The 72,089-nt window shown below is 40.3% G+C and overlaps 1 protein-coding gene across 1 annotated transcript; it reads right to left on the bottom strand.

Moving 5' to 3' along the window:
* Positions 1 to 25,419: 25,419 nt before the first annotated feature.
* On the bottom strand, positions 25,420 to 70,222 carry LOC127529128 (5-hydroxytryptamine receptor 3A-like). The gene is made up of 9 exons (XM_051931689.1): positions 70,143 to 70,222; positions 67,067 to 67,224; positions 64,898 to 64,942; positions 64,712 to 64,821; positions 48,506 to 48,675; positions 45,005 to 45,165; positions 39,060 to 39,267; positions 35,056 to 35,262; positions 25,420 to 26,019 (listed from the first exon to the last, which is right to left on the bottom strand). Exons 1-9 carry the CDS (start codon positions 70,186 to 70,188, stop codon positions 25,763 to 25,765), a joined length of 1,362 nt encoding a protein of 453 aa, XP_051787649.1. The 5' UTR covers positions 70,189 to 70,222; the 3' UTR covers positions 25,420 to 25,762.
* Positions 70,223 to 72,089: the final 1,867 nt, after the last annotated feature.

Below are 72,089 nucleotides of genomic sequence, written 5' to 3'. Positions count from 1 at the left end.
GGGCCATTGTATATTATATTTGTGTGTCAAAGCCAGCATGAAACTGTATCCTCTTTGCCTTGTTTGGAATGGCATGATTCACCTAAGTGGGGGCCTGCACATGAAGAAAGAGTATAAAGCCTTGGAACATTGTCCAGCACAACTTTGAAGCCAACAGACGGATGGGAGATAACGTCATCCGATCGGGAAAATCCTTCCAATGCAGCGACGAAAATGGCAGACTCTATACATCGGGCCCCCACTCCCGAACTGGGTTTTTTGCCATTGGCTTTCTTCATCTGTTATGCAGCGTAAGCCGTCATTAAATAAAGCTATGTTATTTCTCCTATGCGATTTCTTACCACCATATCACTAAGGGAGGGGGTATCGCTTTTTACTATCATCATCTGTATCAGTGTTTCCCAAACTCGGTCCTGGTGAACCCCTGTGGCTGCAGGTTTTTGTTCCAACCAGCTTCTATTTTTAATTGAACTCCTGGGCTAATTAAGTGAACTGATATTTCCCAAGTTCTGTGTTTAGGGAACAATATAGAAATTAGAAAACTAAGTTTGCTTAAAAAAAAAAAAAAAAATTAAAATGTACCAAGCAGTTATATAGGAATAATGTATTTTTTTTCTTTTTAACAGTATTTTCATTCTACTTTTCTAGGTCTTCTAATTGTTTAATGAATCCATTATTTACTCATTAGTGGGTTGGTTGCTAAAGTACTTGTAGCCTTTGATTATTTAGTGTTGTTTGCCTGCGTGTCTGCTCTGCTCGTTTTAAATTGTCATTATTAACATACAACAAAGGTGGAAAAACTACACAGAGAAAGGGCAAAGTATAATGAAATCAACAAAAGAGAGTTAAGCATTTAAATCTATAGCAAAAGCAGAAATATTTCTAAATGTCTTATAAATGTAAAAATCATGCTGCTATGCTTTTCTGAATGTCGAATAAAAGAAAAAAAAATACCAGCTAATTAAATGAGATCAGTGCTATCAGGTGTTCTTACTGATTAGGAATCCGGTTGGAACAAAAACTTGCAGCCACAGGGGTTCACCAGGACCGAGTTTGGGAAACACTGATCTATATAAATAAAATTCTTTTCGTGTTTGAAACGGAAATGACGTATGACCACAGAACATATAATATAGGAACTTTTTATTTGTGTGAGAGTTATTTTACTGATATTGAAAAGAAGAAAAATGACTGTTTAAATAAGGAGCTGGGAATGTGAATGTAAAGAAGAAGCCAGCGGTAAAGCAAGTGAGACTCCGTAATAAGGACAGTTGGGTGCACGGAGAAGGAGTGCCGGCTAACCTAGAAGGATCTTCGGAACACACGGCTTTACTTTGCTTTTATGGTGCGGGCGTCGGCCTTGGACGGACGCTAACGCCGAGACACCCGGGTGAGACGGACTTCTTCTTTCAACAAAGGAATCGTCGCCAGGCCGGTGAGATCGCGTCTTTTACATTTAAATTCAGTACATGTATACTAGTCAGCGGAACGTATCTGACTTGATCACTGGATTCACTGCAGATTTCCCAGGGTGTGAATTTAGACTTTAAAACAAAGTTGATATAAAAGACCGGGGAACGTGTGGGGATTGTGTGTGTGTCTAATTTATATTTATATATAGATGTAATATAGGTTTAAGTACTGTGAATATATTTGTGCTGTTTGTAAATAAGGTAATTTTCAGTTTCTTTTCCTTGCTTGCTTTCTTTCCTGGTTCGCCTTTTTCTGGGGAGTATATTAGTGCTTAAGGGGGTGGTATATTAATTAGGGTTTGTGTAGTTATTAGATTTGACAAGGATTTAAAGTGTTTGATTTATATGTTCTTTTTTGATTGTTTGTTTAAAGAAGTGTTGGGGTGATTGTTTCCTTTGTATCTTAATACATAATTCGCCAGCCTCCTCACTCACTTACGCCCGTCCGAAGCCGAATGCGCAGTCGCCTTCTGCGCAGCTGCCCAAAAAACCTTACGAGACTGAAATCCAACCCCAACATCGCGGCAGGCGGCGGATTTAGCCAACGCATTTCGGGATTATTATTCTGAAATCCCAAATCCTTCCGCCCAGGCGTAGGATATTAGCCCCGATCACAGCCAACCCTCACACTCAAAATAATACGTAAGAACATATTAAGTACTTTCAGAGGCAGGAACGACTCCACAGCCATCACGATCATTACACTACCGTCGTCCGCAGATGTTGATGTTGTGTGCGAAGCGAGGTACACATTCTAAACCGCATACAAATCTCCACAGGTGGCGCGGTACGCATCGTTGTGCGCTGCTGCTGATATCTGAGTAAAATAAAACGCTGCTGGCCGATTCGCACCAAGCACTGAATGTTCACCACACCATCTGGAGTGATTTTAATGCCCCTTGCATCCTCGCCCTTTCAAAACTGCATATTCTCGCAACTGTTGGTGCCAACGGCCGCAAAAATTCAAAGAGAGAGGCGACTTCGATTACAGCTCTAGAGGCCTGAAGGGCGATTTCGACTACAGCTCGAGGCCTAATTATGCATTCTGATTCAATTACGCATTCATTCAATACACCTATATCAGGTTTGTGGTGCTTATGCTTATTACTATTCCACATTGTACTGGAACATTCATCATTCAATATTATACTATAGGCCTGGAAAATTCATCAACTAACAGTACAAGCCTGTACAGTAAGGAGTAAAGCGGACTAAAATCATTACAAAAAAACTTATTCGTTTCTTCTTCTACTTTTCGTTGATTTGTATTTCTCATTTTTTCCCTTTTACTGTCATAGGCCTACATAATTATAAAATATGGTAATTTTTAAGCACATGACACAAAATAAATTAAGCTTAAAGACTACATGCGTTTCCAAATTAAAAGGGCATTCCCTGTTAAACTAGCATTCGCCATGACTAGAAACAAGTCACAAGGACAAACATTTGACATGGTAGGAATATTCCTCGCCGAACCCGTTTTTAGCCATGGTCAATTGTATGTAGCTTTTTCAAGAGTCAGAAGGGCGAGTGATGTGAAGGTGCAAGTTAAAGATGGGCCACATCAAGGGAAATTACTACCAAACAGTGAGTGTCTTCACAAAAATGTAGTCTACAGAGAGATTTTACAACTTTAGTTGCATACTGACAGGCCTCCAGTATACAAACAAAAAACGTTGTCATAGCATGTATTTTTCGCCGTGATAAAGTCATACATATCCCAAACCTCTTAGTTATCATTACTTACATCACTTTATTTATTTCTTATTTGTTTGTCATACACTGCTAACACAAACTCGTGCCCGTTTCATCTTACGTTGTCGAAACGGGCTTTTTGTCTAGTAAATTTATAAGACAACTCCAGATGATATCAAATTGGGGCTAAGGTTCGGCTGGGTTCCGTACTTAATAGAATTAATTGTCCTAAGAGTAGGACATTTTTGTGTGTGCTGGGCTCCTCATTCAACTTAAGAGGAACGCGCTACACCTTGATAGTAAGAGAGATGAAGAAAACAGTTTTGCGTCTTTCCACTTTTTAACTGCGCCGAGCTGTAAACAATGTGAAGACGAGACCGCCTTCAGCGGCGAGGGGTCGTAAGAACAAAGTGGACGCTGGGAGGCGCAGAATGTCGGGCTTTTCCTCCTGGTCAACAGCTTCGCAGTTTCGGGCGGCGTCCTCTCATCTCGCACTGTTTGTCACACTTCAATTGCCCCGTCGGCACCTGAGACAGTGGAAATCTTTGCGAATAAATGTAATCAGCGCTATCGAACCGGGACTCTCTTGGTAAACTGCGGTGCACGGCTACTTACTGTCCCTTAAGATGAATTCGGGTCACTAAACCAACACCCCCCCCCCTAACCCCCCAACATGCAAGGTTGCTTTTGTGATGAATTCTTTTAAGAAAATGGAGGGTTTACATCTAAAAAGATGTACCGACCTCTTCATGTTAAGTATTAGACTTCGGAATTGTTTGGACCTTCTGCCCATTAAGCACGGAAAGGCAGCGTCCACATTTCTCACAATAATTTTTCGCTTAAATCACAGGCACATAGTGCAAGGTTGTCAAGCAGGTAGTTTGCCCGAAACCACTGCAGTAGTACTCAATGTATCTTTACTTCTTAAATGTTAATGTTTGACTGTTTAATAATTTATACGCTTCTTATCTTCTTCAAATTCTTTTATCAAAATGTTTTACTACTTAATAATTTTCTATTTATTGTAAATGCTCTTTATTTGTTCAAAAATAACATTGGTAATTAACAAACCTATTTTATAACTACTACATTTTAGTTTCCCCTTGCACTTAGTGAGCGAAGCCAAGGGGTAATAAGCTAGTTTTGAATAAATTTGCAAAATTTTCTAAATCATGTTTTTGCTTTGCCCTTCTGGGGTATTGAATGGTGTTTATTAGGGAAAAATGAATTTAAATAATTTTGCCTTTAAGACTGCAACATAAGAGAACTTTTAAAAATGAAGGAGTCTGAATGCTTTCTGAATGCAATGTATGCCGATATAAGCATGCAAGTCGGAGCCGTCTATGAAGTTTCCCACAGGATATGCACAATGATGTTTTGCAGAATCTTTTCCTGTAGCTCTCGAAGCATCGTTTCAAAGTTGGTAGTGAGAGATCAACTACTTGCACCCTTATATCGTTCTTATCAAGTTATAGCGTCTTACTCGCTGAATCAAAGCACTCCAGATTTTAAACCGCGGATTTTAAAAATCATCAAATGAAGAAAAGTTAGCAGCCAGTTTCAATCATTTTTTCACTTTAGACTGAATATGTGCTTTATGTGATAAGAACAATAACCTTGTTGTACAATGGCACAATTCAATATCTTGTAAAAGTTGAAAAAACAATGGCAAAAAGATTAGCTGCTTCGGCTCTCAAGTGGTGCAATGATTAAGTGTGGCTTGCTCAACCTGTTGGCTTGACTATGAAACTCGGAAGGAAAGAAGCTGTTAAGCCCCGAATGAATGTTTTAAACCGCTCGTTCCTAGGAGAGTGATCTCCTGCTAGTGCCATGGTTCTGAGTTCATGGACTCCTTGTCAAAAGGGCATTTTTGTATGCTACGAGATGGGAGCGGCGGTAGACTTAACGCCGAAATGGGTCTCACTGAACGCGACCACACAGTAAATATCTACAATCAACAGAGTGTAACAATGAGGTCAGTCTTGTAATGCCCCAACATCACGAAACGCCCTCAATGCCAGTCGTATAACACCCATCGTATTAGACTGATTGACATTACGGCCCCGATGCACTGTGGTTAAGATTAGATTTGTTGGAGGGTTTTCAGAGTCGGGCTGCTTTGTGACTGAAGTTGTGGACATTACCTGATCCATGTCCTAGGTATTGCAAGCTGCAGCCACTGTATATACCCTTCTCCATTCAATCGGCTTCGTGGTTCACATTGGAGGAGTCCTTAAAGAGTAAAGGCTGCCAGTAAGAGACAAATTGCTTGTACATTTAAATTGTTCTTGTGCCTTCCGCTTGATTCAGCAGGAAACGCATTACATTTTAAAAATCAGCAAGTACATCGAAGAAACGTTCAGCGAGAGTTTCGTTGGATTGGACACGAATATTCAGTGATTTTAAAAAAAAAAAGAAAAACTCGGAGAAAGAGACCAATAAACATGTAATAAAGTGATAAGTGAAACTATGTAAAATGCATTTATCTAATTTCAGGCCGGCACGTGGTGGAGTGGTTCAAATCCGTTATGACCGTGAGCTGATTTATCCTGAATCTTGGGTTGGGGAATCATTAAAAACTAAAATCGGGCAGACGCGACCTAATAAATTTAATACCAGATACCCGAGGTCTTTAAATTCTTTACTGCGCGAGACGTTTGCGAATTGCCCAAAAGTGCTTCGAGTAGAATCCTCTCTTGACATTGTAGAAACAGACGTGGCAGTGGAGTTGTATTAAGAGGCTTCTTTCCTTCTCCTGTTTTTGCATTTCACAGAATGTACTTCACATGACTGAAAAATTTAAGTTTTAAATGACCACCTATACTAATTTAGTTGAGGGTAATTCTATATTTAATGCACAAGCCCGGCAGATAACTTACAATTATGGTAGTTAAAAATATAATTACATTTTTACTATGCAGTAATCATAATCATAAAAATTGTCATTTTGACGATCTAAATATCATAATATAAAGACTAAATTTTATTGAAATTGAAGTGTAATATTTATCACTATATATTTACCCATAATCCATGTTCACGTACTTTCGCTAGAGCATGCAAATAAGAAAATATCGCCATCCAATCAATGCTTGGCGTCAGTTTGTACGACTTTTCTTGGCGTGCCAGGATCTGGAGGAACAACCGTAAACAGTATAATCATCTAGTCATTGATGGTGTTGCACTACAGCAGAGGGGATTTGCGGAGATCTAACGCAAGTATTAATGTACTTGCTTGGCCATTTTATAAAATTGTGTTAATTTCTGGAATCTGTTTTTAGCTTACTTTCCTAATGTCTGTTAAAAGCCTCATAGGTTCAATATTATCCCGCGTGTTTTGTTAAAAGGGCAGGCGCATTTTAGCTTGCAGGATTTGAAACAGCCGAAGCTTTTTGAGAAACGTGCAGCTGAGTTTCGTTTCGCATTCCGTTCCATATTATATTTTCGTATTGTTTTTAAGGTGCACTTTGTGCTTTATTGTTTTAAAGCAGGTTTTAATGGATGCCATTTTTTTTTTTTGTCCGATATTCACAAAATACAGTGTACCGCTGAGCCTGTATAGAAACATGTATTACTAGTAACGGCGCACGGCGAATACACTTGAGCATTCATAGTTTTCAGACTGGTTATGTCTTGAGTTTGAGGTACTGCAACGCTCCCCAAGGGCGCGCTGGAGTATGTGAATTTCCCCTTGGGATTAATAAAGTATCTGTCTAATATATGTAATGTAAAGATGCCTGATACACTAACTTGTCAACAAAACAATGATTTCTCATTTAGTTAAAAACCTGATTTTTAGCAGGATGGTACATCTGAGGCAGTACGTATCCACCAATAATTGACATCTCGTTTTATCAGTATTTAGGGCAAAACCCACCTACAGCAGAAAAATGTAATACCCCAAAATGTCAAAAATACTTGGATTGATTGAAATTTGGTTACATTATAGAAAAAAGAAAATGATTTAATCCATGTTTTTTTATTTCTCAATATTTATCAGTTTTAATGCAGTAGTGAGTAGGGTATTCTTAACGCATCCTTTTCTCACCTCTGCAATGATCATGCAGAGAAAAGGGGTGTGCGTTTCAAGTAAATGAATGCCTCGAGTAAAAAAAGTGCCACCAAACAAGCTTTTTGTATTTCAGCCATGGTTTCTCCCCTGGCTGAGGTTCAAGTGCTGTTTTTGTCTATTTTATGATTATGTTAACATTATTGATTATTTAGTGTTTTTATATTTATCTTTATTATTTGTCTTTTTGTTTTGTGTGTTCTTTCTTAAGATGTGGGGCCACCTGCCCATCTCTGTCAGGTGACTGCCCTCAGCCCTATATAAATGAGGACAACCCACAGTCCCTTGTGGTTCATTGTGAACATGCTCATGGTGTGGTGACTTTCTACCGTGCTCTTTGATTATTTTGTGAATTTCTGGATTTTGACTATGTTGTTGGATTTGTGATTGGGATTTGTTTGTCTCTGCCTATTTTGAAAAAAAATCTTTAATTTATAAAGATTCCATGTTGCCCTTAGTGTGGCTGGGAATTTGAAGGTATTTTCCTCACTAGGTGTCATCTTGAACGTTTTTAGGATTCTTCATGCTTGGAGCCTTTTTAGGTCATAACAAAGCTGTAATTTTAATAGGGCTGGCAGCAGGTGAAAAAGACATCTGATCCACAACGAAAAAAGACAGGGTGGCAAGCTGCATGGAAAATCTGAAGTGGACAAAGCTCAAAGAAGACATGTTAATACAAATGACAAATGAAATTTTAAGGGTTTTTTTTTTTTTTTTTTTTTTTTTTTTTTTTGAGAAAAAGTGATATTTGAAACAAGGGATGATGAGGCATTTGAGGTGGAGGAAAATTAAGAAAAGCAAGCAGAATTTGAGTTTGAAGTACAAAAAATGAGACAGGAGGTTCTTCATGAGATGTTTAAAATTTGTAAGATCACATTTCCTTTCCCTGTTAGCAGTGTAGATTTTGAGCATAGCTTTTCAGTTTTATTGATCATAAAGACTTATATAAGAAATGGTGGCAAAATTTGAGTATTAAGTTTATGATCATGTGCAACAGGGTGAGAGTATTCTGTGCGGATCTTTTGTAATGTGGTTTTCAGTTTGGTGCATGCTAGTAAATACGGTTGCATTGAAGCACCACTTTAAAGCACACACATTATGGAAATGAAGCTTTATTATATTAGACCTATGATCAGAAATAGCTGACAATCCAAGAGTAGCAGCAGGTAATATGTATTTCAAATTTGTGAAACAGTGGTATCTGTGCATTATTGGCAAGTTGGCACTGCCCCGTCATTTCCCAGCAGATGGTGCTGTTGGGCAAAATTGAAATAGCAAACTCACCTTAAACTTATTGTGTTGCCAAAATGTTTATTGAAAACTCTACTTAGTCATTGTGCTGGAGAGAATCACAATTTTGTGACTGCTGATATTATATATAATTTTTTTTAAAACTACAGTGAAGTACGTTTGGCTGCAAGTTGCCCAGATAAGCTTTGGCGAACTGTGATTGAACTGTAAACTGTTTACCTACAGATTTGAGCCTTTACTCACACAAGTTTATTACTTGGAGCACTGGCCATGGGACTCTGCATTATCGTTTGATGCCCTATTTGTATTTTGTCTGTTTAAATATATTTTGTCCCACTGTACAGTTTACATTATAATCCTAAGTTAGATTTACCAGTAAGACTATAACTCAAACTGTATCTGGATACAGTAGACAAACAAGACAAGCTATGACAAGATAAGGTGTTTTGCACATAGTTTTGTAACTAAAGCTTTTAGACCAAGCCATCTATCATCAGAGCCAACTATCGTTGGGTAACACCACGAGGTCCAGAATCCCACATTGGGAACATAGCATAAAGGACAGATCACCCGAGTCAAAGTAAGAAGAAATGCTCATCCATCTGAATATCAGCCACACCGTTCATGCAGGCTGTGCAGATGTAATAGGTGTCAATTTTAGTCCCTTAGAGCTTCACCAAATCCTAATATTTATTAGTCTCAGTTGTTTTATATACACATTATGTTTGAATAAATAGTGAGAGGTCTGAAAATTGATAGTACCCCTTATGAAAAGGACTTAGGAGCACTACTGGACTTGTCACTATCACCTGCCAGACAGTGTTGTAGAAGCCATTAAGAGGGCTAACAGAATATTAGGATATATATAGTGCCCACTGCAGGAATGCAAAGGCTGCTTTTGCCAGGAGCTTTCCTTTAAAAATTGTTACTGTAAGTATTAAAAGAAGTTAACTGTACCCTCTCTTCAGTGTTATTTTTTCATTTTACAATTACTGCTGTACCACTAGGGGAGGATTTATTTTATAATATATACATAAACTTTTGGTTTAGGAAAAGCTGCAATCTTTAACAAACATATTTCATGGAAGTGTAGCCCCCTGCTGGAAAAGCGACAAGCCAACATACAGAATTTCCAAAATGAGATTATTCTTCACAGGAAGTGACCTTCCACACCCAGAACAAATTTACAGTTAAAGGCCATTTATTTCTCACTCTTCTCCCTCTGAGTTGAATCCACTCATGATCCACTTTTCTAAATCATTGTGAAAAAAATGTATTTCTTAATGGAAAATGCTACAGCATAATTTGCTAAAGCTAAATGCTGGGTTGTTGACAATTAAATACTAATAAAAAACATGCTTATGCAAGACTTTCAGCATAACATTAGGTATTGCTAGACTTGATTTGTGCTAGATAAAAACAGCACAAATCAGTTGTTCCCAAATTGTGGATCATGACCCCCTGGTGAGTTGCAATAAAGAGCTGGGGGATTGCAATAGGATTTCTAAAATATAACAATCTCCCAATGTGTTAATGCTTCTTTTATAGTAAAGTTTGTGTTCAAGTATGAACCAGTGTCCTGCCTATTGATTCAATTTGACAGTCTTAAACTGGGGCAAGGCAAAGGACTGAACATTGGTGACCAGGATTTTCTGTGTGAAACATAACCATTTGCAAAGTGAGTTGAATTATTGTTCAAGATGGAAACATCGGCACACACAAATTCAATTGCTATGCTGAACCCACCACACTGGGATCAAGCTGGACAAGATGGCTAGTTGTTTGTGGAAGGCAAAGGACTAATTTTAACAGATAATGTATTGGAAATGAAAAAACAATGGAGAAGGCCATTACTTTTGTACCATTTGGGTCCGGATGTGCAGTATTGGAAATGACAAAACAATGGAGAAGGCCATTACTTTTGTACCATTTGGGTCCGGATGTGCAGGGAGTATTTCTAATTTGGAAAATACCGGTGGGATGGCGGATTAAGGCAGCGCATTAGCTGTGTTAAATGCTTACTTCATGCCCCGGGTGAACATGGCTTTTGCAAGGCAAGCTTTCTACCAGCTGACACACAAGCAAGGCGAGACTATTCAACAGTTTGTTATGCAGCTCAGGCAAGCAGCTAAAGACTGGTTTTGAGGGTGATGAACAATCAAAGCAGAGCCCCAGTATTAAGCAAGTGCACTTCAGAATATGGATGGATGAAGGAAGGTGCTAGAATGCTCAATGTCCACACTAATGCAGTCACTTGAGATAGCAGCACAGTATGAGCTCAGAATTTACCATAATAAAAATAGCTAAATTTCCCATAAGTTCTTGAATGTTTTGGAATTAATCAAATGTCTTAAATAAAATGTCTTCTGCCATGTTGCTTATTCATGTGTGAATCGTATTATTGAAGAGATGTATTATTTTGAGCTTGTCCGCCCCTTTTTCACCAACCATTACTTGTACTATATCAGTAATTGTCTGTACGATCAGATTTTCGGCAATTTATATATGGATTCCTGGCTTTTGCAATGCAAAATATAACTTGGTAACTTGCTAATAATGCTTTTTCATTATCGGTGGTTGTAAGAGTCAATCTTAGAAAGTTAAAGTTTTTTTTGAGTTAAACTCCTATTAATGTTTGCTTAATTTGAATAGAATATAATTTCTTCCATAGTCATTGACAATGGTGTAGTCTTTTTCCCCCTAGAAGTTAATAAGAGAGAGAACCTTCTTGCTATAACTGAGAAACAGTGTGATAATAGATTCAGTTGTTGTTTAGAACAGGTCCCAGTAAGCAGGGTCTTGAAAGACCCATTTTCAACTTAGAAATGGGATAGGCATACAGTTTTCTGACCGTTTTGAAATGGTTCAGAAATAAGTGATTATTAACGATTTAAGATGTAAAAAGATTAAGCATAGAACTGAACTTTTATCATTTTTGCTATATTTTTCTTTTTTGTGTGAAGTGTTTTATTTTGAAACTTAACTAAACACTTAAAAACGAAGATATTTTGTCTGTGGAATCCTTTCTGCGCGTCAGGCCTTTGTTGAATCCCATTTTTTTAAGTTAGAGCTGCTGAACTTTGGTAACTTTGGGGAAAATGCAGCTACATTTTCGTCAGAAAACTTGCCATCTGAAGGACTTGAACTAGAATCTACCATCTGAGGACAGAGGACGCTTCTGCTCCAGCATTCGTCAACGAAAGAAAGAACTGAGTCATTCCGAGGTACTGTGCTCATATCTTCTACCTCTGCATTATCATAAATGAAAGCAAGGTCGCCGTACCTGCACTTGAGAAGATTTAAGAGACTGTGATATTATAAAAGACATTGTGGATGATCGATTGTGCCTTTGCCTGAGTCATGGAACCCTCGCTGTAAGGAAGTCGTCTGTTGTCAGTGTTTGACTGTGACGTTTGTTGCTGTCAGGAAACGCTCTGTCAATCATTCAAGCTGCTGTTATGGCAACGTTTAAGCATAGCTCAAGTGAAGTCGGGAGTACGGACTCAAAGCCATAGAATGTAATTGGAGATCTTAAAGGCCATATAAATCGGAGGAAAGATCTGCTTTCTGTGCTTATAACTGAAATCCAAAGCCTTAAAGACACTCCAGAAAATGTTATAGAAATAGCGCAAAAGCTTGGAATCTTTCGTGAGACACACAGTCAGATTGAGGAGTTGAAGAAAAGATTACCATCAGCGTTAAGTAAAGAAGGCGCAATTAAGAAACGGAAAATGACATTCGCAGAAAGCTCTAAGAAATGGAATGAATTTATTGACGCTACAGCAGCATGGCTGAAAGATACAAATAGTCTGTTAACACATACTGTACATCTGACGAACAGTTAATCAATTTGAAGAGATGCAATTGCAAGAACGAAATCGCACAAAGTCAAAAGTACGACAAACTTCGCCTCAGTTAAAACATGCTCTCAAAAAGAAATGCAGCTTATCAGAACAGCAAACCGCTGCTGCATCAACATCTTCTACAGCAGTGTTGGTTGAACAATCGACACTTGATAGAATCCTACAAAGGTTAGATGAACTTGAGTCCGAAAAACGGGTGCGGTCATTAACTGCCACAGGGCAGTCATTGTCATACGGACACGGTCTTATTGATATGTTATTTCGTAATCAAGCCGAATATCAAAAAAATCAAGCCGAATGTCGGGAAGCAATCACTGAAATGGTGAAATCGCTAACCAATGGTGAAGTACCGCACAGGCAGGTCCCTTTATTTGCAGGTGACCCGTTGGCTTATGCAGACTTTATTAGGGCTTTTGATCGCGCTGTTGGGGATGTGCTAGAAAACCCTCAAGATAAATTAGATTACCTGATCCAGTACACTAGAGGTTCACCCCAAGAAATGAATAAAGGCTGTTCACTAATGTTACCAGAAGCAGGCTACTTAGAAGCCAGAATGTTGCTTGAAAGATATTATGGCAATAAGTTATTCGTAGCAGACCCATATCTCAATAAAGCATTGAAATGGCCTCGGATAAAGCAAAACGATGGGGAGGCTCAAAGAGATTACGCTAACTTCCTCTCAATCTGCATGAACACTATGAATGATTCAGGGAATGGTGGAGAATTCAAGGACAGTAATAATGTGCATGCTGTGCTTAAATTTCCATTCTCTCTGAGAAACGAATGGATGAGGTATGCGCTTACAAGAGAAAATAAAACGAGACCTGGCATACCTGAACTAATTTTAATTTTTTGCGTCACGAAGCTGAATGCTTCTAGACCCTTTGCACAGTGCCGTTTCACAAGGTGACACTTGTATAGAGAAAAAAGAAAAGACAGAGAAAGCTAGGCCTCCTCAGAAGTACGGACAGAGATCGGGAGGTATTTTCACTACAAGTATATCTGAAACTGCCGAAAAGGGGACACGAGAAATCTGTCAAAGACTGCTAATGATACATGTGCATGTAAAAAGCCTTGTGTATTCTGCAATGGCCAGCATATCCTTGCTGAATGTAGTGAAATTAAAGAACTGCCACATAAAGAATTGACTCTTTAAAATCTAAAGGTTTGTTTTTGTTGTCTCAAATGGGTTCACCCTTGGTAAGAACTGTAAAGAATAAAATGTCAGATGCATTCTTTTCAGCACCCAGATATCTTGCATATCAAGAGGTTGGAGTGACACCTACTGAAAGGGAAACTAAGACTGGGACTTGTGCTTCTACCGAGGCACACTGTATGTGGTTCCCGTTAAGGTAAAAGAAAAAGTGAAAGGTATGTAGAAACATTTATAGACCTCAGCCAAGCACAGTAACAATTTGCACTGAAAGGCAGCAGAGACAATTAAGCCTTCAAGGGAGAACACCAGTATTCCTCAAAACTGAGTAAACTATGATGATGATTCAAAAATGCTAACCCAATGTTCTGTCTTATCAGATTTACAAGTCTGTGGTCTCGATTATGATGAAGATATTGATTTGCCAAAGGTCTTTACACAGGTCTTCATTCCAGTGAACAGATAAAGTATTCCACTACAAGAAGATATCGATAAGTGGAATATCTTAAAGAGGACGTCTATCTCATATTGACTCTGAAGTTGATCTTTTAATAGGAATCAACTACCCAGAAATCTTTCGAGCAGTTGCGAATCATACCTAGCGAAGGAAGTGCACCTCATGCTATGAAGACTGCACTTGGATGGGTGGTTGGTGGACCATGCAAAGAGAGAGATGACCTCGCAAAACAGTGGTAAGATGCCCAAACATTCAATCAATCGTGTGTCAATAACAGAGATTGAAGATATGTTGCTGCAACAGTATAACAGATTTTCCAGAGCACAGCTGTGAAGAAAAAGGAGATGTCGCAGGAAGACATCAAGTTCATGCACATAGCCTCAGAATCTACGAGACTGGTAGGTGGCCACTATTGTTTAAATTTGCCTTTGAAGGATGAAACACTTAAAATGCCAATTGCTGTATTGCTGAACAGTGTGCTATTGGACTCAAAATTGAGCAAAAATTCAGGTTTCCACGAAGACTATAAAGCCTTCATGAAAGACATTATAGACAAGGGTTACACTGTCAAGGTACCCAAAGAAAGCCTGAATTGCAATGAAGGCAGGGTGTGGTACATCCCACATCATGGTGTATCATCCAAAGAAAAATAAGATTCGAGTTGTGGCTGTGCAGTCAGACCAATCCGGGTATTTCACTTAATGAGCAATTATTAAAAGGCCTGACCTAACTAACAAGCATACTCATTGGCGTCCTTACAAGATTCAGAAAGGAGCCAGTAGCCTTCGTGACAGATATTAAGTCAATGTTCTACCAAGTAAAGTACCAGATAAAGACCCTGATCTTTACGTTTTCTATGGGGCCTGAAGGTAATTTAAGTAAAGACCTTGAAGAATTCAAAATGACAGTACATCTTTTTGGTGCTACTCTCTTCACCCAGTGTGCTTCTTATGCTTTGCGTAGAACAGCCCGAAGATGCCACCGATACATTTCCTGAGGAAGCAGATAAGGACCGTTCTCAATAATGTTTATGTGGATGACTGTTTAAGGTGGACTACAGAAGAACAAGCAATAAAGCTGGCAAAGGACCCCCAAGCTCTGTGCCTCAAAGGGGGATTTCATTTGACTAAGTGGGTGAGTAACAGAGCAGTTTTTATTGTCCATACCTGAAGCAGACCGAGCTCATGAACAAAAGGACTTGGATTTGAGCCACAGTCTCCTTCCCACAGAGCATGCCCTGGGCATCCAGTGGTGCACGGAAATGGACAGTTTCAAATTTTTAAGTTAAAAAACAAGCCCGCTACGAGGCGTGGTATTCCGTCTGTTGTTAGCTCAGTTTACGATTCACTTGGTTTTCTAGCACCCACCTTACCGCCAGCAAAGCTTATTCTAAGAGACTTGTGCAAAGAGAGAAATTTGGGTGGGATGAAGAAGTCAAACGCATTCAGAAATGGAAAAAATGGATGATTTGCAGTTACTTACAGACTATATAGAAGGTGAACAGATGCTTCAAACCTACTGGGTTTGGAACCATAAAGACGGTACAAATGCACCATTTTGCTGATGCCAGTGAAGCTGGATATGGCACTGTCACTTAACTTGTCTTAACCAATGAAGAGGGCAAAAAGCATTGTTCATTCCTGATGGGCAAGTCAAGAGTGCACCATTGATGCAGGTCACGATTCCAAGATTGGAGCTGACAGCAGCCGTTGTGGCAGTTTAAAATGGACAAAAATGCTTAAAGGTGAGCTTCAAATGCCCTTAGAAGAATCTACATTTTGGACTGACAGCACCACATGCTAAAATACATTTCAATGAAAGCACTCGATTTCAAGACCTTTGTTGCCAACAGAATCTCCGTGATCAGAGATCATTCACAACCTTCACAGTGGAGGTATGTCACATCTGCCCTTAACCCGCTGATCAAGCATCCAGAGGGCCTAAGCATAGAAAAATTTCTCAAAAGCACCACATACAGTCACACGGTCCAAGTTTCTTATTGAAGCCCGAACGGGAGTGGCCAAAAAGACCAGATCAACTAAACGATTCACTCTTTGAAGAGCCAGAAGGTTAAAACTTCTGCAGTTAACATGACAAGAATAGAGAAGCAACCGAGCCCATTAACAAACTAATCACCTACTTTTCAGATTGACATTGCTTGAAGAAAGCAGTGGCTTAGTTCTCAAGTTTAAAGACATACTGGCGCACTTAAGAAATGAGAGAAAAACATTCCAACTAGAAGTCAGTCAGACTAAAGTAATCCAGAAGAACAAAAATCGCTCATCACAAAGCATATGAAAAGGTATAAACTGTCTTTAAAACCAAGTCCAACTTCTCTAGAGGACTTAGTTAAAGCTGAAACGGAGCTTATCCGCCTCAGTCAACAGCAAGAATTTCCAGAAGATTTAAAGGCTTTAAAGAAAAGACTTGTTGTTAAAAGGAACAGTCAAATCTATAAACTTGACCCGATCATACAAGATGGAATACTGAGAGTTGGAGAAGACTCTGCAATGCCCGAAGAAGCTAAACACATCCTGCAATTCTTCACAAGCATTCACATGGTTGCTTCTCTTATTGCAGCACATTCATAAACAAATCGGACATTGTGGGCGCAACTATGTGCTTCGCTCAGTTATGCCAGAAATACTGGATACCTCAAGCAAACTCAGCTATTGGAAAAATAATTTCAAGGTGCATAACGTGCAGAAGATACAATGCGAAAGCAGGTGAACAAAAAATGGCAGATTTGCCAGAAGATCGCCTAGCACTCAACCAACCACCGTTCACTAATGTTGGAGTCGATTTTATTTTGGCCCCTTTCTAGTCAAGAGGATGAAGTCTAGTCAAGAGGTACGGAGTAATTTTCACATGTTTAACAACCAGAGCTGCACACATAGAGATTGCACATAGCTGAGACACTGATTCCTGTATCCAAGCCATACTCTGATTTGTTAGTAGAAGAGGACAAGTTAAAATCATGCGTACAGACAATGGAACAAATTTTGTTGGAGCAGAAAGAGCTACGAGATGCTACTAAACTTGGAACACGAAAAAATCGGCAACGCTATGATGCAGAAAGAAATCAAATGGATTTTCAGTCCATCAGCGCCTCAAGGTGGAGTGTGGGAAAGACAAATCGGAAGCATAAGAGATTTTAAATTCAACACTAAACCAACATACTCTGATCAAACTCTTCATACAATGATGTGTGCAGTGGAATCAATAATTAATAACAGACCCCTTTACAAAGACATCAGATGACCCAAATGATTTGGAACCACTCGCACCCAATCGCTGTTAATGAAGACACAACCTGAAATGCCACCTGAACTTGTTTCAGAAAATGAACCATACCCAAGAAGACGCTGGAGACAAATTGTATACATGGCTGATTTGGAAAAGATGGACTAAAGAGTATTTGCCAATACTTCAAAAATGGCTTGCACCAAGAAGAAATTTTGAACCAGGTGACTGTTTTAATTGTAGATAAAGCTACACCTCGCAATTCCTGGGAAATGGGTATAGTCATCAAGACCATGCCAGATGCCAAAGATGTAGTCAGAAGTGTTTGTGTGCAGACCAAAACCAGCACACTCGACAGACCTGTGAATAAACTGGGCCTGCTTCAAGAAACGGCCAATGTTTGAAATATGAAATTTTTAAAATGTTTGCAGTGTTCTTGCTAGTGACTTGAAAATAATAGTTAATATAAAGTTAACCTGGCTCATATTGAAGTAAAGTATAATAATTGTCTCCGCTCCTGCATAGCCAATTAGGGGCCAGAAATGTAAGAGCCAATCTTAAAGTTAAAGTTTTGAGTTAAACTCCTATTAGTGTTTGCTTAATTTGAATAGAATACAATTTCTTCCATAGTCCTTGACAATGGTATACAGTAATCCCTCGCTACTTCGCGGTTCACTTTTCGCGGATTTTATATGTAAGCAAATCTAAATATATAACGCAGATTTTTCGCTGCTTCGCGGGTTTCTGCGGACAATGGGTCTTTTTACTTCTGGTATTTGCTTCCTCAGTTGGTTTGCCCTGTTGATTTCATACAAGAGATGCTATTGGCAGATGGCTGAGAAGCTACCCAATCCGAGCACGCAGTTAAGTTCCTGTGTGCTGCTGATTGGCTCAGCGACGGAGTGTTGCATTAACCAGGAAGTCTCATCTCACTCATTCAACATTAACGTGCTACTTCTTCAGGGGCTGTGTCCAAGCGCCAACAGAAGATGTAAATGATTGCAGAAAAGGTAAAAGTTTTGGATATGTTGAAGGAAGGGAACAGCTACACCGCTGCAGGACACCATTACAGTATCAATGAGTCCACGATTCTTTTTATTTAAAAAGGAGGAAAAGCATATAAGATCTACGGCCACAGTGTCCTTTAAACAGGGTGCAAAACGAGTTGCAAGTGGACGTGATAAGGCAGTAGTCTGGATGGAATCTGCTTTAGGAATCTTTGCAACAAGGTTGACGACGTCATGACCGCCTACAAGCTGCTACGTGTACTTCGCTATGCAGTAAGTGTAAACTTATCTACCGATTTCATATTGCTTAGCAGTTGTCCCTGTTATTAATAGAGTAAATGGTGGGTTGTAAACAATACAGGGAGGGTTTAAAAACGTCCAAATACACATTAAACAATTAAATAAATATGGTGTCCCTACTTCGCGGAAATTCAGTTATTGCGGTCGGCCTTGGAACCTATCTCCCGCGATAAGTGAGGGATTACTGTAGTCTTTTCCCCCTATAAGTTAGTAAGAGAGAACCTTGCTATAACTGAGAAACGGTGTGATAATAGATTCAGTTGTTGTTTAAAACAGGTCCCAGTAAGCAGGGACTTGAAAGGCCCATTTTCAACTTAGAAATGGGATAGGCATACAGTTTTCTGACCGTTTTGAAATGGTTCAGAAATAAGTGATTAACGATTTTAAGATGTAACAAGATTAAGCATAGAACTGAACTTATTATACATTTTTCTCTTTTTTGCTATTTTTTCTTTTTTGTGTGAAGTGTTTTATTTTGAAACTTAACTAAACACTTAAAAACGAAGATATTTTGTCTGTGGAATCATTTCTGCGTGTCAGGCCTTTGTTGAATCCCATTTTTTTTTTTTTTAAGTTAGAGCTCCTGAACTTTAACTTTTGGGAAAATGCAACCACTGGTTACCTAAGTAAAAATGACTTGCTCCTTGTGGAGGTAGTTTAGCTTTCTTTCAAAAAATCTGGATGTTTGGTATTTAAATGTAGAAGTAGTTTTGACAAGTTCATTTTGTTCTTTTGCTAACACTTCTCGATAAACTACATGCTGGGGTTTAAACCACATTTTAGATTTGTCACAGTACATTTTTATTTTTGTCACTGCCAGATGTAGAAGGTTCCAATGATCTTTTTAAAAATCTGTCCATCTTTAGAAAAATGGGTATGGCTTGTACTTATTGTTGAATATTTGATATTGTACTTGTCACTCAACAGCACAGTGCACAGCTTGGAAATTATGCCTCATTGCACGTTGCTGCTTATAAATAAAGCCGAATTGAAATTTGCAGAAGACTCCAGTGCCATAGAGCAATGATGCAGCGATTAAAAGTAATTGGCACGCTCTCTCAAACATGGTGGACGGTCCAGAAAACATGAACGACGACAAACGAATTGCGCTACTGGGTAACTTATGGCACCATTATTCCTATTTGATAACTATTTTACCACTACTTAGCTGCTGTTTGTTTACAAATGGGGTTGACTACTGTAGTGGGAGGGTCGCAAACAAAATTCTCACCCAGAAGTGGGTCGTACTTTAAAGTTTGGGAGCCACAAATCTAACCTAATAAATCCTTTCCAAAACCCAGAAAAATGTAAATTTTTAAGGCCATGAACATTTCATGTCAACTACAGAAAACTTTTTTTAGAGAGACTAAATTCATGCTATATCTGCATTATATAATTTATGACACTTCTGTAAGAGGAATTGGGACTTCCAGTGTGGAAATGTTTTATATTACCAAACCCCTAATAAGGCCTTTATTGTTCTGTTAGTTTACACCAGAAACTAAAAACACCTAAGTTCTTTAGTTTGAAATAATTTTCACTAGCCGACGCCCGCCGTAGCATACGGCGGTGTAAGAATAGGAACGGAAATCAGTGAGAAAGGAATTCAGAAATAAATACTACTTGAAAGACGCAGTGTGCACGTAGAATTTCTGGCCAAGCAGGATTACATGTGAAAGTGATAAATAAATTGGGTTTTCCGAATTTATGTACTATGGCCATGGCATCCTGATAGTTTTGTTGCATATATCTTGGACTTCCTGGAAATGTGGACGGTAATATGATCATTTTGCCTACACGTACATTATTTTCAGCGTTTGCTTGCAGTGCGTCTGATAGTTCCACACGCAAATCTTGATGTAATCTGAGATAGTTGAGACGCGTGCCCTCTGTTTTAACATACGCATCTATGATGTACTCTTGGAATACTTTGCCGCTAGAGTGCAAAATACTAAATGTATTCCTCATTGCTAATCTGTACTGGTAAAATTGGCATTGAGTAAGCCTTATTTGCTTGGTGGTTCTTTTAACGGGAACATGTTGTAAATCTTTGTGCCGGCCAATGTCTCCGGAAGGGAATAAAAGTGGGTAAACCATAGGATTGCAATTCATATTGAGCGTGGAAATCTGTTTACAGGAGTTGCCTATGGGATAGATGCAATCGCTACAACATCGGTGTGACATGTCCGGGCATTGTATCGTCATAAATCCTGCCTGTGGTTTTCCTTGAAAACCATTCGTACAGATGCTGTTGGATTGGACTGAGCGATTTCATGCATGTGTTTGTATGATTTTGCGAAGGGGTTGATAGTTCTGAGCATGGAATCTAGCTGGAGAAGTACATTTTCCTGCAAGCAGAGTTTGCTTTATTTTGTAAGCGTACTTCAGTAGCTTGCGCTGTGTCAAGAACATACAACTATCCATATCCTGGAGAGGTAGAAGTGTTAGCGTATAGTGGAGAGATATGGTGATAAATTTGTCCGTGTATTTTAAAACCGTGTGGTCCGTGGCCAGGAGGTTGAGTTATCTGTGCACCCATGGAAGCAACCGCTAGAGAAGAGTTGTATTCTCGAATGTGTTCACGATAATTTTTAGCTTCTGATGTTTGCTGTGTAAGAAGCTGTTGTAAAGACACAGGTGGCTCCCGCAAAGGTGGTAAAGCTACTTTACTGTTGTGGCAGCACCTTGTGTACTTGTTGGATGTATTACACTCAGCAGGCCAGTATAGTGTATGACATGGAAGAGGACGAATAGGAATCGAGAAATGCTGTGTGTGGGCGGGACCAGTTTTGAAGTGGAAGGCTGGAAGCAGGACGAACCAGAAGGGACATGTATACAGTCATGGCTGAAATTATTGGCACCCCTGGAATTTTTCCCAGAAAATGCACCATTTCTCCCAGAAAATTGTTGCAATTACAATTTTTTTGGTATACACACGTTTTATTACCTTTTATGTGCATTGGAACAACACAAAAAACAAACAAAAAAAAAAAAGCCAAATCTGACATCCTTTCACACATCTCAAAAACCGGGCTGGACAAAATTATTGGCACCCTCAACATATTTGGTTACACGCCCTTTGGGAAAAAATAACTGAAATCAAGCGCTTCCTATAACCATCAACAAGCTTGTTACACCTCTCAACTGGAATTTCTGACCACTCTTCTTTTGCAAACTGCTCAAGGTCTCTGATTTGAAGGGTGCCTATTCCCAACAGCAATTTTAAGATCTCTCCACAAGTGTTCAATCGGATTTAGATCCGGACTCATTGCTGGCGACTTAAGAACTCTCCAGCACTTTTGTCTTCAACCATTTCTGGGTGCTTTTAGAGGTATGTTGGATGTCATTGTCCTGTTAGAACACCCATGACCTCTGACGCAGACCCAGCTTTCTGACTCTGGGCCCTACATTGCGCCCCAATATCTTTTTGATAGTCTTCAGATTTCATGATGCCTTGCACACAGTCAAGGCATCCAGTGCCAGAGGCAGCTAAACATCCCCAAAACATCTTAGAACCTCCACCATGTTTGACTGTAGGTAATGTTCTTTTCTTTTGTGGGCCTCGTTCTGTTTTCTGTAAACCGTAGAATGATGAGCTTTACCCAAAAGCTCTACCTTGGTCTCATCTGTCCACAATACATTTGCCCAGAAGGATTTTGGCTTCCTCAAGTACATTTTGGCAAACTCCAGTCTGGCTTTTATGTTTGTGTCAGCAGTGGGGTCCTCCTTGCTCTCCTGCCATAGCATTTCATTTCGTTCAGATGTCGACGGATAGTTCAAGCTGACACTGTTGCACCCTGAGTCTGCAGAACAGCTTGAATATGTTTTGAAGTTGATTGGGGCTGTTTATCCACCATTCGGACTATCCTTCGTTGCAGTCTTTTATCAATTTTTCTCTTCTGTCCACGTCCACTGAGATTAGCTACAGTGCCATGTGTTGTGAAAATCTTGATTATGTTGCGCACAGTGGACAAAGGAACATGAAGATCTCTGGAGATGGACTTGTAGCCTTGAGATTGTTGATATTTTTCCACAATTTTTTGTTCTCAAGTCCTCCAATTCTCTGCTCTTCTTTCTGTTCTTCATGCTTAGTGTGGCACACTCAGACACACAACAGAAAGGCTGAGTCAACTTTTCTCCATTTTAACTGGCTTCAGGTGTGATTGCTATATTGCCAGCACGTTTCTTGCCACAGGTGAGTTCAAACGAGCATCATATGCTTGAAATAAAACGAGTTACCCACCATTTGAAAAGGTGCCAATTTTGTCCGGCCCATTTTTGGAGTTCTGTGTGACATGATGTCAAATTTGGCTTTTTTCTGTTTTTTCGTGTTCCAATGCACGTAAAGGAAATAAATGTGTATACCAAAACATTTGTAATTGCAACAATTTTCTTGGAGAAATGGTGCATTTTCTGTGAAAATTCCAGGGGTGCCGCTTAATTTCAGCCATGACTGTATGAGATTGGACGGTCATGATGTACCTGCCATGACATACTGATTATGACACTCTTTTGCTTTTGGTGCCTTTGTTTCCAGTCTGTCTGTATTTGTAGTACCTTGTGAGAAATATATTGTTGAATGCCCTAAATGTAAAAGTTTGTTTATGCTGTATGAACTACAAATCAGCCACTTCAGATTATAGTTTTTCGTGTCAACAAATAATTTATTTTTAACAGCAGAGAATACATACTAGCTTTATTTTGTAGCTTACAATACAGACAGGACATCTTTGCAGCCATACCACATGCACTTCGGAACACGTCATCCACCTGAAGCTAAGCATGTTCAGGCCCGGCCAGCACTTGGATTAGAGACCAACTAGGAAAAGCTTGTATTGCTGCTGGCAGATGTGTTAGTGAGGTCAGCGGGGGTGCTTACCCTGTGGTCTGAATGTGGATCCCAATGCCTCAGTGTAGTGACTTGGACACTGTGCTGTTAAAATGGCCTTCAGATGAGACATAAAATTGAGGTCCTGAGGTCATAAAAGATCACTCGGCATCCATGATAAGGCGTAGGGGGTACAGCGATGTCTAGGCTAAATTTCTCAACACGGCCTAGTTATTCTGGCCCCATAATCATTTCGTCTCTATTTGGCTCCTTATCTCTCACTCCATACACCACCAAACCTCTAATGTGAGATGAAAGTACTGGCACAAAATGGCAGCCATTGCAAACACATTAGAAGTGGTTGAAGTGGCTCCCCACTCACTATGTAGAGCACTTTGAGTAGTGAGAAAAGTGCTATATAGATGTAAAGAATTATCATTCATTTTATAATCTACTGTTTTTTGTTTTTTTTTTGTTTTTTTTTGAGATTCTGAAGTGTTCTGACAGCATCCCTCCATCTATTCATCTGCTTTCAGTACCAGCTAATCCATTTTGGGATTGTGGGAATTAGAGCTTCTCCATGGGACAAGGCAAGGACAACCCTTGGAGAGCTAGTCCATCACTGGCACACGAACAGTCCCATCCATACTTAAGTTTTAGTAGTGGCAAACTGGGTTAAAATTCAAATGGAAATGGATAAAATGTACAATCCCCCCACACAGGCAGTAACTGGGCCAAGCTTGGAGTCTAGGACACTGGAGCTGTTAAGTCACCAACACTGATCAGTGCTCAGATTTTAATGTGGCCAGCTCAGCTATCAAATGAAGAATCAACTGTAAAGCTATGACACATTTTACAAAACTGTCAAAACCCACACCCCAGAGTCTCTGCTCATGGCCTTAACCAACATTAATCTGTGGCACAATTCCTCCCCTTCTATAAAGCTGATGCTGTGCTTTAATTTGTTTTTATGGATCCTTCTGTCTAACTTTTTTTTATTGGGTCTTTTGAGGAGGCCACATCAAATAGATGTTTGAATGCCAGATAAACAACCATCTCTTCACTGCTGATTTCATACATTTGCAGCTGAAAAAGTGAGTTCACTGAATTAATGGATTGATGATTGGCAGCACGGTGGCACTGTGGGTAGCGCTGCTGCCTCGCAGTTAGGAGACCCGGGTTCGCTTCCCGGGTCCTCCCTGCGTGGAGTTTGCTTGTTCTCCCTGTGTCTGCGTGGGTTTCTTCCGGGTACTCCAGTTTCCTCCCACAGTCCAAAGACATGCAGGTTAGGTGCATTGGTGATCCTAAATTGTCCCCAGTGTGTGCTTGGTGTGGGTGAGTGTGTGTGTGCGCTCTGCGGTGGGCTGGTGCCCTGCCCGGGGTTTACTTCCTGCCTTGCGCCCTTTGTTGGCTGGGATTGAATGGATGGATTGATGAAGTGATGGATGGGTAATGTCACGTTATCCTTCAGTTTTATATAAAAACTGCTTACAGGAAATTACCACTTAATAACACAGGAATTTATGATTCATAGGAAAAGTATACAGCCCATGAGCAGTGGCATAGCCCGGGGCGGGTGGAGGGGGTGGTCCACCCTGGGCGGCACATTTTTGGGGGTGGCATTATTGGCTAAAAGGTTCAGTTAAATTAGCGTGTAAGCAGCAGGGTTGGGAAAGATATCACTCATGAATGAAAAAAAGTAAAATTCTCTGATTTTTATCCACAAATGCTTCAAAAATATTTTTCAGACTATCCTTCTGTGATGGCATCAGACACAGCAGTTGAAACTAATGAGGCAATAACAAAAATAAACAAACATTACACCTATAATAATTTCTAGGAAGATAAACAACTAATTTACAACTTATAATTTCGTTTTGTTATCAATCCGAATGCATTCTTGTTCTGCGCAGAAAACATCCACACCGATCACTTGTATACTACACTGGTTCTGGTTTTTGCAGCGTAGTTATATTAAACTAATAATCGGAACACTGCTTATCAGTGCGTCTATGCTATATTCTTGTCTAGTTGATGCTTAAAAATATATGTGAAAAATGTATTGCTGTTTCTCTATATATGAATAAATCTATGCAAAATGTATCTTCATTTTTCTCATTTTAATTTTCTATTTAAATAGGTTAACATATTCAGATATGTTGGAAGGCAGCAAATTGAAGCACCACCCTGCCCCGAGTGGCACGAACTCGAGCTACGTCACTGCCCATGAGTTTGATTTTTGAAGCGTTTTCAACTTGAAATTGCTGAAATCTTCAGATTCCTTTCTAAAGTTAGTGTTTTTAATTTGAATGCACAATTTCTAAAGATTGCTTTTCTATTAATAACATTTCTAGGAATAATCAACACTATATACAGTTTATATATGGCCATGTGCGTGATTCCATTAGGCCATGCTGCTCGGACTTAATTGCTTGCCCAGATGGCTGCCACAGCTGTCATACTGATCACAACTGTGAGCATGTAGAGGATGCACAGCAGTCGGTCTATGACAAGTGCTGCCATTAACCACTGAGCCTTGTTACTTTCTTCTTCACTGGACTTCTCCAGATGGTTCTTGATTGCAGGGATTTGCAGGTGCAACATCTTCAGCAATCGCACTTCATGACTCTCCTGTTCAGTTTTCCACTCTTCTTTCACCTCATTCTGCGTCCTGCTGACATCTGAAAACAGAACAACCAACACAGGATCAAGAACAATTGGAAAAAAATGCTCAAACAGTGCATTCTGCACAGCAAAACATGAGAATATATGAATTTAACCATATTTTTAGATGTATTGGCATATAATGCATCAGTCTGTCTGCCTGCATGAAACGCCTTGGCTGCCAGGGACTGATTTTATTGAAATGTGGCAGAATTATTCTCCAAGGAAATTTTTTCCGGACAGTTCAGCTTTCATTGAAATATCTTGAATACACAACACTGTGCACATTTTTGAAGTTTCAAAAGTAACACGAGCTGTACAAAAGATCCATCTGTCCATTTCATTAACCTGCTGAGTCCAAAGTTAGTCGGGAGGAGACTAAAACCTATTCTAGCAGGATCAGTTTAAGTTCCTGTAGACTGCATGCACTCAAGAGATGTACATTTTAAAGTCACTCTAACATACACATTATTGGAATATGGTGGAGAAATCCTGTAAAGTGCATTTAGGGGTCCATGGTCATGTGCACCTGGTAGTGTGGGCGAGTGGCTGCAAGGTGTTGATGAGAGACTTGGTGGAGCCCATGTTCACGTGCAGACATGTGCAGTTCAGTCGATTTCCCCATTAGGTGTGTGTGACTAGGCACCTGCAAGTACTAAAGTATAAAAGTATCCTTAGCAGGACAGAGAAGGACAAGTTTGGAGGTTAAAGGAAGGAAATGAAAAGGAAACAGGATTGTGGCAAAGCTGATGTGGCAGTGTGGAAGCAAGCAGTCGGGAAATGGCCACAAGTGAAGCAAGCAGACGGTGCTCACAAGGCAGGGTAGCTCCTGCTAAGTACCCAAGGAAGCAAGTGGCCAGTTGCTCCGAATGGATTCCTACTGAAGGCTGAGGGATGGCAGCAGGCAAAAGGAGCAGGGTTACCCACTGAAGGCAGAGGGATGACTGTGCTTGTTCGGTGGATGTCTCATTCTGCTGAGGAGACTGAAAAAGAGTAAGCAGAGGAGATGTCAGTTGTAGAATGAAGTCCCAAAACTCATTTTTTTTTTTTAACGGACGGATCCTGACGATATTTTAACCTGTGTGTTGGATTAATTATTATTATTAACCTCCACTATGAACATTGATTTATTTTGGACCATTTATTTACCTAAGAAGAAAACTGCACTGCACTTTTGATTAGTTGAACATTGTTTGTATAATGATAGCACTGAGCACTTTTGATACATCTATTCTTACTGTGACATACGTCCTTGTTGCCCAGTCCTTCTCGATTTCATGACTATCAATGTCCCGGCTGCAAGGGTAGTATGCATGCATCAGGCAATCTGGGTCTGACAAGAAACGACAATATCTGTTACATATAATGTGAGAAGCATCTATTCATGTCTGTCCACATGAAACAACTTGACCCACAATGTACTGATTTTGTTGAGATGTGGCACACTTTATTCATCAAAGAAATATTTGAAGAATGCTTAGTTTTCATTGAGAAGTCTCAATGAAAGTACATGTTGCACTGTACAAAGTTTCAAATTTGCAAAAAATCCTTTTGAAAAGCATTCATGAATTTGCAAACTTGTCTATCTTAAAACAGAGAAACATTCTGTGTGACTACAAATTGCTTTACTGTCTGTTTTACCTTGGGAGCAGTTACATCAGCCTTTATATTTTGTAGGTTTTCCTCCTTTACTCATCCAACAGTTGCTCAGATGCCCAAACAAGTGAGTGAGAAGCTGTTGAAGGCGCGCATACACAAGCAGCTCACCCAGCAGCACCCTTCAATTATGTAAGCATATATAAGACTGAACTGATTTAACTAATATTATCTGCAGTATACATTATTGTAAATAGCCAGTGTTATGAACTTGTAGCTAAATGGTGTTCACACTGATTAATTACACGGGAAAGGTGAAGCTGCCTTAAGTGACCTAAACATCAGATGGGTTTAGAACGGTAACTGTGGTGGATCTGCGAGTAGAAGATTGGAGCTGATGAGCATGCATCTATCATGATCCTGGGCGTTTTTTGTAAATTATTTACAGGTTATTTTCTAGCTCTTGAATTGAGCCACACATTGTTATAAGGATATCTGACACTGAGGAATCTGATGGAATTGGTTTTTTTTTTTTGATTCACGGCTTCATTTTAAAATTCATTTTCGATTTTGGGAAGTTTTCCGCCGTCATTTTGTTTTTTGGTTTCAGCTACGCTAGTTTGTCAGGGTTTGTCCAATAGGGGTGTGGCTTCAGAGGATGGGAGCCTGTCAATCATGATACAATAGGGTTAAAGGGTCACTCTAGGCTCATGTCCTTAATCCACTACTCGGATTGCAAAACCCGTCATTGCTCTTTATTTTCTTGAATTCATAATTGATTTTTATTACTGATTTTGAACTTGTCAATCCATTCTGACCTCGATCTGGTCTTGTGGTGTTCAGCTTTGGTTTTAAGTTATTTGTTCTCCTGGTACTACCCCTTGCTTTTTTTCCCTTTAGGTCTTTACTTCTATTTATCCTCATTTTTCTCTTACCTTCTGGGCAGAATATGACAAAGACCACACTGGCTGCTAATATGACAGTTTTCACTCTGCTGATTACTCGTGTGACAGACAGAGCTGAGTTTACTGTTTATCCATCCCTGAAGTGACTTGAGACTGGAATTAAAATCTTTAAGGTAAGTGTCGCCTTTCATATTCCTGTTATACAATAAATATGTTCCTTTGTAAATGCTTACTTATACTTTTAATGATTTACTGTGTTTTAAGTAATTTTAATAGATTGAGGGGGAGTTTTTTTCAGTTTCTTTATTTCCTTTCGTTGGCTAATATAATAGAATAAATTCACTCAAAACTCCACAGAGTTGGGGAATTGCCCTGTATAATGTCCGTCAGACATGGTGAAGATTTGAATAAGAATTGATCAAAAAAACAAAGCATTTGACAAAGTATAGAAAGGAAGTGGCAAAATGGTGACAGGAAGTGAGTTGGCAGGAAATTACACCAATACAGTGGAACCTTGGGTCACAACCATAATTCGTTCCAAAACTCTGGTCGCGACCCGAACTAATTACCCCCATAAGATTGTATGTAAATACAATTAATCTGTTCCAGACCATACGAACTGTATGTAAATATATTTTTTTTAAAAGATATTTTAGCACAAAAATAATTATACCATAGAATGCACAGTGTAATAGTAAACTGAATGTAAAAACATTGAATAACACTGAGAAAACCTTGAATAACAGAAAACTAACATTGCAAGAGTTCACGCTACACCCTTATGAACTGCTCGTTGTAAACACTTTTTTTTAATGAGTTTTAAGCACAGGGAAAAAAATGAAAATTTGAAAAATCCTTAATTTATACAAAAACTAACCATAAACAACCAAGAAAACTAACCTTGCATGAGGTTAATAATTTCTTTCTTTAATTTGATTTCAATTTTCTTCTAACCTTTCTTCTCCCCAACACTACCACTCTTCACTTGCTTAGAGGCCATAGTTAATTGCAAAATTAATGCAAAAGCATATGAAATAGAGCACACAGTTCACAGCGAATGCACACATGTCTGACCGAGAACAATGTACAGGGAGAGACTGAACGTGTGCGGAAATCATTGGCGCGTATGAACTGGAAGGGAAACTGGCTGGCTGCCAGTGTTTTTGTTCATCACCGGAGTGTGTGGTCATGAACAGATGCAAAAGTTTGGTGAACTTTTTGATTGTAACCCGATTTGTACGTGTTCCGAAATGTTTGTAACCAGAGGTTTTACTGTCCAGAGAGACGGAAGTGTTGTCATCATGGTGGAAATAGAAGTGAGGTTATCAGTATGAAGCTGGAAGTGACGTCATCCATGGGAGCCGGAAAGTGACGTCATCCATGGGAGCTGGAAGTGGTATTGTTGTGGAGTGGCCATTTTGTGAAACCAGAAGTATTGACGGTAAGTGTGTGAAACTGTTGTTTTTCTTCTTTTTCTCTTTTGGAAGAGAGAGAGAAGCATTAGTACCCAAAATCAACCCTTCATCTCATGGTATATCACTCACCTTAGGGCTTGTTGGCTACCTCCTTAAGCGCATGTGTGCGACAATAATATTGATAGTGAGTTTGGAGATTGTGTAATATTTTAATTTTGCTGTGAATTTCTCCTTGGGATTAATAAAGTATCTATCTAATTATTGGGAACTGCAGTGGAACCTCTAGATAAGAGTTTAATTCGTTCCAGCACTGAGCTTGTATAGCGAATTTCTCGTATCTAGAACAAACTTCCCCATTGAAAATAATGGAAATCCAGTTAATCCGTTCCGCACCCCAAAAATATTAACATAAAAATCAATTTTCCTAACAAATAACACTGATAAATAATATGTACTGTAGTCTACCTTTAATAAATAACACTGGTAAATAATATAACTGATTATTAAAAGAATCAAAACAGGTGTCCAAAGTGCAGTAGCGCATTCAATAAATCTTTAAATAAATAATCCTTAAAACAGTTGTGAAGTGGAGGTTTAAAATACACAAGAATAACAATCCTTTAACACGAGGTTAAAACGTCAACAGGAAGCAGTCTTTAAAAAACAGATGACAATCCCCGGTGCTTCTTCTCTGTTAGCATCAGCGTCTCACCTGCTTCTCCCATGCGGGCTCTGCAACAGGCGAGACAGTCTTAATGCAGCTGACCTTCTCTACACCGTCCTGCTTCAGCTGTTTGGCTTGCCTGTTCAGCTCACTGTTCAGCTACACGCAAGCCTGCACTCGCTCACTCTCCCGCACCGACTTTCTACTGCTGCTGCTTCCTGCCGCCTCCTCCTGCAACCTCCGTTCTCTCTCCTCTCTTTTCTTTTTACTACTTCTCCCCCTTAACCGGCTCGCGCTTCTCTATATATGCAGGGAGGATATGGCAGCTGCAGCCCATCAGCCACAGGAACAATCATGGATGTTGGGCAGTTTCCCACCTGTGCACTTAGGTGAGAAACGCAGACACCGCAGATCGCCCTGCGGCTCGCTACGCGAGCCAATGCTCGTATTTAGATCTGAATTTTTCGCTCATACTTTCCTCGTATCTTGAATTTCTCATATACAGAGGTGATTGTATCTCGAGGTTCCACTGTACTCTATTTCGTGTACATTCAAAAATGTTATGTTTAAGAAAATTAGTCACAGACCCTCCACCACTAACACACTCCAATCAATGCCATTTTCACATCACTTGAATCAGTCTGCTGTGTATGAAGGCTACTGAACCATCACAAGCCCATGTGTACTCCATTTTTAACTCCATTGTAAAATGCTGTTAAAAAAATAACATATTTAATGTGCTAGTCGGCCGGACACTGAAGTAACTGCCTGCTTCTGTGTCCACTCCATGTTTGTTCTCTTGTATCCCAAAATAAGAACAATAAAGACCAGAAAGTGGAAAATTAATAGGAAAACAACAAAAAAGTTAAGCATTTAAGGCAATGATAAAAATACAAACATACAAATTTATGAATCTGAATTAATATAAATAGAACTGTAAGCTGTTTGTTCACCAATCACGTGAAAATGGCTGAAACAAATTTCACAAACTTTTGCATGCGAGTACTGTTGATCCAATTAAAGATTTAGGTATATATTCCATATTGGGGGGTTTGTAATGGGGTGGCAACCCCAAAACCAGTACCGATGCAGGACTGCAGTTCCCATCAGGTAGCAGGAGAGTGCTGGGGCTGATGGGAGGACACAGTTATGAGCACACACAAAGTACAGCTTTTTCTTTTCAATTAATTTGGATAAGAGTTTCATTGTCTTGCTGGATTACAGATTTTGTCTAAATGTACTGTACGTCCTTATACTGTCATCATGGGTTATGTTTAACCATGTTAAATTTCCAAACCTTTCTATCTCCATTCTGTTTATTTTCCTGAGCAACGTAAAGGCCTAAAAGGAGGGTACGATGATGCCAAACCCTTAAGGAGCAATGTTCTTTTCCTTCAAATTTTCAATGATTTATGGGGTTGCAAAATTTATGAAATGAAGTTTAATGTCAATTTTTGTGAAACAGTAGACAAAAGAATACTCTGCTGTTTTGCTTGCTACTACCTATTTTATGTGCTATTATAATATAGAAAATGGATGGATGGATATTATGCATAACCAAAGGAGCAAGATTCAGGCCACTGACAGGGACAGCAGTGGCCTGCTATGTGTTACTCGAACATGCAGATAGGAATTTCATTGCACTGTGTACATGTGGCAACAACTCTGAAATAACTGATGACACTGCATTTTTGTATCAAAGCAAACCACAGTAATGTGTACAATGGTGTATTTTGGTGCGTCTTTGTCTTGAAAAATATGAAGCATGTTTCATTTATTTAGAAAGGTACTGCACTAACCACGGTGAAGTGATTGAGGGACGTAACTAAAAAGCGATTTTACTTGTGTGGTATGGATTGCATACATTAGGTAGCTGCAGAAAGCCACACAAGTAAAAATGGATGTGTGCCCAAGGCTTTAGAGAACAATGTCTTTTTTTAAACCTCACCCCCAGCAAAAATTCACTTTAGTGAGTTTCGTGTTCTGCATCTGTTGCATAGCTGTGAAATGAAAAATTGAAAACTGCCTGATTCGTTCATTACTATAATATATGCCTAATTTTATTTACTAGCTGTTCCCCACTGCTCTGCCCGCATAGTAGTGAAACAGAACAAATTTTAAAAATCAATGAACAAACATGTATTGCTAGCTAAGCGGAGACAAGATATGCTTCAACGCGTGGCCAGGGGTAGAGTGATTCGAACAGAAGCTGGCATGTGAGTGAGGAGGGCCCTGCCCGGCTCTCCACTCCTGACGCCACGCTCCACTTAAGTTTCACTCCATGAAACTTACGAAAAAAAAATGAAAGATTGTCTGAAAAGCTTATAGAAACTGAAAAGCTTACTACTTAAATATTGAAAGCTGGGTTATGAGGCTTACCTAAGATCACAAAGTGAGCCTGTGTTGAGATTTAAATCGCTTGCTACAGGACAATCTAGATGCTTCTGTCATATTTCCAATGTGAGTGATTGCGTGAGCATCACTTTCAGGGCAGGTTCCTGCTTTTTGACTACGGGTTTATTTTATTTTCTTTCTAATGTGGGCTTCCCATTCGTGGTTGGTTAATAATGTCTGATTGGGCTCTGTTTCACCACAACGCTGTAATGGAATATGAGTAAGTGGGCGCAGAAAATCAGAGTGGATGAATGAATCAGGAGTGGACCTATTACTTTGCCTTTGAGTTGATGTGTATCCTGAGTGTCTGTTCTGATTACTTACTGTATAGGACAATTTTTGCTTTTGTAAACCTTTTTTATACTTGCATGTTAATAACCATGTTTTATATTTTTGGCATAACATTCTCAAATGAACATCTTTTAATTTGCATATTTAACTAGGTATCGTGAATAGACTTACCCTAGGTTCTTGTCTATAAGCCGGACTCCTGTATAAGCCGGAGACCAAAAATCATACAAATTTTTAAAATAAAATCGTATCATAGATAAGCCGGACTCATGGATAAGCCGAACGTACTATAACCTATAACTAATAGAAGGGAGGGAGGTCAGTGGTCTCACTCGCACCCATTTAATTTCTTTAAGGGGGGAGAGAGTGTGAGATATTGGCGTCTCTCTCTCACTCCCCGCATGGCGCGGTTGGAGCGGCCAGAGCGCGTTCTTTCTGCTCTGGGCGTCGCCAAGTCAACACGCGCGCGTAGCGGTCATTTTAAATTGTGATTTTATATGTAAGCATATTTAAATATATATCGCAGATTTTTTGCTGGTTCGCGGATTTCTGCGGACAATGGGTCTTTTAATTTCTGGTACATGCTTCCTCAGTTGGTTTGCCCAGTTGATTTCATACAAGGGACGCTATTGGCAGATGGCTGAGAAGCTAGATTGCTTACTTTTCTCTCACTCTTGCGCTGACTATCTGTGATCCTGACGTATGGGGATTGAGCAGGGGGGCTGTTTGCACACCTAGACGATACGGACGCTAGTCTAAAAATGCTGAAAGATTATCTTCACGTTGCTATCTTTTGTAAAGCTGATTCCTGAAGCGACATGCTGCAAGGTGCTTCGCATACTTAAAAGCTCAAAGGGCACGTATTGATTTTTGACTGAAAAACAAACTCGGTCTCTGTTTCTCTCTCTCTTCCTGCTCCTGACGGAGGGGGTGTGAGCTGCCGCCTTCAACAGCTTTGTGCCGCGGTGCTTCGCATACTTAAAAGCCAAACAGACATATTGATTTGTTTGCTTCACTCCTTTTGAAGAGGAAGATATGTTTGCATTCTTTTAATTGTGAGACGGAACTGTCATCTCTGTCTTGTCATGGAGCACAGTTTAAACTTTTGAAAAAGAGACAAATGTTTGTTTGCAGTGTTTGAATAACGTTCATGTCTCTCTACAACCTCCTGTGTTTCTGCGCAAATCTGTGACCCAAGCATGACAATATAAAAATAACCATATAAACATATGGTTTCTACTTTGCGGATTTTCTTATTTCGCGGGTGGCTCTGGAACGCAACCCCCGCAATGGAGGAGGGATTACTGTATAAGCCGGACTTATGTATAAGCCGATATTCTATTTTTTCATTTTCACAACTTTTTTCCTTAGATAAGCCGCGGCTTATAGACAAGAACTTAGGGTAAATATAATTCATGTAGGTTGAGTTTATTTACTGTGTATGCACCATTTTCTTATCCATAATTTCTTCAGTCTGTATTCTTAGAGTCAATGTCATTAGCCAAATTAACACAGAGAACCATGTTAACTGCACAAATTGATCATTCATTTAAAGTTATAATAAGCAGAAACTTGAAATAGAAACACCTAAATATCAAATGTATAGTCCCAAGCATTCGGCACCTGGTCTTTTATACCCAATCATTTTTTAGTTTGGTGAATTACAGGATGGCTGGGAAGTGAAACACAGCAGCATGGCTTCACAGAACAGGGTGATGTGGCTATGCGCTTTTCCAATTAATGATTTCTCCATGTAATAGGTACAATAAACAAATGGCACTTCCTTACCAGTTAAGTCATTGCTGCATTGTCCAGTTTTCTTCTGTGACAAACAGTTGGTATTCACAGAGAGGAATTTTGCCAGATATTTAAATAGACATGTCTGGAGCCAGGATGGTATTTTTCGATCTGTGGACTGTTCTACCATATGCAAAACTGCTATTGTGCCTAAAATGCTGAGAATCATTATGAGCAAGCAGAGGGTGAAGAAGACACCTGTGAAAAAACACAAAACGGCAGAAACTCAGAAGACAAGAAAATACATTTGGAAGTCAGAGCTGTGGCTGAGTGCAGTGGTGGTGCTGGGCAAAAGTGGGCAGCTGAGAAAAAGAGAGCTTGGCTCACATCACTAGGAAGCGTTGAGCTTTCAGTGATTCCAGGCAGCCCCTGTGCACGTAAAGGTCATAAAGGAGTTGCTTCTGATGATCTTTGTAATCTAAACATTGTGGGTCCTCTCATTGTGAATGGGAGGAGTATAGTGGCAATGCTGCCCAAAATTGTTGGGGCTGGGTGAGAGAAAGCTCGGCTGATGTCACCAGGAAGTGTTCCACTTGCAGTGCTTAGAAGTAGTCTCTCATTGCACATGTTCTCCTGTTAGCTCCTGGCATAAAGGAGCAACTGACATTTACCAGAGTGAAATTGAGACAGACCATGACGTGCGTCCACAACAAAAACACTGACGTAAAACTAGTGGAGTTCAATTTTTAAAGATATACGTTACTTTGTAAAACTGATCTTCTCGAACAACTTGTTCGTTAAAAGGACAGAATACTGTGATGATGATATTGCAAAATAATCGAGGTCAATTGTGAATAATTTTTAATTTAAAGAAGAATGCCTAAAATTTGCCTCAAATTTCTGGAAAAGTATTGAGAGTAAAACCCAGAAGTTTCTTGTTCCTTTTGCATGTGACCTGTAGGGGGCATAACAGTCACAGGTTCAAATCCGGTGCTTTTATTTACAATAATCTGTACCTTTTACAAGCTCCCTTCCCTTAGTGTTGTAACAGCTCCCACACAACAGTACACTCTGGTAATTCTGTCAGTTGCTCCCGTTACTCCTTCCATTCTCCTCCACTTCTCCCACTCAAGTGTTGCCTGTCTCCTCTCCAGCCTGACTCTTTGGGCCAAGTGGAGAGCTCTCTTTTAACACTGATTGGGGAGTACGTCTAGTGCTAAATTAATTGCACTTTTGGGTCAGGCAGGACCACCCTGGTTCTTGTGCAGTCAGTATGCAGCAGGTTGACCTGGCAGCTTCAGCAGAACCTGATAGGGCAGCCCCATTTGACCACAACTCCCATACTACCCTGTGAGTGTCTATACTGGGGCTCGCCCAGATGGGATATTGCCACCCAGTGTACGGAGGGGATCCCCAGCCCATGGCAGTCTCCCACTGTCCTGTCTTTCCAGTCACCCAAATCCATCCATGGCATCCCTCCATGGCTACTGGGAAGACAGCCCTGGCATGGTGGGGAATATCAGAACTCCCCATTGTAAAAGGAAGGTCAGGGAGGACCCTGCACCCCTTTCCCCACCACTCTGTCCATCACATGCGACAGACTTTTACCCATTTTCATCGTAAGAAGGGAAAGTAAAAAGTGTGACTTGTGCTCCTAGGTTTTCCGATGTAGTTCTCTAAATTTGTTAAAAATGGACAGGTGCAGTTACAGGCTATTTAAAATGGTAATAAGTCCCAGTTCAGAGTTTTAATCTAAGGTTAGTGTCACAATCCAGTGTCATGATGCGGTTAAAAAACTATCCAGTATTCTGATTTGTATGTTGCATCCTTGTGCTAAAATCATTTCAATTAATTTTTCCCCTCATCCAACACTCAATAACCCAAAAACAAAGTGAAAACAGGATTTTAGAGTTTTGCAAATTTATTACAAATAAAAAACTGAACTATCCCATTGACACAAATATTAGGACCCTTTGCTATAACACTTGAAATTTGGCTCAGGTGCATTTTTTTTTTTTTTTCTTTCATCAATTCTGGAGATATTTTGACACCTTGTTTGGAGTCTACCTGTGGTTAGTTCAATTGATGAGAAATCTTTTGTTAGGTCTGTGCCTTATCTGTATAAAGTCCCAAAGCTGGTAATGTGTGTCAGAACAAAAGCCATGCCATGAGGTCCAACGAATTGCCTGTAGAGCTTAGACTCAGGATTGTGTTAAGTCACAGATTTTGGAAAGGCTACAAAACATTCTTGTAGCTTTGAAGGTTCCCACGAGCACAGTGGCCTTCATAATTCTTAAGTGGAAGAAGTCTGGAGCAACAGCGACTCTTCATAGATCAGGCCTCTTGGCCACCTCTCTCACCATAGCCCGTCTTGCATTATTGCTCAGTTTGGCCAAGAACCCGATGGTCATTCTGCCTGAGCTCCAGAGAATCTGTGCAAAGATGGGAGAAACGTCCAGAAGGATGACCACCATTGCAATACTTCACCAATCTGGGCTTTATGACAGAGTGGACAGACAGAAACCTCTTTCCAGTAAAAGGTACATGGAAACCTGATTGGTGTTTGGAAAGAGGCACATAAAGGGCTCTCAGATGTCCTTTGTGGTGAGGCATGGTGTTGACTGCGTCATGCTGTGGGGTTGTTTTTCAACTGTTGAGACAGGGAGACTAGACAGGGTTGAGGGAAAGCAGAACAGAGCAAACTCTGATATACTTAGTAAAAGCCTTCTCCAGGGCTCTATGGACCTTTCACTGGGCTGAAGGTTCACCTTCCAACAGGATGATGACCCTAAGCACAAAGCAAAGATAACAAAGGAGTAGGTTAGGGACAGTTCTGGTAATGTCCGGAGCTCTAAGTTTAACCTAGTTGAACATCTCTGGAGAGCCCTGAAAATAGTTGTCCACCAACTGTCTCCATCCAAAATGCCAGAGCTTGAGAGGTCATTCTGGGGTATTGAGTGTTGCTTGATGTGGGGAAAAATTAACTTAAAACGATTTTAGCACAAGGCTGCAACACAGAAAAATGTGTAAACAGTGAAGACTTTGTGAATCCATTATATCCATTGGGGCTTTTCTACGGTTTCCAAATTGACTTTTCTTACTGTTGTACCTGTTTAAGATGTACATAGAAAAGTTTTAATATATGTTGAAAAAAATATAGTCTGCTTAACTAGAAGTGCTAATATTTTACATTTTTAGTTAGTAAGGGTATGAACAACTATTTATCATTAATCCCTTTATGTTCTAAGCCCATATAGTCCAATGCTGGGCCATAGGAGAGGTGGAAGTCAAAGCCTGTCCCAGCAGAATCAGCCAGTCAGGCTAACCAGAGTACATGAAGGAGACCTGAACAAACTCGGGATGAACGTGCAGACTTCACACAGACAGCAATTGGGCTGCTGTCACCCATATGAGACCTCTGTGTGGTCTGATGTAACACTATGGTAATACCTGTAATGTAGCCCCAGAGGACTAACAGTTGAGAACAAATGACTGAAGTTAGAACTGATTATCTTAAAAGAGACGATCCTGCGTGTAAAGTAAACATTGCCAAACGTGCAGTAAATCTCCCTTTTCCTGGCCCAGGCTGTCGGTATGAAGACATATTGGTGTCTCGGCTTTTCCCAGAATGATGCATGCTGAGTTGATTTGCCTTGAATGAGTGAATCTGGATATGTATGACCATCCATGGTCAACTACTGCCCTCTTTCCACTGCTGCTGTGGTAGCCACCATCTCCCCAACATCCTGATTGATTGATGAGGGGATTAATGGAAATGTATACATTTCAGAATTGTGCAGGACTTCCTCGAAGTCTTCAACTTCAAAAGTAGACTTGCTAACTTCTGATTGGGAAAGGATAAACTGTAAGGTGACCTTATCAACAGAATATTTACTAAAATCAAAGTATTCCCTTGGTATATGGCAACACTTTCCCTTTTCAACATTGAGCTATGCTATAAGTAACCCCCATAATTAAAACGACCAAATCAATGGCTCTGCATTAAAATAGAATTGGAAGTAACGTGGTATTGTATGAAGATCTTAATCATTTACCAAGAATCGGAGTGCTGTTTGTACTTGGGACGAGATCATTGAGGATCAACAGCAATACTGAAAATCCCAGGACGATGGTGACCTTCACTCCCAGTCTTTCACCTGCAGTGATGGGAATGAACATGCTGCCAAAGTCCACAATGAGCAGGAATATGGCAGGAGCAATTAGGTTGATGATATATAATGCTGATGTTCGCTGTAAAGTTATCTGCAGAAGGTAAACACAGATTATTAGTGGCCCCTTTCATTTTTTTTTATAAATTGTGCTAGATAATAAGAAAGGAATAAATACATCAAGATGAAGTGCAAAAAAGTGCATAATATACATATATCTGACCATTTTCATATGTCAGTGAATAAAGAATATGTCTGACTGTCACCTTTTTCCTAGGTGACTTACAACATTTGAGATACTCTTACTTGATAGGCAACAAGCCTTAGGGGAATTCATCACAAGAAGGGAATACATGAACCTAGATTGTGACATATTATTTTATTACTTACTGCTCATTTTGTTTAATGTTCCAGTAATGGATTTGCACTCTTATGCTAAAGCATTTGTTGCAAAATGTGCTGCTGGTATACATTTGCCTGAGAGCTTTTAAGGGCTTCCAGATCCATACAGGAGGGCTAAAGCTAGTGATGCCAAAGTGGCTGCAGGTTATTTGATGAAACCAGTTTATTTTAAAAATATTCTTGTGGTTAAGGAAATGAGGTGGTGTTCTTGTTGGCAATTTTCAAAATCTACAATTGCTGGGCCCCATGCAGAGGTAGTTCCTCTTGGTGGTGCTGGGAAACAGATTAAGCTGACACAGTAAACAGATTTGAAAATATTTTTTGAAACCACTGTTCTCCCAACACATACAGTAACATTTGATTTGTTAGGTCAATTTACCTTCATAGTATTTGAAGCAGCAGAAGTAGCTAAAGTGTAAAAGGCTTCCTTACTTTTTCTCCAATAGCTGAGCTAGTGTGTCACTCATGGCATTTTTAGGGTCATTCAATAATAAAGCCTGGAATCTTGTAGATTCATATTAGAAGTGAAGAGTATGGTGACACAGTAATTAGGTGTGTTGCTTCACAAATCCTGTGGCATGGATTCCAAATCACAGTCCATGCAGAGTTTGTACTTTCCAGATGTCTGCACGAGTTTTTCTAAGGAATCTGGTTTCTTTCCACCCTGATCGATTTGCAGTTTAGGCTGAATGCAAACTATAAACTGGGTGTAAGAGAGTGCCCTGAGAAGGACTAGTGCTACTTCCCCATTCAGACTGGCTCCTGTCTTAAAGTCTGGCGCTGCTGGAGTATGCTCCAGTTTACAGCAATCCAGAAATGGAAAAAATAGTTAACAAAAATGGGGGGATGGATGGATGGTGTCAGATGACATATAATCAACCAGGCTACACAGTAACTAAATGTACTGGACACAGTGTCAGATTAATCCTTTAAAAAGAGGTCTGGAATGGACTGGGCATAATTGTTGGACTTAAGCAATCCAGGCCTCAGTTGATAGAAGAGGATGTACTGTAGACAAAGCTAATGTCCTGAAACATTCTTTTAGATTTTCTGTCCCTCTGCCACCTTCGTCTAATGACCAGTGCATTACCCACACCATCCCTACTACATCAACAACCCTAACACCTAACCTCAACTGGAATGCCCAGTGACAAGTCTACCTCTGACCATCAATGTGGACTGCCCACAACTGAAGACCAAATGAGGAGACCTCTGAGGTAACTACACACAAGAAAAGCTTCAGGACCAGATGGAGTCAGTCCTTGAGCTCTTAAGGCCTATGCTGACCAACTTTGTGGTGTCCTTTGTCACGTGCTCAGTTTGTTCTTAAGGCTCCAGAAAGTGCCACTGCCTTGGAAAACATCCTGCATTGTTCCTGTTCCAAAGAAGGCAGGCGCCTCTTCACCTAATGACTACAGACCAATGGCACTTACATCTCACATTGTGAAAACCTCTGAGAGCCGGGTTCTGGACTATGTGAGTCCTCTTGTGGTAGACCATCTGGAGCCACTGCAGTTTGTCTGTTGGACAAAGATTGGAGTGGAGGATGCAATTATGTACCTTCTCCACAAGATGTATTCTCACCTGGACAAAGCAGGCAGCACTGTGAGGGTTATGGTTTTTGATTTCTCCAGCACCATCCAGTCATCACTGTTAAGTGACATCTCAGGGATCTGCTTGTGGCTGAGCCTGTGGTGCCTCCAGAATAAACTATTTGATGGACAGACCAGTTTGTGAGACTCAAGGACTGTGTGTCTGATGTTGTGTGCAACACTGGATCACCACATGGAACAGCCCCGTTTCCTTTATCTCTTCACTCTCTTCATCTCTTTACTGTACACCTCAGACTACAAACATAACACCAGGTCATGTCACTTGCTGAAATTCTCGGATAATTCTACACTTATGGGGTCTATTGAAAAGGTGGATGAGACAGAGGATAGAAGTCAGGTGCAAAACTTTGTTTTTTGGCACAGAAACAGTGGTCTGCAATTTAACATCAGCAAAACCAAACAACTGGTTATTGACTTTTGCCACACCAAAGAACCTCCATGTCCAGTCACTATTTAGTGAGTGGATGTAGAGGTGGTCCATTCCTACAAGCACTTGGGAGTTCACGTCAATGACAGTTTAGACTGATGTCGTAACACAGAGGAACTACAGAGCAGGCTATGTTCCTTAAAAGTGACATCCATCACATCTTTTACAACCCAATGTGATGTTCTACTCTGTGGTGTGCTGGGCTGGTAACGCCAAGAGAAGCCCACCAAATCGACAAGGTACATAAAAGGGCAAGCTGAGATATAGAACTCACTCTGAACCTGCTGGATGTCATAGCAAACGAATGTATTAACAAAACTAAGATCCATTATGAACAATGCTGCACATCCTCTGTTTGACATACTAACACTGAAGACTTTCCACCAATGAATTATTCAGCAGAAGTGTGTCAAGAAAAGAAAGGTTTAAGCAGAGAAAAGATCATGCCTCACACTCCGCCCAAGACTTTAAAATAGGATTATATGAGTTCAGTAAGATGATTTACATAACTGAGAATGTGAAAGAGAGTGAGATGGCTCACATCTGTGTTGATATCATCACATAAACATGACAGAAAAAAATCTGTTTCAGACCGCTGTGCCTGTATATTAATTTTGTGAATTAAATCTAGGAGGCCAGAAAGCAAGGATTACTCCATCCTCTTCCGCTTATCCGAGGTCGGGTCGCAGGGGCAGCAGCTTGAGCAGAGATACCCAGACTTCCCTCTCTTCGGCTACTTCTAGCTCTTCCAGGAGAATCCCACGGCGTTCCCAGGCCAGCCGGGAGACATAGTCCCTCCAGCGTGTCCTGGGTCTTCCCCTGGGCCTCCTCCCGGTTGGACATGCCCGGAACACCTCACCAGGGAGGCATCCGGGAGGCATCCTGATCAGATGCCCGAGCCACCTCATCTGACTCCTCTCGATGCGGAGGAGCAGTGGCTCTACTCTGAGCCCCTCCTGGATGACTGAGCTTCTCATCCTATCTTTAAGGGAGAGCCCAGACACCCAGCAGAGGAAACTCATTTCAGCTGCTTGTATTCACGATCTCGTTCTTTCAGTCACTACCCATAGCTCATGACCATAGGTGAGGGTAGGAACATAGATCGACTGGTAAATTGAGAGCTTTGCCTTATGGCTCAGCTCCTTTTTCACCACGACAGACCGATGCAGAGCCCGCATCACTGCAGACGCCTCACCGATCCGCCTTTCGATCTCACGCTCCATTCTTCCCTCACTCGTGAACAAGATCCCGAGATACTTGAACTCCTCCACTTGAGGCAGGATCTTTCTCCCAACTCGACTTCCTGCCAGCAATGCGGACCAAGCTCTGACACCGGTTGTACAGGGACCAAACAGCCCTTATCAGGGGGTCCGGTACCCCATACTCCCGGAGCACCTCCCACAGGATTCCCTGAGGGACACTGTCGAACGCCTTTTCCAAGTCCACAAAACACATGTAGACTGGTTGGGCGAACTCCCATGCACCCTCCAGGACTCTGCTAAGGGTGTAGAGCTGGTCCACTGTTCTGCGACCAGGACGAAAACCACACTGTTCCTCCTGAATCCGAGGTTCGACTATCCAACGGACTCTCCTCTCCAGAACCCCCGAATAGACTTTTCCAGGGAGGCTGAGAAGTGTGATTCCTCTGTAGTTGGAACACACCCTCTGGTTCCCCCTTCTTAAAGAGGGGGACCACCACCCCGGTCTGCCAAGCCAGAGGCACTGTCCCTGATGTCCATGTGATGTTGCAGTGACGTGTCAACCAAGACAGCCGTACAACATCCAGAGCCTTGAACTCCGGGCGTATCTCATCCACCCCCGGGGCCCTGCCTCCAGGGAGTTTTTTTGACCACCTCGATGATCTCAGTCCCAGAGATGGGGGAGCCCACCTCCGAGTCCCCAGGCTCTGCTTCCTCATTGGAAGGCATGTTAGTGGGATTGAGGAGGTCTTCGAAGTACTCCCCCCACTGACCCACAATGTCCCGAGTCGAGTTCAGCAGCGCACCATCCCCACCATATACAGTGTTCACACTGCACTGCTTCCCCCTCCTGAGACACCGGACAGTGGACCAGAATCTCCTCGAAGCTGTCCGAAAGTCGTTCTCCATGGCCTCCCCAAACTCCTCCCATGCCCGAGTTTTTGCATCAGCAACCACCGAAGCCGCATTCCGCTTGGCCTGCTGGTACCTATTAGCTGCCTCCAGAGTCCCACAGGACAAAAGGGACCGGTAGGACTCCTTCTTCAGCTTGACGGCATCCCTCACCGTTGGTGTCCACCAACGGGTTCGGGGATTGCCGGCACGACATGCACCGACCACCTTACGGCCACAGCTCCGGTCCACTGCCTCAACAATAGAGGCATGGAACATGGCCCATTCGGACTCAATGTCCCCCACCTCCCTCGGGACCTGGTCGAAGTTCTGCCGGAGGTGGGAGTTGAAGCTACTTCTGACAGGGGGCTCTGCCAGATGTTCCCAGCAGACCCTCACAACACGTTTGGGCCTACCAGGCCTGACTGGCATCCTCCCCCACCATCGAAGCCAACTCACCACCAGGTGGTGATCAGTTGACAGCTCTGCCCCTCTCTTCACCCGAGTGTCCAAGACATATGGCTACAAGTCCAACGACACGACCACAAAGTCGATCATCGAACTGAGGCCTAGGGTGTCCTGGTGCCAAGTGCACATATGAACACCACTATGCTTGAACATGGTGTTCGTTATGGACAATCCGTGACAAGCACAGAAGTCCAATAACAAAACACCACTCGGGTTCAGATCGGGGGGGCCATTCCTCCCAATCACGCCCTTCCAGGTCTCACTGTCATTGCCCAGGTGAGCATTGAAGTCTCCCAGCAGTACGAGGAAGTCCCCAGAAGGTATGCCCTCTAGCACCCCCTCCAGGGACTCCAAAAAGGGTGGGTACTCCGAACTGCTGTTTGGTGCATATGTACAAACAGTTAGGACACGTCCCCCCACCCGAAGGCGGAGGGAGGTAAACCCCAATGTACAGGCTCTAAGTCGGGGGGCAATAAGTATGCCTACACCCTCTCGGCACCTCTCACCGGGGGCAACTCCAGAGTGGTACAGAGTCCAGCCCCTCTCAAGGAGATTGGTTCCAGAGTCCAAGCTGTGCGTCGAGGTGAGCCCGACTATATCTAGCCGGAACCTCTCAACCTCGCACACAAGCTCAGGCTCCTTCCCCTTCAGAGAGGTGACATTCCACATCCCAAGAGCCAGCTCCTGTAGCCGAGGATTGGACCGCCAAGCTCCCCCGCCTTCGGCCACCACCCAACTCACACTGCACCCGACCTCCTTGGCCCCTCCCATGGGTGCAAGCCCTGCCACAAGGCAAGGATTACTCATTAAGAAAAATGAAGTTGAACTTACCGTGTACTTCACTTTACTAAAGAGGTTTTTCCCAAAAGTGAGATTCTGGTCCAAGACCTCAATATCCAAAAGTTCCCACTCTCCTCGATTAATGTAATGTGCAAGAGTCATCTCTTTCAGTTCATTGGCGCTGAAGATTGATATCATGACTACTTCTTCAACTTCGTCATTCAGGAAAAAGAAAATGAAACATAATTTAAGACTGTGCAATGAGTAGACTTTTTGGTAAAGTGGGAGGTCCATGTATGCATGTCATATTCTGTGTATATATACTGTGTGTGTGTGTGTGTGTATATGTGTATATATATGTATATATAAAAAAATATACAGTGCATCCGGAACGTATTCACAGCGCATCACTTGTTCCACATTTTGTTATGTTACAGCCTTATACCAAAATGGATTAAATTCATTTTTTTCCTCAGAATTCTACACACAACACCCCATAATGACAACGTGTAAAAAGTTTACTTGATTTTTATGCAAATTTACTTTCTGGATGCACTGTGTGTGTATATATACATACATATACATATATAATATAAAATATGTGTGTATCCTCTTTAATAAAATCCCTGTGTGTGTCTTCTGGTGAAGTGCACATGTGCGGGGCACTCTTTATTAAAGGACATCATTGCTGGGGAGAGTGCTGATTGGGTACTCACGGCTGCGCACATAAAATCCGTTGCTGGTGAGACGCCACACATACAATAATCGGCTGCACGCCAGCACAGATTAAAATACTTGCTGGGGAACTGCACAGTACTTGCTAGAGAGACACTACAGCAAGCTAAAATAAAGAGAGGCAGGATAGGTGTTCTTCAAACATACACAACACATCAATCAACAGCCACAGAGGAGAGGATAAATGTAATATTAATTATACTTACTGTATTGTCATATACGTTTCTATTTTATTTTTATTATTTTACTTTAGGCTTCTTGCAAAAATATTTTTGACAAAATAAAAATTAAGACAATAAACAGAATGGGGTCCAGGTCCCTTGCCATTTAATATAGACTGTTCCTACTAATGTTTATGCATTACTGTTCTAGTGCCCGTTATTGTAACTGGGCTTAATGTCTAGTGTGTGTGTGTGTGTGTGTGTGTGTGTATATATATATATAATATATATATATATAAATAATAATAATATATTGTGGCTGGTGGACGGGGCCCTTGCCTGGCCGGGCTGCCCCTTCACTATATATTCAGGGGGAGCAGCCCTGGACGGTGCAATACCTCCCCCTGGATGCTGGATGGCTGCCCCCTTGGGTTGGAGCACTGCCTCAGCCTCCTACAGGGTTCCAAGGGGGATGGTGCTCTCCACAGCCCTGTTGGGTTCCGCAGGCACCGCCAGGGGGTGCTGCAGCAGGAGCTGCTGGATCCTTCTGGGCATTAGTTTCACCATGCCCGGAACTGCAGTCGGATGTCAGCAATCAAACTCCTGGAGTACTTCCGGGTGCCCAATAAAGGGGCCAGCAACCACTACTCAATGGCCAGAGTCGGGAGGAGGAGGACAAAGCATGGTGAGGAGTGGTGGTGGAAGAAGAGAGTATTTTGTAGTGGTGTTTAGTATACTGTGATTGGGACTGTGTTGTGGCTGGAGGGATTACGGGGAAGACGTGCCCTGCAACTGAAGAAAGATAAAAGTTTATTTTTATACGTGCCTCCGTGTGAATCTGTGTCGGGTCGGGCGCAATATAGGGCATTTCTTACTGTGTGTGTGTGTATGTGTATATGTGTGTGTGTGTGTATGTATGTGTATATGTGTGTGTATATATATATATATATATATATATATATATATATATATATATATATATAAATAATATTGTTGTCACAGGTGGCTGGGGGGCCCACCCGGCTGGGATGCCCCGGAGTCGGGAGGCAGAAGACAAGGTTGCGAGTGAGGAGTGGAGTTGGGTATTGGAGCACGGTATATAAATAAAAGTGTGTGTTCTGGACATTCTGGGTCGGTGTGTCTGTCTGTAGCCGGGCTATCTTCTACAATGTGTATATATATGTACAGTATGTGTTATATATATCGCTATATATTGCCATTTTATTTATTTCATTTTGGCACAAATGGTATTCAGTATACAGCTACTTCAGCCTCAGACCCACTAATTAGTAAATAATGGATTAAATAACCAGAACACCTGGAAAAACAAAATAAAAATCAGAATAAAAATATTGTTAAAAAGTTGAAAATAAACCTTGTTCATTATTTCCATATAACTGCTTACTACATTTTAATAAAAATGTACCAGACTTAGTTTTGTATTTTCTACATTTACCTCAAAACACAGAAACTGGGAAATAACAACTCATTTAATTAGGCTAGGGGTCCAATTAAAAACAGAAGTTGGTTGGAACAAAAACCTGCTGCCAAAGCGGGTCCCTAGCACTGGTTTGGGAGCCCCCTGATCTAATCCACTGTCTGATTGCACCCCCATTTCTCAGATACATACAGTAAGTCCATCTTTGTTACCTCTCTGATTCTTTACCTTTATAATGGCCTTCCTGCTTTACCCGTTCACAAATACAAATTTAAAATGCTGCCAGTACTTCCTGAACCCAAAATTTAAGCTAACATATCACTCCTCAACTGGGTTAACTGCATAGACATCCAGTCCAATATCAAGTCCTCTTTTAACGTTTCCTACTATAAGGTCTTGCATCTATTAATCAAAATCAAAATCTTAAACCAGTAATCAAAACAGCACAGGCAAAACAACGCTTAAATTCTCTAAATGTTCCTTGCCTAAAATACCCTGAAATTACTTAGTAGGCTGAAACTGTATACTCTCAGGTTTTATATGCATTACCATTAAACAAGATACAGACAAGTTCTTGATGTGGAGCTTCCAGTTAAGTGTGATGACCACCATGGTGTTTCATACAAATACATGCATGTGTGTTCAGGTTTTTATTCCCCACATTCCATGCAAGTGAATGTGTCTTCTCACAGCCTGGTTCAAAATTAATTCTCAGGATAGGCTTTGGCTACCTTAACCCTGATTTGTTTAAAGCAGGTTAGAAAAAGGGTGGATGTATCAGTGTGTGAGTGTGAAAGCTTGTCAGTACCTATCTGCACAGCTGCAGTCAGTGAACTCTCAGACAGACTCTTCCTTTCCTGTGTTTATGACACAGATGTTCTGTTTCATTTCTTCCTCAGCATATGAGTATTTGGATTCCTGGATATATAATTCCAATATTTGAAAAGATAAATCCAGCATACATTATAGTTAGATTTCATGAGAAGAGTAAAATGAAAATATTTCATATTGAAAATGCACTGAAATTTGCAATATTAACTGTGTCCTTCCAATGGCTGTTAATACTGATTAATCTTACAGAATAAATATTATTACAGCCTTAAAAACACAAACTTGTATCCTGCTGTTTAGAGTCTTTTTGTAAATTCCCGTGTCTGTTTGTTAGCAGATGTCAATGTGTACACTTTATTTTTCTCTGGTAAGTGAAACAAAACTTACTGCTGTGTACATAAGGGCCAAAGGTTATGGAGCACTTCTGGGTGTCAAATGGGAATTTCCGTACATTGAGCATGCAGGTGCTGACAATGCGCCATGGCTTGGACTGACTGATCATCCCATCATTGTTCACATTTAGAAAGTTGATCTTGACAGACACATCCTCATTGATGCTATTGAGGGAAAAAAAGACAATGAATTAAAATACAGAATAAAAAAAGCAAAGCATATGTCTAATATCCATGCATTTTCCAAACATGCCTGGTTTCATTTAGTAACATGGGGGAACTAGAGCCAATCCTGGCAGCAAAAGGCATGGGAAGCAGTCTGTCTGTCCTTTCATCCATCCATCCATCCATCCATTTTTAAACAGATTTTTTATAATAAATTGCATTCCATGTTACTTCCATCTTTCTGGGTGACTGTTTTTGGATGAAACTGTTGTATTAGGCTAAATGGGACTATAGTAAATAGTTTTTTTAGTGTAATTTACTTTATTTAATCCTTTAACACTCTCTTGAGCTGTTTTCACATGAATTTCTTTAGAGTTAAAACACATTAGTGTACTTTGGACTTAAAAAATAATGAATATTCCATGCACACACTTTTTGCATGAGTCTAGGCTAGTGATGAGCAAACTCTGCTGAATTTGCTTCGCCTCGAGTTCGGTAAAATAACAAATGTTCACAAACTCTGCAAAATGCATTGAAGTCAATGAGGAAGGAGGAACTGCACTTGTCTTGAGTGGGTTGTAATGGTGCAGTGGTCTTCTAAGTGTCAGGAGATCCAGGGAAAAATTATGCTGGGCCGATTATTGCTGCCACATAGGTGAGCAGAGCTATAAGGCAGCAGCGCTAACCAGTGCACCAACGTGCCTCAAACAACAAGAGACACAGATGGAATGAATACCACAAACAAAATACAGCAAACACTCACAAACTAGTACAAAGTGAATAAAATACAGAGTTCACAGAGATCTGATCTTGGGGCACACATTGGTCTTGCAACAAAGTGGTGACATGAGACTGGCACGTTCCATTGTTTGAAGTGGCAACTCCAGACACAGTAGGAATGTCATTTTTGTTTCACATGTATCTGTGCAGATGCTTTACACTTTTTTCTTCCATCAAAAAGAAAAACACCTTTGAAATAATAATAAATTGTTTTGTTTTTATTATTTTACATGTCCTGTGTTTTTGATGAGGGGAGGCCTAGGAAAAGGACTCCTTTAAGGTTTGCTTTGAGATGGTTGCTGGGAACATTGCTAATTTGCATGCATAGGCTCAGGAGGATCAGTATTATGTATCTATCTGGTGGGAGTACTCATAATACTATTAAGTTTTTTGTTTATTTTTTTTTTAAATGCCTGCAGTGTTTCTTAAACTTTGTGGCTTTGTGAATCATTTTTACAATTTTAGTTTCACCAGCAATCCACATACAGCAGTCGAAGAGCCCTGGGTGTTGAAATGACTGCAAATTCAAAAAACTACTGTGGTTAGAGATGGGAGAAATATCACATGGCACTGTCAAGTCCTTCGGTGGATGGTTTCAGTGCATCTTAGTAGTTGAAATGGTTTTTCTTTTTCCTTTATGTCCTTGGAACCCAGTCAATGTTTTTTTTACAGTAGGCATGCCTGAAAGTTGTGTGCATTTCTGCTACAGCTCTGTAATGTCACACTGGCCTTGCAAAGTATCATGGGGTGCTTGGAAAAAAATGTTTGCCTAATCTGGCCACCTGGAAATTTTTCAGGAAAATATAAGACAAACAAGATCTCTGGAACACAGAATATTCGCTGCGAAATACACGTTTGGAGAATTTCACCAATCAACAGTAGTCTGGACATACAGTATGAGGGGTGATAAAGTTCTGAGCTTGACCTGTTAAGAGAAATGCCAGTACAATCAAACAAGCATGTTTCCTTTTTTTTTTTTTTTTTTTTACATAATCCCCATGAACATTAATACACTTATCATAATGTTCACTGAACTCTTCTGCCTGTCAAATCAAACTTGCTAGTGCAACTGTTCTTCTCAAGCTGACGTGACATCTTCGTCATCTGGTACCCCAGAGGTACCTCTTCTGATTGGCAACCAGCAGCTAGGCACCCAGGACCAGAAGAATTTGATGGTGAGGCATCTTTTTAAAACAATAGTTTTGGAAAGAAAAATTTTAACCCATTTAGTGTGAGAGGGAACATTGTCCAGAAGAAGAATGAGAATGATGGACCGCTTTCCTTGTAGCCTTCCTTGACTGAGTGTTGCAATTTCCAAAGTAAACCAGAGTCATTTTCAATGGCTATGTGGGCTTTCTGCATAATGTAAGGAATATTGATAACACCCCAAACATTGTAAAAAAAATTGTACCTATGATTTTGCCAGCACTGGCTTCAGTCTTGAATTTCACAGGGGCTGGAGAGTCACTCTGCTTGTATTATTATTTTTTTTGTTGCTTGAATTCTGGGTCTTTGTGATATATCCATGTTTTATCCCAAGTTATGAAATGCTTTTAAAATGTATCCCAGTCTGAATCCATTACCTTAAATTCTTCTTGGAACTCTAGATGCTTAATGATTAGCCAAACAGTTTACACAAAGTTGAATTAGCAGCAAAACTCTGCATTTTGTTTTGCTTCAGCAAATTTACACAATAAAAAAGACATTTAGTTCCTGTCTGAAAGAAGTTTCATACATTAATTCTGTATGTGTCTGTCTGTTATTTAGTATTTAAGTAAAGGTCTCTAATGAGAAGAAAAAAATGGACTACGAAGGTTGGAAGGGGTGTGGAAGTTGTGACTTCAGTGTAATGTTCATGAATGTGGGATTCAGTGTGTCTCTGTGTAGAAAATATTCTGCATGTCACATTTTTAAAAGAACATACTATACACCTCCGCAGTGATGTGAATGAGAGGCATAACTTAAATTGATTTAATCAATGTAGAACATGCGTTACACAGGTCATGAAAAGAATACAGGTGGGAATGAGGCTTTAGGGAGCAATATCTTATGTTTCACAATTAAACTTTTAAAATTCCCAAAAAACTGTGAGCTTTCCATTTTGCAATTGCAAAATTGGCTGTAAGACAAGTTTTAATGTTAGTGTGTGAATTCAAACTTGCCTGCTGTGCTCACAAGTGGCGCCTTATTTTAGAGTTCAGTATTCCGAGCACTCAGCATGTCTAATTGTTCATGAAGAATGGATTCTACTGACAGTAACTAATCCCTGTAATATCAGCTATCTCATGCACTGTCATTTTTTAACTTTCCATTATGATTTACTCCACGGGAAGACATTTTTCTTTTATGACATCAATGTTGAAGGTAAGCCAGACCTTTTGTCATCTTTAAGCAATGTTTTGCCATAATAGAATTCTGTATTTAGTCTCTAGACTGTGGAATCTAAAGTGCAGTGACATTGACTCGGTGAGAACATTCTGCAGTCTTTATCTCTACTTTTCTCTGCTTTCTCTTCTGGTTCTTCTGAGATGGTGTTTTGTACCACCATCAATTGATCAAGGCATGGGCAGCCGCCTGTGATGTCTGGAGTGAAGGTGGACGCCCTAGCTGTCAATGAGACTGACAGCGTCCATAAGCAAAGCCAGGAAACAATGAGGAATGATTTAAGCACATTTAGGTTAGGTAGAGTGCCCAGTGGGGACTGGGTGGTCTTTTGGCCCATCACCAGACTTCTCTTTAGAGACTTACAGTGGTGTGAAAAACTATTTGCCCCCTTCCTGATTTCTTATTCTTTTGCATGTTTGTCACACAAAATGTTTCTGATCATCAAACACATTTAACCATTAGTCAAATATAACACAAGTAAACACAAAATGCAGTTTGTAAATGGTGGTTTTTATAATTTAGGGAGAAAAAAAAATCCAAACCTACATGGCCCTGTGTGAAAAAGTAATTGCCCCCTGAACCTAATAACTGGTTGGGCCACCCTTAGCAGCAATAACTGCAATCAAGCGTTTGCGATAACTTGCAATGAGTCTATTACAGCGCTCTGGAGGAATTTTGGCCCACTCATCTTTGCAAAATTGTTGTAATTCAGCTTTATTTGAGGGTTTTCTAGCATGAACCGCCTTTTTAAGGTCATGCCATAGCATCTCAATTGGATTCAGGTCAGGACTTTGACTAGGCCACTCCAAAGTCTTCATTTTGTTTTTCTTCAGCCATTCAGAGGTGGATTTGCTGGTGTGTTTTGGGTCATTGTCCTGTTGCAGCACCCAAGATCGCTTCAGCTTGAGTTGACGAACAGATGGCCGGACATTCTCCTTCAGGATTTTTTGGTAGACAGTAGAATTCATGGTTCCATCTATCACAGCAAGCCTTCCAGGTCCTGAAGCAGCAAAACAACCCCAGACCATCACACTACCACCACCATATTTTACTGTTGGTATGATGTTCTTTTTCTGAAATGCTGTGTTCCTTTTACGCCAGATGTAACGGGACATTTGCCTTCTAAAAAGTTCAACTTTTGTCTCATCAGTCCACAAGGTATTTTCCCAAAAGTCTTGGCAATCATTGAGATGTTTCTTAGCAAAATTGAAACGAGCCCTAATGTTCTTTTTGCTTAACAGTGGTTTGCGTCTTGGAAATCTGCCATGCAGGCCGTTTTTGCCCAGTCTCTTTCTTATGGTGGAGTCGTGAACACTGACCTTAATTGAGGCAAGTGAGGCCTGCAGTTCTTTAGACGTTGTCCTGGGGTCTTTTGTGACCTCTCGGATGAGTCGTCTCTGCGCTCTTGGGGTAATTTTGGTCAGCCGGCCACTCCTGGGAAGGTTCACCACTGTTCCATGTTTTTGCCATTTGTGGATAATGGCTCTCACTGTGGTTCGCTGGAGTCCCAAAGCTTTAGAAATGGCTTTATAACCTTTACCAGACTGGTAGATCTCAATTACTTCTGTTCTCATTTGTTCCTGAATTTCTTTGGATCTTGGCATGATGTCTAGCTTTTGAGATGCTTTTGGTCTACTTCTCTGTGTCACGCAGCTCCTATTTAAGTGATTTCTTGATTGAAACAGGTGTGGCAGTAATCAGGCCTGGGGGTGGCTACGGAAATTGAACTCAGGTGTGATACACCACAGTTAGGTTATTTTTTAACAAGGGGGCAATTACTTTTTCACACAGGGCCATGTAGGTTTGGATTTTTTTTCTCCCTAAATAATAAAAACCATCATTTAAAAACTGCATTTTGTGTTTACTTGTGTTATATTTGACTAATGGTTAAATGTGTTTGATGATCAGAAACATTTTGTGTGACAAACATGCAAAAGAATAAGAAATCAGGAAGGGGGCAAATAGTTTTTCACACCACTGTATATCTTGATATTGTATAAGAGGAAACTACCCTTCTGGTAATTATCTATCTCTGTCTTGTGATCTTGTGGATTTTATTATTTATTGTGGTCTTTTGGCCCATCACCAGACTTCTCTTTAGAGACTTATATCTTGATATTGTGTAAGAGGAAACTACTCTTCTGGTAATTATCTATCTCTGTCTTGTGATCTTGTGGACTTTATTACTTATTCATTACTCTTATATTTGTTTTTTTCTTTCTTACAACTTTGTCTTTGCTGTCTTGTAAAACACTTTGAGCTACATTCTTTGTATGAAAATGTGCAAGAGAAATCAGTGTTGCTGCTGTAGCTAAAAAGCCTCCGCTTCCCTGACTGGACCACTCTTTGCAATTCAGCCCCTGCAGCTTTGTCTGATAAGAAGATCGCTACCAGACCATGTAAAAGCCAAGAACACCTCCATCAAAGATGTGAACTGGACACTCAAGTTCTGAGCAAAGGAAAATGAATCAAGGAAGACTAACCTGGATGGACAAAACTTTGCACTAGTGGTCAACCAATAGGATGTGCTTATGTGCACCCAAGAGGCCAATATCTATCTATCTCTATCTATCTCTATCTCTATCTCTATCTAAACCCTTGATGGTTTGGTAAGCCAGAGTAAAGACTGCTGTGAACAAATGAATGCTACTTGCAGACAACAAAAGCTTCATAACCAGCCAAAGAACTTATCCATCTTAACCACATGAACTGAAAAAACACAGTTCATAAGTTATGTGCCTTTTCCAATAAGAGAGAAAGTTCTCTCTAAGACAAGAGGTAGAATACGTAAATTAAGTGCCTTTTTCTACTAAGCTTTAGTAATTTTATGTTTTGTATTGTTTGTTGTTGTCTTTTACCTATGTATCTAAATGCCTATCTAAACTCCGCAACAGAACGATGACTAATTCTGAACCGATGTCTGTCATGTCCCTTTTTTAGACACAACAGGCTGGACCTGCTGTAACACCTTCAAATGTACATCTGGACAGGTCTGATCATTGTGCTGCCACCTATTTCCCTGTTATTGATTGCAGCAGTTATCCAAGCCAGAAGTTCTCATGTGTGTTTAGGGGGTTGTTGTTTGTTTTATTATTTATACACAGCTGGAATCCCATTGTAATAAAATTCATGAGACCATAAAAATATTTAATTATAACGAATATGGGGAAAATCTGTATATAGGGACTGGAGTTGCTGGTGATTCACCATCTCTAACGGTAGTGGCACTAGGACATCTCCACAGCTGCTCTGCTGCATCTGGTAAACAGTAAACCAAAGGCAAAGTAATTGGTTGTCCTCTTCAGGATCAGGCTTACCGCGTAACATGCTTGTCGCATGATGTTTAGAATATTTAACACCTGGTCTTCCTCATACTCTCCTGGGGCCTCATGCATAATGCCGTGCGTAGAATTCGCTCTATAACATGACGTAAGCACAAAAGCCGAAATGTACTTACACACAGAAAAATCCAGATGCAGGAATCTGTGCATTAGCCAACTTCCACGTTCTTCCGCTACATAAATCCCACTCAGCGTGGAAATAAACACAAGTGCATGCACTTGCTGTCCCGCCCCAACTCCTCCCAGAATTACGCCTCTTTTGAGTATGCAAATCAATATAAATAGCCCTTAAGCCCAGCGTTCTGTGAAAAGGCAATGGCAAAAGTACGAGGAAAAATAGAAGAATTTCAGCGAATACCAAATGGAAGCAAAGAAAAACGTACTATTTGTTGGTTTAAACAGTTATATAAGCAACAAAAGGAAGTTGATTGAGTGACATAGCATGTCAGAGAAACTCGAAAGTCGCACACTGCCCGAAATAAAAAAGTTGTCACATATCAAAGTTGGAGTGAAAAGGCGACTTGTAGCCCAACGTCTGAGTGTCATATGAAAGCTTATTAGGGTACAGTGTGAAAAAAGCACGAAATGTCAACTTTAATCTCGTAATTTCCACTTTAATCACGTAGTTTATTTTGTCATTAAAGTAGAACATCATAAACTTCATCTTAAAATCGTTTAATTTACTAGTTTGTCAAATCCCATCGTAACTAAAGTAGCATGTTAAATGCTTTGTTATTTTTTTGTGTATTTGATCTTATATGTGCTCTATGTGCCTGAACCACTACATGCTCTTCCTCCGACAGGACACAGAATCCATTACGTTCGTAATATTACAGCTCTCTGAGTAATTAAAATACTGAGAAGTATACGTGATATCATTTTCATGATGATATGAGTTAAAGCATGTTATTAAACATGGGAACACGGTGGCGCAGTGATTGTCCATGTCTTACAGCAAGATGCTTGCTGCGCCATGCGCGACCTTCAATTAAATGCTTTATTACAGAAGTACTGTCTTTTTCAAATGTACTAACCCCCAATTCCTGTCCTTACTTTTCTTTCTCCAAATACCCAATCGCCACACAATCAGCTCTGTAATAGACGTTAAGCCATCTGTAAGCTTAGAACGCCGATTCTTCAAAACTTTTAAGGAACATCAAAATATCTTCGTAATGTTTAATTATTCTATCCATCTATCCTTCCAGTGTCGCGCCAGCCACAGCATGAAAACAGAGCGAGGCAGGAACAATCAGTGAACGAAGCTCAAGCTCGCTAGCGCTGCGGCACCGTGTAGTTAAAGTTAGTTTTATCTGTATAATATAATCAACATATTTTGCTGCATTTCATCTTAAAAATGATATCGTCATCATATGTAAATACACACTTTATAAAGTGGCTCAGGATGTGCAATATTATAACTATCATAAGTACAATTACCTCATGGTAACTTGCAAGTACAAACAGTTCTACAAGGAGCACTTGAGCTGCTGTCGTGGATGTGGATCTAAGAAAGGGTAACCACACAGGAACAGTAGCACTGCTTTGACGCTGGGTGCCCCGAGTCTGCAAAACCTAATGGAGAACTTGCGTACGACAGGGTATGAGGTACTGTGGAAAAGTGCATGGCTTTACGGCAAGTGTAGGTTTTATACATCGTGATTTGAACGTTGAAACGGTCTTACGCAACATTTCTGTGCGTACGCACTGTTTATACATGAGGCCCCTGGTTTGCCACAGTTGTGATTGCAAGCCACTGGTGTTTTTCTAATCTGAAGATGGGAGCTAAAGTAGGACGATTGCATTTGTCACGGCTCCCATCTGATGTAACAGCTCCTATTTTGAATGAAGTCTTGAGACTGTTCTTGCCTTCTCTATATAGTAATAAGTACATCTATTTTCCTTTGAAGCTTGGACTCGCCTTCTTGTCTCTTGTGCAACTCTGTGACACAAGCTTGACAATACCTGTATAAAAAAACAGCGCTTCTTAAACTGCAAGAAGTATTTTATTTGAAAATGAGTCATTAGATAGATAGATAGATAGATAGATACTTTATTAATCCCAATGGGAAATTCACAGATGTAACTTTTTTGTTTATAGAAATACAGGTATGAATACTGAACAGTACAGTATCCGCACACAATACAACTACCCACGCAGACAGTTGTTGGAGCATTGACTCAGAATTCGGCTATGTGTATGATGTCACGCCTACACTCTTGTAGGGACTGCTCAAGACCAGAAATTTCTCATCAGACTATCACTTTCTTTTGGTCTAACAAGAAAGGGACAGCTTATTGCAGGGTTCAAAGTGTAGGCGTGATGCAAAAAATACTAAATGGCACATTATTATCTCCAGTGGCCATTTTTGGTGGAAAAAATGTTCGTTATACTGAAATTTATGTTTCGTTAAAACAAAAACTGTTAAACATGTCTGTCTGGGCCCACAGAAAGTGTTCTTTATTCTGAAAATTTCATTACTTCAGCATTTGCAATAATAAATTTTGACCTGTATATTATTTATGTATTTTTCTTTCTCTCTCTCGAGCTTCTGTAACGTTCTAATTTCCGCTTGGAGACAAATAACGAACATCTATCATTGCATATATTCATCTTCTATTATCCCTATGCTTTAAATAAATTGTGTTATTTTGTTTATTTCAACAAGCATGTCTGGGTTATTTATGAAAGAAAGTCTTTGGCCACATTTCAAACCACAACAGAGCAAGTGAAAGTGTTAAGGTAGACTTTTGACAATTTATTAATCTCGTTCATAAATTGTACAGATCTCTGCATATTTTGGCATCCTGGCTAGAAGGTGAAACAGAAATCCTACACCCCATTACCTGCATTAATTTGCTGTCTCTGGAGTGAACAAGTTAAACCACTCTCACTCCTACACTGTGAATTGGATAGGAAACTAAAATGTCATTTAGTTTTCAAAGTGTGTTTCTTTGTACAGAGTGGTGCATGTAACAGTAGCCCCTTGCAGCAGCAAACATCGTCAGATAAAGTGTTAGCGGGAAGTCTCTGTGCGTGTTTTGTTTCATTTTGTTAGTTCTGCTATTTTGCATATTATGTTTGCTGTAAAAGACACATTCCACAGTAATTTGAATGGCACATTTTGATTGTGTAGCTGTATGTTCATACAAGTACTTTCAGTTAACACCAGGAATTCATAGGAAATAATCCCATTTTGTGCTCCTTTAAAATCCACAATTCAACATCTGGTGAATAAGTGGAGTGCTACTGGTTATGTGAGCTATGCACCAAAACCAAAGATCCATTCTGTCTGAAGCACGATTTTGTCACTGACATTGTGGAGGGTTAAATGAAGTTTACGTGGCGATTTTTCATAACAGACCAGTGTGGGACAAAGGTCAAGTCAGCAGGTGCTCCATGATTTGCAGATTGCATATTCTTGCACCAGTCAGTACTTGCGAAGTTAGCAGGATCAAAGAAACAATTGCCTGGGCACACATTTTCAGACATGGATTGCATGTTCTGATACCATTGTTTTTGGACACTGTGTGGAGTCATGCTTTGACCTGTGGATTCACAGTGGATTTTGAAACAGTGTTAATCACAAGAGCAATATAATGAGATAGCCTTTTGCTGTTATGTATCAAAAATCTGGAATGGTTTACTCGTAGAGATAGGTGATGGTAATACCATAAAAAAACTCCTAAAAAACCCACTTTTTATGGTGACATTTTCATAGTTCTGTTTTTTTTTTTTTTTTGTGCTAGTTCAAATACAATTTAATATATACTACAATATAATATGCTTTATTGATTTACAATCATTGCCAATCTCTACCATTCTTGGTTTTCTTTGCTGGTTTTCTGAGATGGCATTTTGTGCCATTGCTATCTGATCAAAGTACTCGGGTACCAGTGATGTGGGAAGAAGGGTGGACACTCCTGTCTTCTAGGACAGTGCAACACAGCAGTAATGGACTACTTTAACACTTTTGAGTTAGGTTAGGTTTTGGAATTGGGACCCCACAGATTTATTTTCTGCACCATCTCACCAGCTGGGGTTTTTATTTTTCTTCCCACCCTGGTCACCTGATGTTCGCATCAGACTTAACAGTTAAAATTATTAGAGACTTAAAAAAACGAGTTTAGCAATTGACTCTCTATTTCAGGAGTCTGGCATTTCTCACACTTACTTGTTTATCTGCATTATGCATGTTTGTATTTATTTATTTTATAAGGATTTTGTTTATCTTTTTTGCTTTTTGTTTATTTATTCTTTGTAATTTTTTTCTTAAATGCTTGCAAAGCACTTTTGAGCTATCTTGTATGAAACTGTGCAAAACATGTGACAAATTCTAAAATGTCAATGTGAGTCTAAGTGTGTCTGTATGAAGTTTTCTTATTTTTCATAAAAAAGTATGACATTATTTACCAGGTAGTGCTAAGAAGTATTTAAAAAAAACATATAAATATTAAACGCAATAAACAAAAGACAAATAATCCAAAATGAATGTTTTATTAAAAGGCCCACTGCAGACTGGTGGACTCAGAATTCGCCACCTCTTGTTGATTGTCATTTGCAGGTTTGTCCCACAATATGGTGAGGTTTGAATTTCAGTTAAGCTACAAGTCTACTTCTTTGGGTAAGCGGCTAGTTTTTAAACAAATAAGTAGACAAAATGTCATAATTAACATGAGATTGTCAAACTGTCACATATGCTTTATGGTGTAAATTACAAGCTTTTGAGCACAGTATGTGTGTAAAGCTTTTGTTGTCCCCAGTTGACAAACACTCCTGTAGGTCTGAGTGTTGTGATATGAGTAATCCCAAACAAAGATTGTGTTTAATTGCAACAGCAGGACAATGATTACATATACCTTATCAAATATTTTCCTGTTAGTTACCGTATGTGGAAAATCCATTTTATTAAATATTATCTAGTAATTCTAGTTGAAAATCCATTTTAGGCTTGCTTGATGCCAAATTACACTGTTTCAAAGGAGAAGCGGCAGACGGGAAGCTTCTGAATATCAATGATATTTTACAAAGCGTCGTTGAATGAAATTGTAGGATTTGCACATTTGCCAAAACCTGTGTTATTGGGCAGCACAATACAACTAGCATTAAGTCAAAGAATTAGGAATGAATGATCTGGTGTGGTGGGATTCACAGATTAACCTAACAGGAAAAGCAGAAAGCCCGAGTACCCGGAGGAAAACCAGCACTGAAATACACAGTGTGCCAACTGTAAACATGGAGTAGAGGTTATCATATGGCTTATGGCTTCTGATTTTTATTTTTTGCTCATATTGATAGTTAAGTGGTGAATCTTACACTTGATTTGGGGGTTTTCTATGTCAAGAATTCTGTTCCTGTTGTTATTTAATCAAATTTCCTAATAGTTCAGGACAGAGGTTCCCACACCCCCAGGAGGTGCGAGGTGGCATTTCAGGAGGTGCGACAAAGAAGAAGGCTGTGTCGTGATTCACCAACATTAACTGAGGTGTGTCCAACTTTATCATAGTGCAAGCGGTGTCTTTGTAGGTCATTTATTAGTTTGTACTCCTGTCCTATATTATGATAAGAATCGAGCATTGCGGGCACAATTGTCACCTGTGAATGAGTCGCAAAAATGCACGTTCTTGCAGGTTCCTTGCTGCGGGCAGCAATTGTCAATCGGTGTTCTGATGTCAGTGAATGGCAGGTAACTTTCACTAAACGTCACTAAAAAAGTTTTTAAATTAAAATGTTTCACAGGTTACTTTGGAAGATACAGCTAAGTAGTTTGAAAATTACAGCCATGGAAGATTTGTCACACACAGAGAGCCACCTCCACGCTTCAAATTCTGCCAGTCTTTAGACTGGGAAAAAATGTTGGGTCTTGTTCAGAAAGTGGACACCGTCTCCTCCTTGTTGTTTGTTTTAGACTGGCCTACCCCTACTACTAACCCTGAACTTAAGGTTCGTGGGGGTAAGGACAGGTACACCAGGGTCCCTAATCTTAAAAATTTAGAGTAGGTGCCCAATCGTAAAATAGTGTAAGGGTGCCTAATCTTAAAAACAAGTGGCGTTTTTGGCATCCGCTTTCTGAACAAGAGCCGAAATGTTTTTATATGTCAAAGAAGGTAGCAATTTCAGTCACTTAACTTTACTTCCCACAGGTATTGCTTGCTTGATGACGATACTTTTGCAGTGACAGATTAAGTCATGGGTGTCAAACTCCAGTCCTGGACTGCAATGCCGGCAGGTTTACATTCTAACCATCTTCTTAATTAGTGACCAGTTTTTGCTGCTAATTAACTTCTTAGTTTTAATTAACTTGACTCGAGCCCCTGAATTAGCAGCCAAACAATAATGAGACATGAAACAAGCCACCACATGACCAGCTCACCTGTGCCCATCACACAGTATCTGAAAATAGAGAAAGGTCAAGGTCTCAGTAAAGTTGATCTCCCAGGTCACCAAAACATTTTGATGGTGTTCTTAGTTAAAAGAGAAAATCAACAGTTTTGAAAATGTCTGCTATGGCAGAATGAGAGCAACAGCAAGCCATGGAATTAAATAATGGGTTTAATTAATGGCAAGAATTGGGTTCTCATTAAGAAACTGGTTGGAGTGAAATTGGCTGGTCATCTGTTGGCTTGTTTCATGAGGAATCAATTCGGAGGATGGAATCCTTAAAAACAGGGCTATTAAAATGAAGGGAAAAGAAGTTAATTAGCAGTGAAAACTTGTCACTGATTAAGAAAAGGGTTAGAATGAAAACCTGCAGCCACTGCGGCCCTCCAGGCCCGGAGTTCGACACCCCTGGATTAAGCAGATGCGTAGCATGCAGTCCGTGCTATCAGCTTGAGCCGACGTTACATGTATACGTTTAGTTTTAATCAGATTACTAGTACTGATATTTCAACATGTGTTGTGTGATGCCACAGAGTGTATTCCGTCACACTATTGTGATGAACCTCTCAATGTTGAATACTTCATCAACAGCAAATGGCTGTACGGCAGTAGTCTTAATATGTTTAGAATTGCTTTTTCCTTCATTTTCTTACACCTTCTTATTTTGTGCTGTTTTGCATTGTAGCTTCTTTAACTTTTCACAAAGTATTTTGGAGACTCTCCCTTGGAATGGAGCTACAAGGTATAACACATATACAGACTGGTTGACCCAGCAGAGTTGAGAACCAAGTAAATGCAGTTCAACAAATTCATTTTTAAGCAAGAAGCAAGTTTGTCACACAGCAGGCTGGGTGGTATGGTGACGCAAGGCAAACCTGGGCTGGGATCTTTCCCAATGTCTCATACTGACAGCTGCAAAGGAAAGGAGAAGTGGTGCCAAGTACACAACGAAGTGAGCAGCAGTGGCAATGGTGGCAATGAAACAACAGGGTCCATGGGAAAGACAGAAATGTGGAAGGCTGAGCATTATCAGTCAATTCCTCATCTAGGTAGTGCATGATATGCTCTCATGTCTGTCTTACCTGTACATATGGAGCAAAGTTAAAGCACCAGCTTGCACACTATGCTCCAAACATGGAGCCTTTTGACCATATTTTGAGAAGTTTCCTCAAGGCATTAGGAGAGGGGCGATACCAGTGGCACCACAGTCAAGTTTTGAGGGTCATGACAGAGGCCATCAGTGTGGGGATTATGTGAAGCAAACAAGTCAACAGGCCATCACTTTAATTAGCCAAAACAACCAAAAAAGAGATCTGTGGGAATCTTGCCCTCTGCAAGGGATTTTCAGAGGATGATGGACCTGGTGGGAGAACCGAGGTTCCTGCATCTTATAGTAGTCACTACCTTGCAGCCATATAATTGTCCTCCCTTTAGAAGCACAAGTTGTTTTGCTAGTGCTGACAGCCCCATAGGACATGTGTTTGGATGAGACTTTTGAGAGAAGTCTCACCAAGTATGGTCAGCTGGTGCAGACAATGTAGTTGGAGAAGACCGTGCCCACCTGTTGAGGCAGAATGCAGGGATGATTTGCATGATGATTCTCAGCCAGAGCTCTTGGTTCATTGGCTGTTTAAAGAGAGAGGAGGAGAAGAGCCATCAGCAATACCACTGAAGCAGCCTAGAAAGCCTTTAGGTGGCTGTGGCTCAAGAGACGAGAGCCATGGGGCTGAATCAGCTCATTTGCTATCTGGTCACAAGCTGATGCCTGTTCAGCCTAAGCTAAATGGATGGATAGATGGATAAATTTGATGTCTTTTCATAATTTGTTCTTGTGGTTGTTTTTGGAAAGATGGTAAATTAGGCAGTAGTAAGCATTAGCTCTCTGTTGATATGTCACCTCTGCTAGAAAAAGAATGAAAAATGGTAGCGTTAACATTTGTTTAAACTTTCAGTGTACTGTAAATAGGAGTGATACATTAACATAAAAGTACCTCAATGACACGGTGACATGTTATTCTGTGAATGTAAGCTGTTTTTATAATTAGTAACACTGAAAGTAAACAAATGTTTAACATTTTCTTATTCTCCTTGGTTTACTTTTGCATTGTCATATCTCACACTTGTACTCAAAAGTCAAATCCGTACAGTTAACCCAACAACTCTCCATCCAGTTACTGATTCATTTATTTCAGTTCAGCGTCACATGAAGCAGGAGCTTACCCAGACAGCTCTGAGCACATGGTATAGGAAACTAAGCCGGGTTAGATCCAGCCCAGAAAGAAAGGGAATCCTTATGAAAAGATAATCCAAGTGATCAGCCTCTATTTAAACCAAGGAGGCTCTCGTCTCACTTGACAGCTCTCCTCTTTCTTCTCCTGCAGTGAGATGAGTAGGCAGACTCTGTTATTTCTGGCCTATTGAAAGCACCTCTAACTACCCAAACTATCAGAAAATTCTACAGCTCGTCTTTTTTGTTGCTGTCTGCCCTTTCAAGGCATATTCACTGCAAGATTTGTTTCTTAAAACCTGTGTTGATAACCCTGAGATTGACTGTAAATCTGTTAAATACCTTGAGATGACATCAGTTCTTCCTAAGAATATCCTTGTTTTGTTCTGGATGTTTTCACAGAGCCTCGTGTGTGAAAGTGTGCAGCTCCTGAACTTTAACCAGTTAAGCTCTTTGAATCTTCTTTCATACACAGATACTTTCAGACCATTAACAATTTGCTTAAATCAAGCAACCCTCTATTGATTTTACTAAAAAATGTTTAGTAAATTCTTCGACATGATTAACTTCATGACAAAGTGGTAGGTCTCCATTCTTGTGTATTTGTTCTCAATGATCCCTTAACATTAACAATGTGTGCTGACAAATGAGGAATTCATCAAATACCCACAACTTCTCCCCATATGAAAACACTACTTTTACATCCTAACATCAATGTTTGGTTGAGGAGCACTACTTACAAACGTTAGTGCGCCAACGTGCTCATTGTTGGGTGGTGTTTTTTTCATGCTACAAACAAAAGAATGTGCAGCCAAAATGGAAACATTCATCTTGCTCTGTATGAACCATCTTTATTTGAAGAGGTCCACATGCTTCCTAGCGTGCAGTGATTTGTGAGCCAGCACGTGAATGAAATAAACTTACTTCTCATAAACATACACTTCTGGCATCCAAACTGTGTCCAGTGGGATAAAAATATCACTTATTCCACAGAAGTCTTCAGGATTCCATGAAATAAAGCTGTTTTGCCATACCTGAAAAAGTCAAATCTATGTTGTTGGGATTGGAGTAGTATTATGACTACAAGTTTAATAAAATGAGAATACTCACCATGTCAAACCAGACCATGCTCAGCATGCTTTGAGACTTTCCATCCTGGAATGAGTAAAAATAAGCTATCATTTAAAAATGAGTCCAGGCATATTTTGCCAGATCATGAAAAGGTTGAAACCTAAACCTTCTTTTAACAGAAAAGGTTGTTTTTCTTGCCCAAATATGATATGAGCTTTATGTACTGCACATTTCCCTTCTGGCCAGTGATAGTTCTCAGGTTTGATAAATACGAACCAACAGGCTTGTTGTACATGTTGTAATTGTGTCTGTGAGTGTGAAAGTTAAGAGGGTGGCTCAGGTATTTAGCCTTCTTTTTAATCCAAGTAAATGAATATGCGCAAACCCCGTAATTGAAATTTGGATACATGAGATGTCTTTAACTCACTCACACCAACTTTATTGTATAGCGAAGTTCGGCTTCTTGCCTCAAGTGGAATGAAATTCTCATTGACCAGGTCATGAAGGAAAACAGCAGTAAAAAATCATCAGAATAAATTCTGCATCAGTGTCCCCATTTAGGTCTGTTTTCTGAAATTGCTTTTTTATTCCAGAGGCACACCATGTGTGAATGACATACAGAGGCTGGAGAAAAGAACATAAACTCTCCTGAAGTAGAAGTTGAAGTATCTGGACCAAAACTACATACACATCTGCAAATGTGCATCATATTCTATTGATGGTCAGCTACCAGTATGTGTCAACGATAACAGAGGTTTGACAGTTAGCACTTTGAAATGTGATTTTTCAAAGAAACATCAAGCAACTTCCAGTGTTTCAAAGAGACCAAGTAGTCAGTGCCAATACTGGAGGTGGATTAGTACTGAAAACTGTAAAAATGTTAATGTGTCAAGGGGTACAGCCTCAAAAATAAACACAGTATATGCCAAACATGGACAAAGTGCATCTGCAAAGAGAAGCAGTCTAAACTCTTCGACAGGGATGGATGGACACTTCATAGAACAGTTTCTAAATGCTATAAAAGTTCAGAGTTAGCTTTAAATTGGCACCACTGTGACTCAGTTGCAACAAATAACATTGTAAGTACCATGGAGGACAGATGAGTATGCCGGCTGGACGAGGAAACTGCTTTTTGCACAACTGGAGGCATATAAAGGATGGACCAATGGACACCCCAGGCCAGGAGCAGTTTCATTCCCTCATGCAACAGGTGGCAGTGGTCCTCCTGAGGCGTCCCAGTTTGGACAACTGCAGAGGTACATGGAAGTTGGAGCACTGGAAGTGCAGCCCTGTTGGGGTCCCTGGGTGCTGTTAGAGGGCACAGTCGGGGGAGGACCTCCCTGCTTTTCCACATGACCTGGGAGAGCTTCCAAGAGGACATACTATGGCACCGGAAGAATTCATGGGTCCAATTTAAATGGTGCCCGCCACCTAACCTGGATGAATTCCCAAGTTACCACTGAATCTTTATGGAAAGTAGAGTATGAAATAGTGTAGATTCTACCGCGTTCATCCCTCAAATAACTGGACTGTTTTCTTAATGGACATTGGTGGCATGCAGTATTCTAAAACTCACAGTTCAGCAGTTGTATGTCAGCATTCTGTAAGGGCTGATGCTACTCTGAAGGCAAAGAGTTGCCTCCTCCTATTGGGCCATTAATATTAATCTGTTGTGAGGTGTTTGTTTCTTCGTTTACCCCTCTACCAATACAATACAACTTATTTTTGTGTAATGCTCTTCAACGAGTGCAGACAAGGGCAGAGCACTGTGAACAATTCTCTGTTAATATACAAGTACAGGTAACACTAATTACTAACTACAGAACTGGTATTCATATAAATGCAGATTTATTAAAACACACAAAGAATAAGGTCGAAACTAATTAAACATAAATGGAAACCAACAATATCTGTCCATTAATTAACTGATGAACTATGGAAGTTGACAGCGAAGGAGATTAAAATTGTGAAAGAGAAAATCCAAAGCAAAGTCACAGTCCCGGTGTGACACCCAGGCAAAGACAGTCACATTCAGACAGCTTAGAGCGGTCTTTGTCATGGGAGATCTAATAAGCCTGTCTGTGAAAACTTCCAAAAAAAAAGAAAATAACAAATCCCATATTTATACATTTCAGCATTCAGCAACAGAGAAAAATAAAAATGTAAACTTGATTACAACAGTAGTGTTAAAAAATAAACGTTTCTTACCAGCTCCACTATGTTGTCCACGGTCATGGAAATACCGACAACCAGGGGCTCGTCCCAGTTCTTGACTGGTCGTGCCCATAATAATGTTTTATTATCAATTATATCCAAGTATTTTAGTAGTTTTGCAATGCTGCAGTTATTCTCAGCAAACAAAGTGCCTGTGAAATAAAGTGACATGTTTATATACATCTATACAGGCAATAAAAACTGTTTCTGAGGGTGGAGAGATAACAGCATTCACATGTGCACCTTTTTTATTTACTGTTTAACTCTTCGACCTGTGCAGCAAATCAGCACATCATGGACAACAGTTCTAATTTTATTTTTGTTTCGTAAAGTACACTGTTTTTGAAAATACTGTCTCTCGCTCACTAATTGGTAATAGTCTAGGCCTAGAACTGTTTTTAGGACTGTTAATAAACTCTTCCAACCCCCTCCTCCAGCATGCCCCAATACAACTGAACAGTCTCAGGCTTTCTTACACTTCTTTAATACCAAAATTGATCAAGTCTATCACAGCTGCCCTTTTGTCTCACTGCCTTGTCTCTACGACGTTCTACTTTGTCATCGTCTTTTTGCTTTTTATTTCCGGCCTCGGGCATGGTTAAATCTCTTGGCACAAAGTCTCGTCTCGTGGGACGTGAGTTCTCGATATTTTTTAGTTTATAATTTAAAAGTGGAAGAAGACCCTGAAAATTTAACAACATCACATTAAAGTTCAATAAATTCTGAAAAGAATGATACCAAACATATATATATATATATATATAGGTTTTAAAATAAGCTCGATTTAAAGTGTGACAATAAAAGTGACATAAAATTGTTGCGCTTTTAGGCTTAGGATTTTATATATATAAAGTAGATATATATTGTGGGGGCACTCCAGCTCCCCAATAACCCGACACAAGTATAAAAGCACAAAGAGCTTTTTATTGTGGGAAACTCTTCCAATTAAAGTTTCCCACCACCAACACAAGTACAAAGCACAGTATAACACACGGCAATGCGGTACTCTGCAACTGTTTGTCTTTCTTTCTTCTCTCTCTCTGTCATTCTCTCTGCCTCCACTTCTCCACACAAGTGTTGTCCTCCTTCTTCCTGACTCTGGCTGCCGGAGCTATGGCAGACAGCTGCTTTTATATTATCCCTGGAAGGACTTCTGGTGTCCCCAAAGCTTGGCCCTGAAGCACTTCTAGGTAAGGTCCTCACAGCACCACCTGGCAGCACCCATGGAACCCACCAGGACAAAGCCAACAAACTCCAAGTCCCACGATGCCATGTGGGAATCTGTGGTGATGCCGCAACCCAAAGGGATTCCCATCTAGCGCCTTGGAGGAGACAAAACCGTGTGCAAGTTGTCCCACCTGTCCTTTCATGCTGCAAGTGTCCCAGCCAGGTAAGGTTCCTGGACAGAGCCCTTCAGAATATATATAATGCTTTATAGTCTTGAGATGAACAGATGCTGTTCTAGGATGTTATGCTGCCAGTGAGGACTCGACTGTGAAGCTCCTGAGATCAGATAGAGGGTCTGAGGAGGTGGAGGCATTAAGGTGATATACGTGAATTTAACACCTTGACATTAAGAGGCATAACCTAACATTCTCAAGCCCCCATGATACAATTCAGGGCCATGGAGGACCGGAGCCTATCTCAGCAGTAGCGGACGTAAGGAAGGAAAGAGGGAAATGATCATGGATATATCACCAGTCCAGTGCAAGGCACATTAACACATATGGAGTCTATTTACAGTCATCAATAAACCTAACAAATGTGTGAGAAAACTGGCGTATCAGGAGAGAGAAAACAATGCAGACAGTGGAGGAACATGTAAAGTCCACATGGACGAAGGCCAGGCTTGGGATTTGAACACAGGGCTTTGGGTCCTTGAAGCAAAAGTGCTGACCTGTATGTCACGCACCTTGTGAGACACTTCTACACTAATTTAATGGATCTGCCTACATGTGTCTGTCTTATTTGGGTGTTTGGAGGCGTCTGAGGGAAGGTGATTACTGTTGATCTTATGTTGTATTTTTTATTTTTATGAGCCTCACCAAATCATCTATCCATTTTATTAACCAGCTTATCTGGAGCAGGGTGTCGGGGAAGCTAGAGTCTATTTCAGCGTGCATCAGGCAGACGGCAGGAACAGTTAGCAGCTGATCTCTGAGTGAACACACAGGCACATATCAGGGCCAATTTAACACTGTTAGTCCACCTAACCTGCACGTCTTTGGACTGTGAGAGGAAACCGAAACACCCGGAGGAAACCCACATGACCACAGGGAGCACCGGAGATGGGAACCCTTGTTGCATGGCAGCATCACTGCCACTGTTACACCCTCTCACCTAAGAATATACCATGCAAACGATATTATTATGGAAATAAGTACTGAATTTACTTTACTGCATACCTTCAATGTTTTGTTTTTCAAAATTTAAGGTGGAAAAGACGTATTGCTTAAGGATTGCATTCACAAAGATAAGTACAATTCTGTACAATGTCTTGGCAATAACAACAAAAGGATTAAGACTACAGTACTTGCTAACAAATGCACAAATCATTAATGCATAAAACTAACAAACTAAGGACCATCAGGAAACAAGTGTGAGACCACCAGATTCTAATAACTGAACACACCAACTGGTTTGAGCTTAAATGTTTGGAAAGTCAAATTTATGACGAATAGATCTTTAATTAGGCGATGGCATTTTGTTGGTGCCATGCCACATAAAAAGAAATCTTGAAATAAAACACACATTCACAAATTGTACAAATAGAGTGCTACTATTCTGGCTGAAAGAGTGCCTTTGTTTGTTACTCAGCAACAAAATCCCAAAATGCACAAATGATCCCGAATGAACTTGGAATAAAAAGAATGAAAAACACAATTTGTATTAAGGCAATCCTGAATAAAAAAAGGGTCTTCTGGAAATGTTGACTGTGTCCAACAAAATGATCTGTCGTTGGCAGAAAAAACCACAACATGAAATGTTTGCTGAAATTAATAACCCATGAATGGATCCTTCTATAAGAATACCTCCTAATATTTAAAGATTAAAGATAAAATGAACTTACCAGTGTTGGCAAATATGAGGAATATGTGAAAGAGTAAGATGGCCATGTCTTGCTCTTTAATACTATTATTTGTTGTAGCTTTCACACGGCACATTTCATGGTGATTTCACCCAATCTCTTTAAGCTTGGATGTAATTTTTGGGAGGGGCGTAATTCTAAACTCCTCACAATTATACAGACAGAGTAACTTCAGCTATTAATGAGAAACACTCAGCAACACAATCGCACTGGAAACCTGAGAGCCAATCAGGCATCCGCTCAGTGCTCATGTGAGGCATTGCACAGGTGTTTCACAAAAAAGGATCAAAGTGAAGGTCAAGTAAACGAGTGTGTTCAGGGAGAAGAAAGGAGTCACTTTCAGTTAAACACCTCTGTGTTTGCGAAGGCACTCTGTGACCTTTCAGTCTATTCCATTTCAGTTTAGACACAATGTTCCAGTGGTAGCAGATGGCCTTTGTTATGTTCCATGTGTTTTCTGGGTGGTCCCCCAAGAGGTGGGGCCTACCTGTCAATCACTACCAGGGACTTCCTTCCACCCTATAAATCCAGAGGGTCTCCCACAGTTTCTTGGTGGTGCATGCCGTACATGCCAAAGAGTTGGCGAGTGTACTTGTACATATTGTGATATTTTTGGATCTCTGAGTTTTTGACTTTTTGCTCTGTTTTCTGACCCTGATCTTGGAATTTGTATTGCAACTTGTTTGATTTGGATTGCCTTCTCATTAGAAGCAAATTACATTTTACCCTTGTGCTCCATGGAGCTTCATTGTGATTGGTGTCCTTTTTGTGAAGAACTAATCTTTCATTTTATAAAGATACAGCACTTGCCCTTATTACTTACTAGCCCACTTGTGGACATTAGTGGTTTGGAACTCTTTAGTGCAGTGGGACCCCTAGTTCACAACAAGAAGTTTAAATTAGCACAGATTAACCTGGGTCAGAGTAATACCCTGTGAGTATACTTTTTCACAATCTCAGTACATTAGTTTTATGAGATGAATACAACTTTGTACATTTAGGGTAGGTTGAAATAGTGTACACAGGATGTATTATAGAAATCGACAGCTTTAGTATTCTGAAATCATAATATTTTTTCAGAGGGTTGCCAGATTCTCTTTAAGTATTCAGTCATGTTGCTGAGACTCCTCCTCTCTTACCAGAGATTGTGTTTTATTAACTGAGACCATCTTCTGCCATGCAGCCAGATTTATCATTAACTCGTCTCAACTGAGAATCAAAATGTGTCTGTGTAGCTACAGCAGCTTGTATATTTCCAGTGTCAGAGGACTAGAAGTGTTTTCCAGAGGCAGTTCACGGCTGTTTTTAAAAGAATAATACAATAATAGATGGTCTCACAAAAGCAATTTTGGTGGTATAAAGTGTGCAGATAAGTAAATGAAAGAAAGAACAAAAACAGGTCAGACAAGTCACGGTTGGTGCACAGAAATGACAAAATGAAATCCCTTTGGGGTTAAGAGAGAGGAAACAAAGCTGTGTGAACAAAGCTTCCTTCTAAGAAGTGTTCTAAAATTGCCTTTTACTTGTGTTTGGTCTAACTAGGGTTTTTTTTAATTGTTAGCTTGGAAAGTAAATGCCAGTTGCTTTTGACGAGCTTTCTTTAATACTCTTGTATAGCAGGAGAGGTTATGTGTCTAAGCTTCCTGCACAGCCCGGGTCAAACAATGAGTTAAAGTATAATCTGTGAGATATGATTTTGACAGGTCATCTCTAGTGGAGCCAGGGCTGGCTGTAGCTTTTTTGCGGCCCTATTTGAAAGTGAAAATGTCATACCTGATCCACACAGTTTTGAAGGCAATTGCTGTACATACATTGCATGGAAGAGTTTGGGGGTTAAGTAGGCTGAGCAGATTTTCATTGTTCCAAAATGGTTGACAATTTATTGTTCCAGCAAGTGTGGGAGACGTAAGATGAAATCGAAGAGTAGTT

This window comes from Erpetoichthys calabaricus, chromosome 9, assembly GCF_900747795.2.
Source record: "Erpetoichthys calabaricus chromosome 9, fErpCal1.3, whole genome shotgun sequence".
Lineage (NCBI taxonomy): Eukaryota > Metazoa > Chordata > Cladistia > Polypteriformes > Polypteridae > Erpetoichthys > Erpetoichthys calabaricus.
The sequence above is the reverse complement of the archived record's forward strand: the minus strand, read 5'-3'. Positions and strand labels throughout refer to the sequence as shown.

Coding starts and splice junctions, on each gene's coding strand:
- LOC127529128 (XM_051931689.1), bottom strand. CDS start 70,188: ATGGCCATCTTACTCTTTCACATATTCCTCATATTTGCCAACACTG. Junction 64,943..67,066: donor TGGACAACATAGTGGAGCTG/GTAAGAAACGTT, acceptor TACTCATTCCAG/GATGGAAAGTCTCAAAGCAT. Junction 45,166..48,505: donor TGGCCCTTATGTACACAGCA/GTAAGTTTTGTT, acceptor TGAATGACGAAG/TTGAAGAAGTAGTCATGATA.